The following is a 70,729-nucleotide window of genomic DNA, read 5'->3' as shown; positions in this document are numbered from 1 at the left end:
ATTGAAGGGGTATGATAAAATTACCAGTTATATTCTATCTTTGCATAGATTAATCTCAGGTTCATATTGATTTGGATAACCTAAGTTGGTTTTTTTTTTTTTTTTTTGTGGTGCTAGGAGTTGAACTCATGGCTTTCGTAATAGTCAGGCATTGTACCGCTGAGCTATAATCCCTCACCCTAAGCTTATTTTTTGTTGATACATTTTTTAGCATTATAAGTCATAATTTAAAAGTCTTCCATCTCATGTCATAGTCATAACTCATACTAATAGAATACATTGTAGATTTTGAGGGGTAGGCAATTTAGGCTATAATGTTTGTTTTTAAATTTTCTTCAGTAAATATTACATTATAAACCATCCATAAAATTAAGATATTTGATTACTTTGTCTTATGGGATTTGTTTTTATTAAAATGTGTGTATTTGAGGAACTAAACCTTAATTTTGGGTAATCAGTAGGATTATGATTTTTTTTCATATTTCAATTATGATAAATGTTCCTTTACATCAACTTAAATGCTATTTTCGTAATCTGCAATCAACAAATTAAAATAGCTTTATGATTAATTCAAGTTCAAATTATTTTCTTGTTAATTGTTTAGTGAGTTCATTTACTGTTGAAATTTAGTGAATCCAGCAGTGCCAACTTTTATTTATTACTGGCCTTATATACCATTCCGTTTTGTTTGTGATTGCTCTCTCTCCTCTCTTTTTTTTTTCCCCCATAGGATGCAGAAAATGCAATTGTGCATATGGGAGGTCAGTGGTTGGGTGGCCGGCAAATCAGAACCAATTGGGCCACACGTAAACCACCAGCACCTAAAAGTACACAAGAAAGTAAGCTTATGTTTGTCACATATGTTAAGATTATAGATTATTCACAAATCACTTATTTCTATATAAGATTTAATTTCTTAATATTTAAATTGTGTGGAAAGACTTATTTTGTCTTGAATTTTATTATCAAAAACAATTGAGATTTGATGTATATTGTGAAGATGTGAGCCACCTGATTTTACAATCAAATCATAACATTGAAAAAAAATTATATTTTCTTCTTTCTGAGGTATATCTTAACAGTATATAAATAATTAGTAAGACTATGTGTGTGGTGCTAGTCATCGAACCCAGGACTTTGCACATTAGGCAAATGCTCTGAGCTACACCCACAGGCCAGAAAATAATTTTATAACATTGTATAGCAGTCAGCATTTTTCTTTTCTTTCTGCATGTAGATAACACTAAGCAGTTGAGATTTGAAGATGTAGTAAACCAGTCAAGTCCAAAAAATTGTACTGTGTACTGTGGAGGAATTGCTTCTGGGTTAACAGGTACAATGTTTGCTTTCCTAGTCACTTTCTTTGTGGGGCTTCATTGTTATTAGTATGAATTTTTAAAATACTTTTTAGTTATCAGTGGATCTTTATTTATTTATACATGGTGCTGAGAATTGAACCCAGTGCCTCACGCATGCTAGGCAAGTGTTCTACCACAGAGCCACAACCCCAGCCCTATTAGTATGAATTTTATGATGTATAAGAACCCTAAATATTATATTCATATGTTTTATAGATCAACTTATGAGACAAACATTTTCACCATTTGGACAAATTATGGAAATAAGAGTTTTTCCAGAGAAAGGCTATTCATTTGTCAGGTAATAGTCTACTTGTAATATCATTATTAATCTTACATTTGATTTACTCCTACACTTGTGTTATTTGACCCTGTCAAGGAATCAGGTTTTTATTTTAGTATTTCTTTACAATATAGAACTTCTAACTACATGATGTAATTTAGGGGAAATACCAATTTATAGTAATGAACTAATGAGTTTCTGTATTAAGTTCTTAAAAAAAAATAAGACAAACATGATTATTTTTTTTCTCTTAGATTTTCAACCCATGAAAGTGCAGCCCATGCCATTGTTTCAGTGAATGGTACTACGATTGAAGGACATGTGGTTAAATGCTATTGGGGTAAAGAATCTCCTGATATGACTAAAAACTTCCAACAGGTAATTGGATTTTTCATAGTACTTTTTAAGGTTCCATCTTATATATCTACAATACAAGCTTTGGAAACTAAAATAAACAGTAAATAAAATAAAGCATATATCTACTTTCAGTTGATTGTGTTAATGCTATTTCAAAATTGATTTTGCGGTATTAACTGAATCTTAATACTTTCTTTTCACAGGTGTCACCACCCCAATAAACTTAGACAATGATAAATAACAGAGTCCTATTCACATAAGGGTGCTTACTTAGTTTTTCTCTTCCTTGTCTCCACTCTTTCTTCAAATACGGTGTTTCTTACTTGTTTCTTAAAACAATAATTTGCTTTTTTCTAGGTCGATTATAGTCAGTGGGGCCAGTGGAGCCAAGTATATGGAAACCCACAACAGTATGGACAGTATATGGCAAATGGGTGGCAAGTACCGCCTTATGGAGTGTATGGACAACCATGGAATCAACAAGGATTTGGAGTAGAGTAAGTTGTTTAGGTTTTTCCATTGTAGACACAGAATATAGTTCTGACAAAAGAAATTTAAAACTGTGTTTTCCTAGGGATGATCTATTTAAATTATGTACATTGAGGTATTTGGATTATAAACATAGAAATAAATGTACTGAAATGTGATTTATAATGTTAAAAAATTACTTCTCTTTACCTAGATGGAAAGGGAGGTTAGGGTAACCTATTAGTGTAACCTGTCTTTGTAAGCAGATGGTAAAATTTGACTTAACATTTCCAATGATACTTTTATTTGTCTATTTTTGTATGTATAAAAGATTTTTTTCTAGATAAATTTGGAAGTTTGATGATTTTATGCCATTTGGCATGTGTGAGAAATCCTTAAAATTATGTGATATAAAATATCTTACTTTTTATTGTTGTTGATAGAGTGGGTTGGTTCTCCCAAGTTTTTCCCCCAGGCCAGCCCAGACCTTTACTTTTACTGGTTCCTTCTTTTGAGACTCTTTCCAACTTGAACTTGAGTTTTTAAATTTTCTTATAAATTCATAGATCATGTATGCATTTTTTAAAAAATCACTCTTGCGAGATGTGCTTAATTATGCTATCCTAACAACTTAAACAGTGGGATGTACATTCTATACATGTTTTATTTGTTAGTTTTAGGTAGACATGATATCTTTATTTTACATTTATGTGGTGCTGAGGATTGAACCCAGTGCCTCATGCATGCTAGGTGAGCAAGCTACCACTGAGCCACAACCCCAGCCTCTACATGTAGCATTTATTTCTTTGATCTATTTAATGTAGGTTTTTGATTTCTTCTAGTTGTTTATTCTCTGTGATTGGACTGCTTAATTTTTCTATAAATGTATAGATGATTTTTTTTTTTTTTTTTTGTCTTGTGTTTGCTGAAGATTTTTTTTTTTTCTTCCAAGTCAATCACCTTCTGCTGCTTGGATGGGTGGATTTGGTGCTCAGCCTCCCCAAGGACAAGCTCCTCCCCCTGTAATACCTCCTCCTAACCAAGCTGGATATGGTATGGCAAGTTACCAAACACAGTGAGCTGGGACTCTAAACAAAATTGTAATTCATGATAGGCTTCGATTTCCTGTGACACTCTGAAGACATGAAAGTAGACATCGGAAAATGAAAATATTTATTTTAAAAATTGAAATGTTTGGAACCTTTAGCACAGCTTTGCTTTGGTGAAGGACACATGTCTTCTAGTTCTGCCTTTTTAAGTTTTTGTTCATGATGGATATGAACATGATTTTTCTTTGTGTACAAAAACTAAAATAAAGTCAATAAAGACAATTCTGACTATAAATTTTGATATAATAAGAGAAATGGGTAAATACATTTTGATTCTTAGATACTATTCCATTTTTATCTTATTGTTCAGTATTTTAACTCACTGTGTTTTTAAACGAGCAAAAAAGGGAGGATCTTGAAAAACTGGGAATCACATAAGTTCATCCTGAATCCTGATACTCCCCTCCCCTACCCTGAGGTGGACCACATTTGAAGTCAGCAGAAAAAAGTGTGAAGAAATGCATGATTTTGGAGTCGCTTTGGAGGAATATTTACTTTATGCCTAAAAGAAACTGAAGCCAGACTGAAATTTTGCAACCTAAATAAGGAACAGCGTTGTCTGAGTTCCTTGAGCAAATGTTGGTTGGTCCACATTAAGACATATTTTTAAAACTTCAGAAAGTGTTATTAAAACTGTAGTATATTACATTTCATTTTGGGGAGAAATTCCAAGTATGGTGTTTGTATTAAAGTCAGACAGTCATACTTGTGCTTTTACATGAAGTTTAAATGATATACATTGTAAATATTGAATACAGTGTTTAATAAGCATGCTTCAACATAGAAGTAGCAGCAATGTAATTATTTGAAGTAACACTTAACATACTCCACTGCATTGAATGCAGTGGATTGATAAGAATGTTAAAGACTGACATTTCCAAGGTTGGCTATCTATGTAAAATTAAAATGACACAAATTATTACACAGAAAAGGCCTTAATTTCAATTCAATATGAATCTTTGATGGATTAGTACATTCTAAAATGTCATTGGAAATTAGATTTTCGTTCTTTGCTTATACATTATTTGGTATGTAAATACCTTGATTAAAACCTGTAAAACAATTTCAAGGTTCCTATAAGTTGTATAGCACAAGTGTTTTTTAAAAATCTTGGGGTGTTTTTAAAAATTAGATATATTTTGCCCAAGAATTTTTTTAACAAGATTGCTAAAACATCTTATTTAGACAGTTTGATGTACCAATTTATAATTGGATATTCAGTTTAAATAGTACACAAAGTTGTGACTTTTATTTTTGATTAATTTTTTTTTCTTGTGGGGAGTGTGCATGGGATAACAAGCCTGGATAGAGGCTTGAGCTGTATGTGTGCAGTTTGGTAAATGAATCCACTGGAAAGATGCAGAAAAGGTTGAGGTTTGTTCCAAGGTATTTTTCAGTCTATGTGGATAAAATCTGCCTCAAATTTCTATAAAACAGGAATGTAAAATAGACAAAATCTTACGTGTTTAAATTGTGACAGCTAGGGGGTGCACATGTTTTGGCAATGTATTCAAATGTTGGTCTGGGCAATTGAGAAAATAGCCTTTTACAGTTAAGTAGTATGATGTAACTGGCATTCACAAATTGCCATTTTTTAAACCTTTGAGGTCTTATAATTAACTTTAAAATAATGATGATTTTATATATTGATGACCATAATTATTTTGGTATTACTTTCTTCCTTTTCCCATTTAAAAATATAGCCAAGTGTATATTCAGCATAAAAATACACAGGGTCTGAAGTTCATCTTTGAGCCAAAATTTTTTAAATACCTTAGTTTTAACCACCATATTCATCTTTTGCACTTTTATTAGTAAATATAGCTTTGTTTCTTTTGCTCATGCTATCTTGGGGGAATGTTATTTTGGAAAAGTTACTTTATATTTTTAGGGAGACACTTAAGAATTCACATCGATTATGTTCCTGAGTTAAAATGTTCACGAATATTTATGAAACTTGAACAACTAAAGACTTTTTTAACTTGATAAATGCCCACTAAACTTCCAGGTTTTTTTTTTTTTTTTCCTCTGCCAGTAAATTAAGTGGCTTATAGAGATAATGAACAGCTAAGTTTGGCTGTAATGTTTCCTGGTTTGTATATTGTGACTTAATTAAATTATCCAGACTAGTTATATTGCCATGGTAAGCACCTGACTGAATTGTCCTCCATCTTAATCTGGATGAAAATATGATTTCATGATCAGTTAATTGAAGTTGTTTCATATTAAACAATTTTAAAGCATAAAACTACTTGTCTGAAAGATGCACCATTTAGAAAATGCAACTGTCAAGCTTACAGACTATTTTCTAACACAAATTGAAGTCAGCGCTATTTTAATCCAGTTTGAGCCTAAGAATCGTTGTCTTTTCTTTCCCATGTTCATTAAAAACAGCAGCAGAGATTCTTTGGCATGCAATGAAATGTTTCTTATTTCAAAATTATTTCAAGATTTATTTTGATGATGTGTTTCTGCCTGCCATCTTCTTTGCTTAAATTATCTCTACCAGTATTTCCCCCACGCCATTCCCATTTGGTTTTTATGTCTACTGGCAGTGAGAGGCTAAAATGACTGGCCAACTAAAGCCAAAGCTGTAAACCACAGTTAAAGTAAGTCTTTCAATAAAGACTAGACTATATGATAAGTGGCTTTTTCTTATTGTCGTTTATTACATAATTGTACTTTCTAACCTACCATGAAATAAGCAATTTGGTTTTAAGTTCAGTAAGATATAAGAAGTACATATATACTCAGGATTTATTTCTGTGTTCTGTGTATGTATTTAAAAGGCCATTAGCCTTGCTGAATTAAATTTTAATCTGGATATGGAAGAATAGAAATTTGCATCCTTCTAATACGTGTGTTCTGTTGAAAATTATAGTAAAATTTCATTAATTTGGGGCCCACAAATAGGGAACATTTTAACTTGTCTAGGCTGATCCTTGGTAGCATCTATGTAAAAATCATGCTTGACAGTTAATTGTGAGGGGGTTGCGGTTATAAAGGGTCTAGACACTTATGACTTGTTGTTGTTGTTTGGGAGTTTTTTGTTTTTGTTTTGGGTGCTAAGATTGACCAGGGTGCTTTTTCACTGGGCTACATCCCCAGTAATTCGTATTTATTTATTTATTTTTAATTTTGAGATAGGATCTCGCAGAGTTGCTGAGGCTGGTCTCAAATATGTGGTCTCCTGCCTCAGCCTCCTGAGTTGCTTGGATTACAGGTGTGTGCCACTGTACCTGCCTAGCTGTACTAGACACTTGAATTAGGTAATGCCTCACTTAAGTCTTCCAGCATCTGGGCTTCTACTTAATACATTATAAACATTAACTGTATTTTTGGTATGTTTGTAAAGATGTAAAAACTTTTTTAGTCTTTTACTAGTTTTTAAGAGCCTTTATTTACTTTTTATAAATAACCTTATTTTATTTATTTATTTTTTATGTGGTGCTGAGGAACAAGTCCAGTGCCTCACACATGCTAGGCAAGTACTCTACCACTGAGCCACAACCCCAACCCCTTTATTTACTCTTAAGTGGTTCAAATGAGTGGAATTTTGATTAAATATATGTTTAGTGATAAAATATTCTAGTAATTATGTTCATATAGGTTATATAATTTAGATTGCTATTTATTCCATTTTTTTAAATAAAGAAATAATGTGAGTAATTATAGCTTTACAAATATGTTGGTGCAGTGGTGCATGCTGGTAATCCGTCTTGGTGGCTGAGATGGATCAAAAGTTCAAGGCCAGCCTCAGCAATTTAGTCAGGCCCTAAGCAACTTAGTGTTGCCTCAAAATAAAAAGGGCTGGGGATGTACTTCAGTGGTAAAGCACATCTGGGTTCAGCACTAAAAAAAAGTGGCAAAGTAGTGTGGTGTCTAAATGCTATATATATATATATATTTTGGCACAGGGGGTACCAGGGATTGAACTCAGGAGCACTTGGCCATTGAGCCACATTCTAGCCCTATTTTGTATTTTAATTAGAGACAGGGTCTCCCTGAGTTGCTTATTACCTTGCTTTTGCTGAGGCTGGCTTTGAACTCAGGATCCTCCTGCCTCTGCCTCCTGAGCTGCTGGGATTATAGGTGTGGTCCACCATGCCCAACTAAATGTTATATTAATATGAAACCCAGACTCCTGTTTTTTTACTGAAGTTGGGTTCATTTGGAAAGACGTATAGCTAGGTGAGGTACTATAATTCATAAGGTACTTTGTGCAAATACCTCCTTTTATAGGGCAGGAATGGCTTTTTGGTTTAGAATTGCTTAAATATAAAAGGTGTTCAATTTAGGATATAGAGGTGAGGGAACTACGTATATGTATTTATTACCTTATCAGGGATCGATAGTAATTGATCCTTTAAGAGACCCATGCTTTTCTTTGGGAGAAAGATTAGTTTACATGATTTTTATGGTTTGTTTTTTAAATAGGAATATCAGGGTATAAATTGACAATGAATGCACTGAACTTTGTTTCTCAGGTGTTATATTGGAAAAGTGATCCATATTTAAAGTGTTTATGTGTGTGCATGTGAGCCAGCGATCAAACTCGGCCTTGAACATGCTATCCTTTTCCCCTGAGCTATACCCTTTCAACATTTCCCTGCTCCCTGCTTTCTATTATTGTTATTATTATTATTGTTTTATTATTATTATTAAAGAGAGGATCTTGCTCTGTTGCCCAGGTTGGCCTTGAACTACTGGGCTCAAAGGATCCTCCTACCTCACTTAGCCTCCTGAGTATTGAGATTACACGTGAGTACCCTGTACCTGTCTTCATATCTAGTGTCCTAAAGTCAACTTGGAAAGTTCACAAAACTGAAGTGCTTATGCTGAAAAGCAGTCTCTCCTGGTTAAGCTGTCCAGTTGTCGAACTTGCAGCTAAGCTTGACTTGTCAGTGGACCTCTTTTGACTCTTCATTCTTATAGGTTTTGCAAAATCCTGGTTATTCAGTGATGCTGTAGAATTGATTCATTTTGGCCAGGCACAGTGACACACACCTGTAATCCCAGCAAAACAGGAGGTTGAGACAGGAGGATCCCAAGATCAAGCTGGCCTCAGCAACTTTGTGAGACCCTATGTCAAAAATAAAAAGAACTTGGAATGTGATTCGGTGGTCTATTTAACCCCTGGGTTAAATTCCCAGTACACCTAAACAGACCAAAAAATGCATTTTTAAAGTAAACCAGATTTTACTGTATATAACTGGTATACCCTAACTTGCTCAGCCGTGATACATATTTTTTTTTTTTCCTGTTCCTGTTCTTTAAAAGAGAAGTCCAAAACTATACTGGTGAAATGGGTGTGAAATATTTAGCCATGGGCAACTGTGTATGGTCTAAGGTTTAATATTGTATACATTGCAATTTTCACATTCAGTTTACTTCACTGATAAAGAGTTGAGTTGAATTGTTCCTTATGTGGTTTATATGATTGCTTTTGCTCAACAAAAATAAAGCAGCTTTTAATATAGCTAAAAAAGTTTGAAATTCCCTATTTAAATCTTAGATTGTTTCCTTTTGAGAAGGAGTAAAGTTGAAAACATTTAACTGATTCCATTGGCTAGGTTATATTTTAGCACATGGCACAGCTTATGCTTTGTATCTGTTTAATGAAGATTTGGACTAGGAAAGGAGTAGTAACTAGAATACTGAAGAAGAAAGTCCTTGATTAAGGAGAACGCTGACATTGGACAATCAATCCTAAGCAGGGATAGTAAGCTATTTGTGATAGTAAGCTATTATCTAGTTAGGTGTTGATATAAAAAAAAATTACTGGTTTAAAACTGTACATACTTTATCAAGAGGATTGGGAGACTTATTCATGTCATTAAGAATAAAATATTACCAACTTCTTTGCTGGTAGATGGCCACGATAGTTTAAATTTCCATTAGGATGTGCTTTTACTTAGTAATGTGTATTCTCAGTGTGTTGTATTAGAAAATTGGGCAAATGTTACTGTTTTCAAATAACTGAGCATTTACGATAAAATTAGGGGATTTGGAGAACCTTTAAAATGCACATTTAATCCACATCCAAGGATATATTTTATTTTAAAATATTGGTAACCTTATGCCCTGATTTCTTCACCTTTTTGTATATTTATTATGTCTGACTTCTTCCATTGGAATGTAAGCGGCAAAAGAGCAAATTCACTGGGTTCTCTCTCTTTTTTGTTCAGTACACAAATCCTAGGGCCTGTAACATGTAACAGTACTTGGCGTGTGGTAGATGTTCAGTAAATGCTGAATGCGTGAACGTGATTGAGGAAGTGAGAGTGAACATGTATTCTAGCCTCCCACTTGAAACTGGAACACCACCTGGTATTCTATTTGAGTACAAGTTAATCAGTTGATTACTTATTGAAATACAGTTTCTGGGGCTCCATAGTTGTGGGTGAAGTTGTCTGAAATACAATTAGTTGGCCTGGGATCCTTTTTTTTTTTTTTTTTTTCCTCTTATTAGGAGAAGAAAACCCATGGTCACAGAACAACTAGTTTTTTGGAGTTAATGATCTCTTACTGCTACCCAGTATAGTTTGCCACGCATGTTTCAAAGGTAGGTTGCACTTCTAATGGGAATACCTGGATACACCAGGTGGCAGCCATAACTGCCTCTACATGGCACTCTTTAAGACGGGGTGGTGATGGGCATCAGTGCTAAATAGCTTAAGGAAGATTATTTTTTGTGAAGAGAGGCTTGCCAGCACAGTACAATTGGGGTTTTGGTTGGGAAATATCTAAGTATAACAGACAAAAATGGAACTAAAGTGACACAGTTGAGATTCTTGAAGTGGCGATTATATATATAGCACAGACCTCTAAATTCAGTGTGTGCTTTAGTGTTTTAGTGATAAACTGGTTAGCATAGGAGGAAGTTTCTTCATTATAAGAATTAGGTGAAGATGGTGATCAGACAAGAAAGACTTGTAGCAATCCTGGGAAACAGTACATAATTAACAGTATTGGTCTTAAGCAGTTCAATATCCCTTTCTATCATGAAGGATAAATGTCTTTTGAAAGCTTTATGTTCTACAATATTAGTTTGGTTTAGTCTTAACTGTGTGCCTTGAATCTAGTCATGCTGCCAAATAAGCTTTAAATTGTATTTTATTAATTTATTTATTGTATTGGGGATTGAAGCCAGGACCTTTTGGTGCTAGACAAGTGCTCTCCCACTGAGTTGCACCCCATTGTGCAGTATCTTCTTACCTTGCCTTCATATACATATGCCTTGAAAATAAAATGTTACACAGAAAAGTCGAAATCAGGTGTGCAGCTCAGAATTTTCACATAGTGAACATATTCATGTAAACAGATGTCACCCAGATCAGAAAATATGAGTGTGCCACGACTCCAGAAGTCTCTCATGCTCTTCCCCTGAGATAACCACAAGCCTGACTTACATGACCACAGATTATTTTGTGTATTTTTAACTATGTAAGTGGAATTACCATATACTCTTTTGTATCTGGCCTACTTAATACTATGAATCTCCATGTTGCCTGTAACTGTTTCAGTGCTACAGTATATTTGAATGTTCAACAATTTGTTTATTCTACTCCTTATTATTTATTTTTGTGGTGCTGGGAATTGAACCCAGGGCTTTGTGTGTGCAAGGCAAGCACTCTACTAACGGAGCTATATTACCAGTCCCCTCCATTCTGGTTTTTTTTTTTTTTTTTTTTTTTTATGTTTCTAGTTGTCAATGGACCTTTATTTTTATTTATTTATATGTAGTGCTGAGAATTGAACCCAGTGCCTCACACATGCTATGCAAGCACTCTACCACTGAGACACAATCCCATTTATTTGTATAAGTAAAAGTTTGAAAATCTGAATATTTGCCTTTCCATTTAGAGGCTATTATGTCTAGTGCTGTTAGATATTTTTATAAATGTCTTTGGGGGATGTTATGGGACATTTCTGTTGAGTGTGCACCTAGGAATGGAATGTTGGGTTATAGGATATGTCTTCCTGTCATTTGTAATAGATGTTGCCCAACAATTTTCCAAACTGGTTGTCAGTTTCGACTTGCAGCAGTATGTGAAAATTTTAGTTGTCCCCTACATTGACAACACTAGATATTCTCAGTTTGTTTTGTTTTAGCTGTTCTGTTATCTTCCCTCGGCTTTTAGCCTTCCAGTCTTATTTACCCAACAGCCAAAGTGACTTTTTAATAATAATTTATTGTTATGCAAGTAATTTTTGAACAATTCAAAAGGCACCAATAATACACGTATAATGAAATAAGAAAAATATATAATGTAGCTTAAATTTTTTCCTCTCACTTGCTTCTCCTAGCCACCTAGTTCCTACTCAAGAAGCACAAATGTCACCAGTGTCCTATCTTTCTTGAGAGGATTACTTGTATAAACATTTACACTCCCGTTTTTCCAGAAATGACAACATGTTATATATATTGGTATCTTTTTTAAAAAAATTTAATCTTAAGAGATTATTTCATAAATGGTTGCATTAAAAGTTTTTAAAGATAGTGCTAGGGATTGACCACTAACACATCCATCCTCAAAGTGCCCCCAATGACTTCCTCTTGCCCCTGCACACAACCCTGAGCCCTTGACATGCATGGCTTTACAACCCTGTATGCCACATCCATCCTTCCTCCCTTTATGACCAAGCTCCAGGCACCCTGACCTTCAGTTCCTTCTTAAAATGTGCCACTCTGAGACTGTGACATGTGCTTTTCTCCTAACCTAGAATGCTCTTCCCCATTGCCTACCTGGACATTCTCATCAGTTTGCATTTTTTCTCCCCAGAAAAGCCTTCCTTGACTGCCTCATCTTCACACCTAAATTAAGAGCCCATCAGTTACATTTTCATTCTCCCTTCATTTTTTGCTCATGATCCTTGAAATGATATGTGATGATTGTTTGCTTAATGATGTTCTACCAGACTCTAAATTCCACAGGGCTTTAGGGATTTTGCATATTTCATTTGTCGCTGATGCCATGCCTACATATTAGGTGCTTAATGAATAGTTGTTGAGTGGACAAATGAGTTTATATGAGATGAATTTTCAAACTTATACAAATAAATGACATAGTAATTAAATAAGTATTCCTGGGGCCAGAAAGGAAAAAACATGGTGTACAGAGTTGGAGCAGCAGTCTGGTTACATCTGTTAAAATAAAGTAAACGTATTGATCTAGGAAGCAGCGTTGGCCTTGGCAGCCTACGGTGGAGGAGCCACTGAGTTCTTAACTGGTTTGGGGAGCAGGCAAGTTTGCTTCCTTTAAGGAGCTCCTAGTGGGATTCCTGAAGGAGCTTGTTGTGGAGGTCAGAAAGGAAATTCCAAGAGGAAGCCAGTCATTGCAAAATTTGCTTTCTGCCCTTGCCGTGCATGCCCTTCTCCCCACGTCAAGTCATTCACTCTGACAGTTCCATGTTTGTTGTTGAATGGGCCCTTACTCCTCTCTTCCCTGATGGACTCTTCATTAGGAATTATGTAAGTTATATTTCTAGTGACAAGAATAAAAATGGGCTGTAATAAGCTGCTTGGGAGACTGATGTAGGAGGATCGCAAGTCCTAGGCCTGCCTGACCAAAATGAAAAATATAAAAGGGCTTGGAGAAGTTGTGCCCCTGGGTTCAATCTCTTGTATTGCAAAATAAGAAGAACAACAAAAATAAGTTTTTTAAAAAAGTGGAAAACTAAAATTAATAAAGATCTTGAAATCACCAGATTTTTTTCTTCAGTTCTAGGAACAGTGATTTAGTCAATAACATACTTTTTTAAAATACTGGAAAAATCTTAGGTATTTTTTTCTTTTTTCAGTTTCAAATAACTTACACTGGAAACTTTTCACTGTGATTGTAAAAAGTATATACTTATTTTAATCAAAATAAATATTGGCAGGGATGTGGAAAAATCAGAATCCTTGTGAATTGTTGGTGAAATGTAAATGGTACAACCCACTATGGGAAACAGTATAAAGGTCTCTCAAAAAATTAAAAATAACTGGGTACAGTGGTGTACCCTTGTAATTCCAGTAACTCAGGAGGCTGAGGCAGGAGGATGATGAGTTCTAGGCCAACCTTAGCAACTTAGGCCCTATCTTGAAATAAAAAATAAAAAGGGCTAGGGATGTGACTCAGTGGTTAAGTGCTCCTGAGTTCAATCTCCAGTACTGAAAAAAAAAAAAAGATTAAAAATAGAATTACCATATGATTCAACAACCCACTTCTGTGTATATATCCAAAAGAACTGAAAGCAGGTTCTTGAAGAGGTATTTGCCTATCTGTGTTTATAGCAGTGCCACCCACCGTAGCCAAGAGGAGGAAGTTAACGCTAATCTTCAGCTTGTTAGTGGTTTCCTTTTCCATCAAATGCTTTAAAATTACTTCATTGGCATTTATAATATCATAAAAATATTAGACATGAAGACATAAAGCACTTCAGCAACCTCAACATTATCATTAAGTTCTAAATACCTGCAAAATCAGCAGATGCCAATCTATATTCTTCAGACACCATATATTCAATTATCCCACAAAGTCAAGATGGTCTGTGTGGGAAGCCATACTAACGCGTGATTGGGTGACTCCCGTTAAGGGCCTGAGGCGCTTTGGCTCTGTCGAAGCTTTCCTGACCCTTTCCTGATGAGAGAGCCCATCCGTGTGGGGGTGTGCCTGACCACTGACCCCGGGGACCCAATCACTGACCCTGACCTTGGAGTGCAGCCCCCCCTCAACCTTCATTGGATGGAATTCTCCCCTGAATCTCTTGTTCCCCAATAAAGGGCTACTCCCAGGTGTGTTCGCTCTCTCTCTCTCCTGCTAGCCCTGAGTAATCCTCGCTGCCCTGCTGGGCGGCTAGAGGTGGGAACCAGAGAGGTGAGCCCTCTCGGACCTAGCAATATAAATAAGGTAACTGTCTGTGTGTTTTATTTCAATCTCTTCTAACTAACTTTATGCCTAGAACCTCATTAATGAAACCACTGCGCAGGCCGCGTAGTAGAGGTCTGTGAGCTGTTGGAGAATTTGCTGTTTATGTTAAGAGAGAAAAATTTTTTGGTGACCCTGACTAATCAAAGTTGAGGGCAAGTGGCTAAGAACAGACAGCCTCAGCTAGAAATTTACAGATACAGGTAAAGGCTGGTCCTGGCAACAACCTTTACCTGTATCTGTAAATTCCTTCAAAACATGGGCTGGATCCAAATGACTTTTGATAGTCTATGACACTTGATAGTCTGTTATGTAAATGTTATTAATTATAGTTATAATTACAGTTATTAATTTTGCTATTTATGACTGAAAGCATATAAAACTGAGTACCATTAATGGATTTCCTGTCCTGATCCTCATAACCAGAAATTTGTAGTGTTTTTTTCTCAAAAAGGTAACTTCCTTATGGAAAGGTGTTTGAGCTTAAAACTTTGGATCTGACAATCGCCAAATCTCTTTGTGGAATTAATGCTTTCTCTTGAATTGTTGGTGAAATGTAAATGGTACAACCACTATAGGAAATAGTATAAAGGTCTCTCAAAAAATTAAAAATAACTGGGTACGGTGGTGTACCCTTGTAATTCCAGTAACTCAGCATTACCATTAAGTTCTAAGCTGAGCAGACTGACCAAAGTGCCACAGCCCTCAGCTTTGCAACTTGGCTTACAGTTTCACCTGTAGGTATGTATACACTTTATGTAATGTGTGCACATAGACATTAGATACATGTACACCATAATTTCCACTCTGGGGTGTCTTCAAAATCTGGATTATTGTTTTGTATATTATTGCAACTATTATTTTTCTTTACTTTGAAAAATTATATGAGTCACTAATAAGAATTATTTCCTATTTCTTTGATACCTAATAAAATATCAAACTCATGAGCCAAAGTACATTTCCTGAGAACTTGTCCAATTATATCAAGAAATCAGTGATTCAGAAAAGTTTCCAGGTGGCTAAAATTTTTATTTATTTATATTTTAGTTTTAGATGGACACAATATATTTTATATATTTATTTTTATGTGGTGCTGAGAATTGAACCCAGGGCCTTGCACATGCTAGGCAAGTACTCTACTGCTGAGCCACAACCCCAACCCTCCAGGTGGCTAAAAATTAACAAGAACTATGATTTACAGTCCCTGCTTTTTTTTTTTTTTTTTTTTTTTTTTGTACTGGGTATCCATGTTTTGTATTTATTTTGAGACATGGTCCCACAAATTGCCAAGTCTGGCTTTGAACAACTTTTTTTTTTTAATATTTTTTAGTTGTAGATGGGCACATACCTTTATTTTGTTTATTTTTATGTGCTGCTGGGGATGGGAACCCAGTGCCTCACGTGTGTAAGGCAAGTGCTCTATCACTGAGCCACAATCCCAGCCCTGGCCTTAAACTTTTGATCTGCCTCAACCTCCTGAGTAGCTGGGATTATAGATGTGTGCCCCTGTAGTCATTTTTTTTTTTTTGACAAATTTTCACTGACCATGTATAAAGTAGGTGGAAAACAGCTTTTAGTGGAAATATGATAACTGATCAGAAAGTACTTGGAAATCATAAATGAGAACATTTTAATAATCTTTTAAAGACTACCTTGTAACTACTTCTCAGTTGAGTTTTATGATTATAAAAAAGGTTTTTAGAAACAGTTTTAGAGATTAGTTTATAAGCATAGATGGCAGCCAGAAGACTTAATAAAAATTTCGTCAAACACTTTGATATTTTTCAGTATCAAAAAAGCACAAAACAGTTTATGCCAGCTGGGGATATAGTTGAGTCAGTAAAGTGCTTGCTTTCATGCACAAGGTCCTGGGTTCAATCCCCAGCACTACAAAAAAACAAACAGTTTATTCCAGGTGTGGTGATGCACACCTGTCATCCCAGCATCTCAGGAGACTGGGGTAGAAGGATCACAAGCTCAAAGCTAGCCTCAGCAACTTAGCAAGGTCCTAAGCAACTTAGCAAGACCCTGTCTTAAAAAATAAAAAGGGCTGGGAGTGTGGCTCAGTGGTAGAGCTTCCTGCGTTCAATCTCCAGTATCCCCACCCCCAAAAAATAGTTTAAAATTTTTTTTCAATTGAATTATGTCTTTAAGGCTTATTCACAAAATGTCCCTTGTTCTTAATAGTAAGTAAAATTTGCAAGTTATTATATGATGGCCATAGACTTTTATAATGAAAATATAGGGTGGGATTCTTAATCAAGCAAGATACATATTCCAAATAGAAAATGTGTGTCTTTAAATTTAGTTATCTGCAATCCTCTTCCCAAATGCTGATTCTCGTGGTCATTTTCTTTTTTATTTGGTACTGGGGATTGAACTCAGGGGTTTGTGAGTGTTCATTCACAACTGCACCTTTACTTTCTCTGATTTGCTTTTCTGAGGACATTTTTGTATCTAGATTTGAAGAAAATACTACATGAAGATTTTTGGAAATCCCAGACCCCTTTTTTCCTTTAACATTTAAAAAATGGCATGAGGGAACAGTGTCACAGAGGAGACACCTGAAACAGCGAGGTTTTTATGACAAGCATTCTCATGAGTGTGGGACCATTGTGAGCGTGGAGTTGTCACCAGTAGCCAAGAGCCTGAATTCGGCCTTGGTCTTTCACTTGTACTTGAACACCAAGTATATCTCTAAATCTCTCAGATGTTTCTCCGTCTCTGATTTCCTATATCATTACTTTTAGTGAGGATCAAAAAAAAAAGTGTGAATTATGCTTTTTACCCCATGAAGAAACACAATTTTACTTGTTGGAGGTATTCTTTTTTTGGTACTGGGGATTAAACCCAGGATTTCTTAACCACTGAGCCACATTCCCAGCTCTTTTTTGTTTTATTTAAGGACAGGGTCTCACGGAGTTGCTTAGGGTCTCTAAGTTGCTGAGGCTGGCTTTGAACTCACAATCTTCTTGCCTCAGCCTCCTGGGCCTCTGGGATTGCAGGCATGTGTCACCATGCCCAGCTTGTTGGAGGTTTATTTACCACCATTGGAGGCAGTTTTGGATAGTAACGAAGACCCCTGGAAGAGGTTGTTTAATAAGAAAAATATTTAAAATAGAACAGCCAAGCGCTTACTATATACTCAGTGAAATTTAGCTCTTAGACAGTTTTAGTCAGTTTTCCTTTACTGTGACAAAATACCTGAGATACTCAACTTAAAAAAAAGAAAACATTTATTTTGGCTCATGATTTCAGCCAAAGTTGGCTGGTTCCATTACTTTAAGGTCTTGTGGAGAAGCAGAACATCATGGTGGGATCATATAGTGAAAAAAGCCGCTCACCTCCTGGCAGTAAGGAAGTAGAAAGCGAGCTTGCTTTTTGTAACAAAGCCCCTCCCCCCTAAGCTCGAACCCAAAAATGAATTAATACATTCCTGAAATCAGAGCCCTCATGATCCAATCACTTCCCGAAAACCCCACCTCAGCATTGGGGTCCAAGCCTGTGAAACTTTGGGGGACATTAAAGATCTAAACCATAACATTATTATTGGTTATATCGAGTCTTCTCTCTCTTGTTATAGACTGCAAGTGGTGATTACTAGAATGTTTAAAAATTTATTTTTAGTAAAATGACATATATGTTTAAGTGTGTGTGTGTTTGTGTATGTGTCTGTGTTTCAAAAGTCAAACAGTAGTAAGTCTTTGAAAAGTAGCACTCCTTCCCTTCTCCCCAGCTTCCTCCTAAGAGTCTACCATCTTTCTTTTATAGCCATTTCTTCTGAGGTGTATCTCCACATATCTGAAAAATATTTATTTACTGCTGATTCTTAATGTAACAACTTTAGAATTTTCTGTTGACTTCCCACTATGGTAGATGAAGATTTAGTATCTTCCTTCCTCCTCGGTCCTGTCCCTTAAATATATCTATCTTGTCAGTTAATGATGTTCACATAGTTATGACTATGGAAATAATGATCACAAGTAGTATATTTGGGTTATTTTCCTTCTTGTACACATTTTTTCCTAGAGTTAATAATTGTCTTACTTTTCTTTGCTTCATTTTCTATGTTTGTCACGAATTTGTACCAAAGACAGAAATGGATTTATCAAATGCTTTTCAAAACAATTTCTAGACATCCAAAGTCATCAGATGTGGCTGAGCCTTTACTCCATGCTTCCTAGACCCACTACACACTGACACAATAGCAGAGATTTTTACCCCTCTTTCACATTGGATCCCCTGTTCTCTGGAGCCTGTTCCCTCTCTCCCTCCCTCCCTCCCTTCTCCGCCCCTCTCTCTCTCTCTCTCTCTCTCTCTACTAGGGATTGAACTTGGGGGACTCAGGGCAACTGAGCCACATCCCCAGCCCTATTTTGTCTTTTATTTAGAGACAGGATCTCACTGAGTTGCTTAGCTCATCATGGAGGCTGAGGCTGGCTTTAAACTTGCAATCCTCCTTTCTCAGACTGCCGAGCTGCTGGGATTACCAGTGTATGCCACAATGCCCAGCTTCTTTCCTTTCTTTTTCCATTATTTTTTTTCTGGGTTGGGGAGGGCAGGAGATTCTCTGGTAGCTTTTCAAGAAGTTCAGTGATGTGTGTGTGTGTGTTGCTGTGCTGGGGGTCAAAACTAGAACTAGAGCCTTGCTTATGTGAGGCAATTGCTGTTCCACTGATCCACATCTCAAGCCCCCCCAAGGATGTTTTGACTTCTGATCTTTTGTATGTGACTTGTTTTTACTTTGTGTAAATTTTAAAAATTTAACAGTTTTTCTGAGAAAAAAAATTAAATACCACAAAGTTTACACATTTGATGCATACAAATAGATTTTTTTTTTTTTACAGAATTGTGCAATTTCACCTTAATCTAATTCAAGAACTTTTCATCATCCCCCCAAAAAAGTTTGTACCTGTTAGCACAGCCATTCCCCATTCTCCTTTTGCTCCCAGGTTTAGGCAAACACTGATCTAATTTTTGCCTCTACAGATTTTCCAACTTGGGACTTTATATAAAGGGAATTTTACAGTATGTGATGGATGTCCTCTGTGATTTTATTTCACTTAGTGTAGCATTTTTTAGGTTTACCCATGTTTAGCATGTATGTATACTTCATTTCATTTTATGGTCAAATATTCCTTTGTATGGACAAACCACCCTTTTTATCATTCATAAGTTCATAAGTTGATGGACACTTAGGTTCCCACTTTTTGCTTTAGATATTTATATGCAAGTTTTAGCAGAGATCTATGTTTTTATTGCTCTTGGGTAGATACACAGAAGAATTGCTGAGTTATATAGTAACTTGATGTTTAACTTTCTGAGAAACTGCCCAATGGTTTCCCAAAAGGGTACATCATTTACATTCTCAACATAAACATAATTTTGCAAACATGTTTATTGAGGTATAATTGATAGCAAAATATACATATAAAATTATGTGATTTAAGTTTTGACACATGTATATATATCTATTCAAACCATCACCACATCAAGGTAATGGATATCACCTCCAAACATTCTTTGGCCCCTTCAAAATGCATCTTTCAGCCGGGTTTGGTGGTACATGCCTGTAATGCAAGCGACTTAGGAGGCCGAGGCAGGAGGAGGCTGAGGCAGGAGGATCCCAAGTTCAGAGCCAACCTTAGCAACTTAGGGAGGCCCTGAACAACTTATTGAGACCCTGTCTCAAAATAAAAAATAAAATACAAAGGGCTGGGGATGTGGCTCAGTGGTAAAACAAAAAAACTACTCTTCACACCCCACTCCCTGTTATGCCTAAGCATTCATTGATCAGTTTCTGTCACCAGGATTTGGCTTGCACTGTCTAGAGTTTTCTGTAGGTTGAAGCATATAGTATGCACTTCTGTTTTTTTAGAATAGTTAAGATTTTGCAATGGTGTTGAATGTATCAATAATTCCTTTTTATTGATGAGTAGTGTCCTCTGTGTATACCACGATTTGTCTTCCTATTCATCTGCCGATGGACATTGAATTTTTCCAATGCTATTGCAAATAAACCTGCTGTGAACATTCCTATACAATTTTTTGTATGGATATATGCTTCCATTTTTCTTGAGTAAATATCTAGGAGTGGAATTACAGATAGATATATGTGTTTGTTTATTTATTTATTTATCTATTTATTTATTTATTTTTGCACTAGGGATTAACCCTAGGGGTGCTTAACCATTGAGTCACATTCCCAGCTCCTTTTTTATATTTTATTTAGAGATGGGGTCTCACTGAGTTGCTTAGGTCCTCTAAGTTGCTGAGGCTGGCTTTGAACGTGGGTTGCTGAATGAGTCTTGCTTCAGACTCCTAAGCTGCTGGGATTATAGTCATGTGCCATCATGCCCTGCTATGTTTAATTTTTTTTTTTAATGAAATTTCCAAACCACATTCCAAAATGGTTGTACCATTTTATATTCCCATCAGCAGAATGCTCTTGGCAAGTTTTTTGGAAATTATTTTTATGTTTTGGAATTTCATGTTGGTATACTTTATGGTAGCATTATCATTTTGTCTGTGTTGTGAGCTCTTTCAATTTGGGATGAGTTTTCTACTATCTAAGATATTTTCTTTCTTTTTTAAAAAAATATTTTTAGTGGGGCTGGGGTTGTGGCTCAGTGGTTGAGTGCTCACTTAGCATGCATGAGGCACTGGGTTCGATTCTTAGCATCACATAAATGTGAAATAAAGATATTGTGTCCACTTAAAACTTTAAAATAATAAAAAAGTGCCCAGTTGTTCTGACAGTTAAGGTCTCTAAGATTACCAACATCTTTTAAAAAATATGTTTAGGGGCTGGGATTGTGGCTCAGCGGTAGAACACTTGCCTAACACGGGTGGGAACCCGGGTTCGATCCTCAGCACCACATAAAAATAAAGGCATTGTGTTGTGTCCATCTACACCTAAAAAATAAATATTAAAAAAATATTTTAGTTGTAGGTGGACATAATACCTTTATTTTATTTATTTTTATGTGGTGCTGAGGATTGAACCCAGTGCCTCACAAGTACTAGGCAAGCGCTTTACCACTGAACTACAATCCCAGCCCTGTCTGAGATATTTTCTTGAAATGTATCTTTAATTTCCTCTTCAATATTTTCTCTGTAATGTCTTTTTTGGAACTTCTATTGGATCCCCTGTTTACCCATATGATGCATACAAACAGATCTTTTTTTTTTTTTTTTTTTTACCGAATTGGACAATTTCACCTTAATCTAATTCAAGAACTTTTCATCATCCCCAAAAGAAAGTTGGGGATGATGATTCTCAATTCTCTAGATTTATTCTCTAGTCTTTTCTCTTTCTCTTCTATTATACATGTCTTTATCTGTTCTAATTTTTAGATTTCCTTCACTTTATCTTCCAACTCCTTTTGTTGTGTTTCCACTTTATTTTTCTATTCCATCCTCTCTCTTTTTTTATAAATGTAAACCTTCTCTCTCCCTCTCCCTCATGTTAGAAGCATTTCTTCCGTGTTGGGGATCCATGCATGGCCCTCATTTTTGAGAGGGAAGTGTCCAAAGCTCTTTGGAAGTTTTGTGTGTGTGAAAGAGGTTAGTGGACTGTATTTCTCTGTGATTGCATGGTGCTAACTCTAGGAAGCCCTAAATGTTAATATCCATTGTGTTTTTTGTTTCATTTAATTTTCTCTGGTTACAGGAAAGGCATGTGGAAGTAGAGGGCCTCATAATTCTGTGTGCAGACCTTCCCCTTGATTCTTTACCTGAATGAAGCCCTGAGCTCATCTACATCCTAAGCTCTGCCAGTGGCCCCTGAGTCCAGAGCCTATGGGCCTCAATATTTCCCCAAATAATTTTGTTGCCAGGGAGGGATGGGAAGGGACCTGGGACCCTCTGATACAGACTTTTCTCCAGTTCCCTGATTTCAGCCCTTGTCTGTTCTGCTTTCTGTGATCTGTGCCTTCTAGGCAGAGCTCTTCTGAGGCTCTGTGTGGCCAACTGGCTTGCTCTCACTGCACCCTCCACCTGCATTTGGGTTGTGGCTCCTTTTGTAGGTAATTTGGCCTCTGCTTATCCACACACATTCAGATTGGTGGAGATCTATGTATCTTACATTATTGCCTTCTTTCTGACACACTTTATCCAGGTGCTTATACCTTATTTTATAATCCTCATTGGCACCAGGTGCAGTGGCACATTCCTGTAATCCCAGTGACTTTGGAGGCTGAAGCAAGAGGTTCACAAGTTCAAGTTCAGCCTCAGCAACTTAGTGAGGCCTTAAGCAACTTAGTGAGACCCTATCTTAAAAAATAAAATGAGCTGGGAATGTAGCTCAGTAGTGAGTGCCCCTAGGTTCAATTCTCAGTACCACAAAGAAAAGGGGTGGGGGGGGGATCCTCCTATTTCTGACAACACAGATAAAATCGGAGGACATTATGCTAAATGAAATAAGCCAGATACAGAAAGACATATACCATATGATTCTATTTCCATGAGATATGTAAAATAGTCAAATTCATAGAAACAAAGTTGAGCAGTGGTGGCTAGGGACTGGGAGATGGAGAAACGGGGATATGTGTTCAAAGGGTACAAACTTAAGTTAGAAGGTGAATAAGTTCTGGGTACCTAGTATACAGTGTGGACGGTGATGGATGTGTTTAATAATTAGATTGTGATTGTCAATGACAATCATTACACATATACCTAGGACAAATCATGTTGTATGCCTTAAATATAGTTCTTATTTGTCAATTAAATATTTGTAAATGAAATAAATAATAAATTAAAAAACAAACCTTTATTGCTCCATTTCATTGTAGCCCAGTGTCTGACATCTGCAGCTACCCTCCTCAGAGCCACTGTCTGGACCTGGGTCAGGGTCATGCAGTGGCCTCCTTCCAGGCTTGCTGAAGGGTGATCCTTTCCAGCCAGGGAAAGCTTACCTTGACCGCCCTTCTCTTGACACTGTAGCAGCTCTCCATGTTGCTCTGGGAGGAAGCCCAGACAGGTTCAGCTGCTGTCTGAGCCTCGGTTTCCTGGTCTGTAGCACAAGATGCTGACCTCCAAGGATCCATCCAGCTGTGATATGCCAGCAATGTGTGACTGGAGATACAAGAGAGATCAAAGATGGGAAAGGCAGTCCTCTGCTGGCTCCTTCCATGGGAAATTGGGGGTTTTTAGAATGCAAAGCTAATATTGCAGTGTTTAAACCTAGCTGAGGTATCAACTAGTTTCTAATTACTGATCCCCAATTTAAAAGCATATGTACACTACAGACATTTTGCAAAACAGGGAATTATAATAATGAAAATTTAAACCACCCATTATCCTGTCATCCAGAGATAAAGTCTAGTAGTATTTTGGTTTTAGTTAACTGCTAGCTTTGTATATGTAAATATATGGTATTTCCTTCCCCAGTCCCAGAAAATTTTCTCTATATTTGTATCTTCATTTTTCAATGAAAATGTCTTCATATGCAAACACAAGTACCACTAAATAGTCTTTTTTTTTTTTAATTTTAATATTTATTTTTTAGTTTTCGGCGGACACAACAGCTTTGTTTGTATGTGGTGCTGAGGATCGAACCTGGGCCACATGCATGCCAGGCGAGCGCGCTACCGCTTGAGCCACATCCCCAGCCCCCCACTAAATAGTCTTTATATGGTCTTTTACAACTGTTCAGTGCTCCATAACACCCTCCCCCCAACATTTCCTGTGGTACTGGGGATTGAATCCAGGGCCCTTTACCACTGAGCTACATCCCCAGCTCTCCTCTTTCCTTTTCTTTCTCTCCTTCTCACACCTCTCCCCCCCCTTTCTTTCTTTCTTTCAACTTTTTAAGTTGTCTAGGCTGTGCTTCCTGCCTCTGAGTTACAGGGGTTACAGGCCTGTGCCACCACATCTGGCTAGTCATTCTCTTAATTTGCATTTTTAGCTACAATAAATAACACTGACTTAAAAAGTGTCGTGATACACATAAATCTTCACATTAATTTGTCTTTCTTTGGTACAAATTACTGGTTGTATAATTATTTACTGGTCCAATGGGTGTAAACATTTAAAAGACTCACACATGTTACCAAATATGCATGTTAACACATCTTCCTTTCCTAACTTTCCAGGAGGTTGTAACAATTTTCCCCTTTTTACCAAGTGAGTATCACACTGTCCCCATCCTACTAACTTCCTATCATTAAAAAAAAATTACTTTTGACTATGTGTAGATTAAAGTTTATTACTTAATAAAACAGCCTTGTAAGGGGAGGAAGAGTAATTCAGAACTCAGATTCCAGTAATTTTTTTGTGCGCCTACATGAATGGGCACTGTGCCAGATGCTTTTTTGTTGCTGTTGAACACCACACCCTTGGAATGTAGGTATCATCCTTTCCTTGTTCTGTCCCATGAGGCTGAGATGTGCCTGAGGACGCACAGCTGGTCTCTGAACCATCAGGACTAGTACCCAGGGCTCTTGACTCTGGATGTGCACTGCATTCTTACTTGCCTCATCAGCCTCAAATGACCTAGAGTAATCTTGTTACATGTATTCAGATCATAAAAGAGAAACGCAAAACATATCCACAGCTTACCAAGTTTTTGAAGTTTGTGAGTAGAATGAAACATACTGGCCTCTAAGTTGGATGATCCCTCTGAAATTCTGCTTTATCTGAAGACATCCAGGGCTCCTGCTTCTTGCCTGATCTGAAGGTCATTGAACCAAAGGTGAGACTAGTAGGATGAGAAAGGGGACTGAACTGCTTGACCTCAGGTCCAAACTGTCTGCCCTTGTTTGCTAGTGAAAGCTGGACTGAGCTGGATTTGGAGGAGTATTGCTGCTTGGATGGTGAACACCTTCTATCCAAATGCAAACCCAGACCCTTCATGTGCATGTACTTGGTGAGCTTTGGGAGCCACGAGGCCTTATCCTTTATACTTGGTGAAGGGAAAGTGAGAAATCGAGAAATGAAGGATGGAGACCAGGCAGAGATCCCCACAAAGGTTTATTTGTCAAAGTTGACAAATAAAGGCCATCCCTCTATAAAGTGGAGAGAGGCACCCGATTTTTGGTGTTCAGCTTTTATGGGGTAGGGGTTTGGAGTTGTAGTTGTGGCGCTGAGATAGGCTGGAGGTGCTTGCCTCAGAGCTAGGTGGTGGGGAATAGCATGGGATTGGCTTAGGTCAATGGTACAAAGAGGGCTTTCCAGAGCAAAGAGGTTGTGTTATTCTGGGATTGGTTTAGGGTTATAGTACTACGGGGTAGGTCCCTAATTGGGGTGGGGGGTTGTTTGGGTAAGAGGAAGTACAGGAAAGCAAAAATTATAAGATGGCAGTTAACATTTAAGATGGCTGCTCGAATGTTAAATCAATACCTTATACTTGGTCTTCTGCATACTAAACGTTGAAAACTGGCTTTTGAATCTTTAGACCCTTTAAGGGTTTTTATAGTAATTTCATGAGGGCAGTCTTTCAGTACCCCAAAACAATATAAACTATGTACATTAAACCTTAACCATGGTTCCTTATTTTTGTACTATCTGATATGCTAACAGGACAGTAAAAGCGACCTGGGGCTGTTATATTTTCCCTTTATTTAGGAAGGGGTCTGGGGTTCTTAGCTCAGGAGGGACTCCTAAACATGTCCTAGGCGTAGGTTGTTGAGGATACCGTGGGGTGTACCTGGTAATTAGCTTAACATGTGGCTGATTGTGCTGAACTTCTTCCCCAGTGCCAGTCCCCTTATTTCCTGTGTTAGGGATACTTGAGATTTGGTCTTTGAGGAAGTTTTCTCCAGAGGTGTGCCACACAAATTCTGTTATTGCTGTTAGAATACAGTGATCTCATTTGGATCTGAAACCCTGCCAGCACTTAAGATCCTACTCTTCCAAAGGCAGGCCTATAGTTAAGTATTATGTCAATGCAGTGAAACTTGTTTCTGGAGAAGGGAGCATTTTTCGTTCGGGTTCTACAATTTCTGTAGGGGCACTTAACCACTGATCCACATGCCCAGCCCTTTTTAAAGAATTTTTGTTATTATTATTATTTTTTTTTTAACTTTGAGACCATCTCATTAAATTGCTTAGGGCCTGGCTAAGTTGCTGAGGCTGGCTTTGAACTTGCTATCCTCCTGCCTCAGCCTACCAAGTCACTGAGATTGCAGGAGTGTACCACCCAGCTGGGGTAGAATAAAGCATTTTTAAAGGCCAGCTTCTCAGTTAGATTCTAACTCTGTCCACCATCATTGTGGTCTTTGAGTTAAAGCTGGAAACCCCACAAGACTGGAAATCCTGTACCACCAGCCGAGGAGGTGAAGAGTGCTGCCTAATACTCAGGAAACAACTCTGAGAAGGGACAAACGAGAAGAAACCACAGAGGGCCAAGCTGGAGTAGAATTGGATTGTGGGGTGAGGGTGGGGGAAGGAAAAACTAGCAGAATGAGAAGCTCAGAATAGAAGATATAAAAGAAAGTGCCAGCTAGTGAAAATACTGCAAAAGAATGGAGGTGGGGGGGGGGACGACGGGAACGGTTTAGAAAAATAGCAATTAGTAGAGCTAAAAATAAAGACCAATTTAGAGACAAAGCCAGATACACAAGGAGAAAAATAAAACTCGCCAGAAAGACAATTCCTTGCAAGCCAAATGTTCAAGAAAATGGGGCTAATGACACCTCCTCTTGGGCAGTTTTGTAGAAGAAATGAGAAAATAAATGAGCGTGAAGGCAGCGCTGAGCAGGTGATAGCAGGGGGGAGAGGAGACTGGGGGACCTGAGTGATTCCATTGTTGAGCGCAAAAGCCCTGCCTGAAGCTGCACCCAAGTGTCCTCAAAGTTAGAGATGTGTTCGAACCCCAGGGGGTTCCTGCAGAATTCCCTGAGATCTGCCACTGGAGTCTCAAAACCAAGGGTAAAAAGTGCTCAAGTTTGGGCGCCCGCGCAGCGCGGCCCCGGAGAGGGCGCCCACCCGCGGTAGCTCGGCTGGCTTCGCGTGGGCACCGCGGGCAAGGCCCGGTGACGTCTCGCCCTCGTTTGGGGCCTGGGGAGGCATAACACCCACGGAGTGGACGGCGGGCAGGCCGGGGCACGCAGAGACCCTGCATCCCCGGATGGAGCCCAAGGCCCCCGGCCACGTACTTCGCAGAACTGCGAGGTCTCGGCTTCCCGGTGATCTGGGACGTGACCCCCATTTGTCAGTCATAAAGCTCGGTCCGCCCGCGGCGCGGAGCCAGTTCTCGGAGAGGGCGGGTGCCCGGGATGGATGAGGGAGCTGGGAACACGGAGGGCTGGCATCTCCGGCGAGCTCCGCCGCGCGGCCAGGGGCCCTGGATGCGCTAACCGCCTTGGCAGGGTTCCTGAGTCCCGGGCGGCGCGAGCTCCCTTCGGGAGTGCGCACACAGTCCCAGGCGCGGGGCTGTGGTCACCTGGGTGGTCCTGCCCGGTCCTGGCACCTGGGGGCGGGACCCAGGGTCGGGGCCGGCGCGGGCGGGAAAGGCGCACGGAGCGCGCCACGCGGCGCCTAGCAGAGAGGAGGGCGGCGGGCGGGGGCCGGGCGCGCCGGGGCGGTGCTGAGCGGGCTCCTCCTCCTCGCCCTCCTCCTTCTAGCCTCGCCGGGGCTCAGCCGCCGCGCGGCCGGGCTGCTCCTCCTTCCTCCCCCGGGTCCCTGCGGCGATGTTCAACCGCGCTGTGAGCCGGCTGAGCAGGAAGAGGCCGCCGTCAGGTAAGTGGCTCCCGGGGCCGGCGGGCTGGGGTCGCGGCGCGGGAAGGGACCGCGAGCGGCAGGCTGGGACGGCGCTGCCCGCTGGGCATCCTTTCCTGCGTCCTGGGCTGGGGCGAGGCTCGGCGGTGCCGCCCCGACGGGAGCCCCGGCCGACTTGGCACTTCTCCCTGCTGCGATTCGTGCCCCCGAGGTCCCCGCTGCTGCGGGAGCGCTGAGCCTCGAGAGACGCCCCGGGGAGGAAGTTTGGCCGAAAGGGGAACAACTTCAGTTTTCTTTTTAGTGATGGTCTGGGAGAAAAAGGAGATCCAAAACACCCCCAAACTTCGGAGGTAGTGTGGGACCCAGATTCCGAAAGCAGAACGCGGGCGGGCTTCCCTTTGTGGAGTCCGTCGCCTCCGCCGTGGGCGTTGGTGGGAAGGGTGCCCGTGCACGCCCGGAGGCGGCAGGGCTGGACCTCACGCAGCCCACTCAGCAGCCGGGCCGGGGCTAGCGGTTCTGCAACAGCGCGGAATCAAAAAGTGGGGCCACGAAGGTGTTTGAATAACAGGATGGAGCAGGTACACCTGCGTGGTTCACGCCAGGAAGTCCTGACATGACAAAGTATTCACCTTGGTCATCACTCTGGATTAGTCTAAGCCACAATTTGTGGCAACTTGATGAGATAAAGAACACACGGTGGAGATGAAACCATGCCCCTCATTCAGTCCTTTTATTCTTTTGATTCATATCAATAGCTAGGACCCTCTGAGCGCTTACTGTGGGCCAGAGGCTATGTCCACTACCTTCTGTGGCTTCTCCTTTTACCCTTAGAACAGCCCCATGAGAGGGGGAACTGAAGCCAGGAGTGTTAGGTAACGTGCCTCACTTCACACTTAGGTGATGGAGATCTTCCAAACCCAGGCTTGTCTGACTCCCATGCTCAGGAGTTCACAGGTTTTCCTGCGTTGCTCATTTCCAGGTTCACTTCTGCATACTTCTGGGAGTCTGTGCATGTTGGTCCGTTTCCTCTTTTTACCTAACATTGTATGTAGTTACAAGATAAGACATTGGAACCAGAATGGCAGGGTTGGTATCCCACCCCCACCTCTACCAATTCATAGCTGTGCAACCACTTTGTGCAGAATAAGAAACTGCAAAATAGAAATAATTGGAGCTGGCCCTCTCCTTAAGCATGTGCCCCCAATCAAATTATGCAGATCACTGCATTTAGTATTTAGGGTGACTGTAATAAAATTAGACTTCATAGCTGGGGTGGTGGTGCACACTTGTAATCCCAGTGACTGGGGAGGCTGAGACAGGAGGATTACAAGTTCTAGGCCAATAAGACCCTGTCTCACAATTAAAAAGGACTGGGGATGTAGCTCAGTGATAAAGCATCCCTGGGTTAAATCCTCAGTATTAAAAAAAAAAAAATTGGACTTCAGAGGGTTATTGTAAAGATCTTACATTGTTGCCCAGCACATTCTAAGTGCTCCATTAGTGTTAGTGGTAATGTAAAGTCTTTCAGTGTTGCATGTGAGCCTAAGGATTCCCTTGTGGGTGTTGATGGTAGTCATTCCCTATTGTCAGCATAGGCCCATGGAGTAATGATCAGAGCCTGAATTCCAAAGTTAAACTCCTATTTCTAACCCAGACTATCATTCATCAACTTTGAGCTAAGTCGCTAGACCTCCCGTGTTGCAATTTCAAGGATGTGCTGTAGCCAGCTGAAACTGGCTTGCAAGAGCCAATTACTAAATATTCAGAAAATATAGAACTAATTGCTACACCATAGGTTACTTGAAATTAGCTGCAGCGGGATATTTACATTATGAAAATAAGCAAATGCTAAAAATCAAGGCTTTTTTTTTTTCCTCCTTGGAGAGTTGATATACCAGCATACTTCTGGGTCATTTTCCCCATCTGGAAAGTGGATTTCATAAAACTGTGGGCTTATATATGCTAAAACATGTGAAGCCCCTGGGACAATGCTGAGAACATGATAAATGTGTAATAGTTATGAGTTTCTGTCTTTTCTCTTTTCTTGCTATAAATGAGCTGCTGTGAATATCCCCGAGTGGGTTGTTCATTGATTTGGGTTGCATTTGGGTTGAAGACTCGAAAATAGAACCGTTGAATCATGGGAGATATGTGAATTCATTGTGTTTTGCATGTGGCCAGGTTGACTCCAAAAAGACTGAAGGCAGATTTAGCAATCTGGAGCAGGTACAATGAAGTCCAACTGAAGCCCATCAAAGTGTGATTGATGATAGAAAGGTCAGCAGCTAACCATCAGGGGTTGACATGGATACCTGGCCTCCAACTGCCTGATGTTCTTAGAAGTTTAGGTTTGAAGTCTTCACCCCTCATGGGGAAGGACATGAGCCCCTCCAGTTTGGCCACCCCCCAACATCAGGAAAAGAAGGAGCCTAGTGAGAAAGCAGGAATGAGGACCTGCAGGAGGTACTGGGAAGCCAGCCAAGTGATCTGCTGGACCCTGAACTGACTTTTTTTTTATACCCGGGATTGAACTCAGGAGCACTTGACCACTGAACCACATCTGCTGCCCAATTTTCTATTTTATTTAGAGACAGGGTCTCACGGAGTTGCTTAGCACCTTGCTTTTTTGCTGAGGCTGGCTTTGAACTCACAATCCTCCTGTCTCAGCCTCCCAAGATGCTGGGATTACAGGTATGCCCCACCACGCCCACCTGGACCCTGAACTGATTTTGGGGGGTAATTTTGAATTATTTTTCTTAAAGAGGCTCTCTGAATTGTATAAGCTCAGACCCCACAAAAGTTGGATCCACCCCTGCAGAACCCCTGATTTGGACCTGGCTACAGTCCTGCCTCCCAAGCATCTTTAGTTAGACCTTTCTTGCTTTTCAGCAAAGTCTTTTTTTTTTTTTTTTTTTTTTTGTACTGGGAATTGAACCCAGGGGTGCTTTACCACTGAGCCACATCCTCAGCCCTTAAGTATTTTGTATTTTGAGACAGAGTTTCACTAAGTTGCTTAGGACCGTGCTAAGTTTCTGAGGCTGGCTTTGAACTTGCCATCCTCCTTCCTCAGCCTCCTTGGTTGCTGGGATTACAGGCATGTGCCAATATGCCGGGCTCAGCAAAGTCTTATTAGACATGATGTCTTTAAGCTGAGGGTTTTGAGGTCCTAGCCCCTAATTCTAAGACCCCAAGTGGGATTCCCTTAGTCTCTTTTCAGAAGTTTCTCAAAGTGTGTTCTACCAACTGGGTGGGAATGAAGGGGTCTTGGTAAAAGTCAGCTTTGCAGACTTATCAGTCCAATCTTGGGGACTGGGGTGAGGCAGGGAAAGTAGACTACACTTTTAGCAAGCACCCCAGTTGACTTTTTAAGCCGCTGAAATGTGAGGACCCCTCAAAGGATTCTGTCCTCTTGTCCTGCCCCTCACAAGAATTTGTATTGTTGATTACTGGGGTGTGCCCACCTGAGAAGCAAAGCTGAGGTTACCCTGATTTGTGTCAGTAATTCCCACCCTGCCAGACAGGCCACCCAGGCCTGTTATACATTATCCCATTAAACCCTTGGAAACAGTTTGAGATTTATTGCTGGGCTTACGTTTTTATTTAAAGATGACAGTATTTGTAACAATTTAATGTCTTTGTTTTAGCAACTCAGCAGTGAAGCATCTTGGCAGCTGGGGAACTTTCCCTGGAGAACCATACTGACTGGGCCTGGGGGTTCAAGGCGATCAAGGTCTGGCCTGCTGGTATAGCAAGATCAGGATGAGGGTGATATTTTGTCCAGGTGAGGTCAGTGCAGGAGCCAGCTAAGTCCGTGGAACCAGCTCTGACCCCCCACTGAGAGCAGCCTGCAGATCCATGAGCCTGACGCTAATAGTGCTTTATTGGCTACTTTGATCTGTGTTTGATCTTATGTGTCCTTCTCTCACTGGTAGAAAACTTGGACACCTAGGCAGGTGCCTGGCTTGGCCATTCTCTAGTGCTTCCTAGGTGAACAAGCCCCTTCTCTCTCCAAGCTGAGTAATCCCTTTGGCCCCCCTGACACTGGGCTTTGGGGACTTGCTGTTTGAACTGTGCTAAATATACTCTCATGAGTGTCTTGTGCTTCCCCCAGATAGCTGTCCACTACAGCAGCTCTGGGATGGCAGTGGGAGCAGGGGCCCAGGCAGGCAGCAGCAGCAGCCCCTTGATAAGAACTGTCAGGAGGTGTCTGCTAGAGTGGAACAGTCCCCTGCAGACTTTCAGGGACAAATTTCCCTCTCAGGCCAGTTTCCATCTCTGGAGGGTCTGCTAAGTGCTTAGGAAACCTTGTTGACACTATGCCTGGTGCCTGGGGACCCTCATTCTGGCTAGCCTTCCCTCCCAGCCCTGTTTTCCCCAGTCCCCACTCTGTCCCTGGGGGGACTGGACAGTTCTACTTCTGTGCTTTTGTCACCCAAAGATGTCCCCTGTCCTGTCCCCAAACCTGGGTCTCCCTGCTCTAGAACCCGTCACTTCCCTGTCCTCTGTACCTGACAGTGCAGGAACTCCTGCAGAGCTGCAGAGTCCACTACGGGGCCGGGAGTTTCCAGAGCCACCCCTTTCAGAAGGGCAGACCAGGACACTCGACTCAAGTCTGGGCACATTCAGTCGTTCAGTCACCATGTTAAAATATACTTAGAGAATGAATATGGGGATGATCATTTTCTCCCTCCCTCCCCTTCCATCTTGGAACTCCTGGCCACATCTTCTGAATTCACAGTAAGATCCATGAGTGAAAGGGTGCTGCCTTTCCTTTCTGGCATTTCCTGGGCTCTCCTGGCTCTCCAGCCAGCCAGCCTGGGTGGAAACCCAGCTCCTCCACTTCCTTGCTTGCTTCTTTGTAGCAAGTTATTTCACCTCCTGGTGCCTCAGTTTCTTTTTCTGTAAAATGGGGCCAATGATGGGACCAACCTCCAGGTAATATGCAGTTTGGAGGGTTACATACAGGAAATGCTTAGGGAACGTCCGCTGTTTTTATTAGCTGCCATCTTCTGCTCAGTACCTAGCTTTGCTCAATCCCCAGGAAATATTGATCATTTATAATTTATATACATGAAGGCCAGATACCAGGCTGACCCTGAGGAAGACATAGCTCTTGCTCTTAAGAAATGGTGTGGTCTTTCTTTCTGGTTCTAGAGAGGGGGAAAAGTCACTTACCTTGTTTTTTAAAATTAAATTACCTTTTTTTTTCTTTTTTTTTTTTCTTTTTTTTTCCTTTTTGTTGCTGGTGGTGGAAGCCAGGACCTCATGTGGGCTAGGCCAGCACTGTATCACTGAGCCACACCCCCAGCCCCAGTGTCACTCACCTTGACTTGAAGCCAGAGCAAGGAGAAGGAGGAGGAGTGGGGAGGGGGAGGGTACATTTATACATTCATGTCAGGCCCCAGAGGAAGCAGGGGGGCTTCTGGGAAGAGAAGAAAATCAATGCCAGGGTCTTCATTTTCAGCCCCAGGACAGGGCCTCTGGGTCATTAGAGAATGAATATGGAGATGACCATTTTCTTGTTCTGGGCCTCTGCCGGAAAAGTGGGGATTCTTGGGTGGCTGCAAATAACAGTTCGGCGTCCTTGTTTCCTTCCCTCTGGTGGATACTGGAAACCAGTGGCCATCTGTTGTTTGGTCCGCTCAAAAGAGGATGTTGAGGCTGGTTTTTTATTTGGACCCTGGGTGCTCCAGAGCCCTGCGGCCCTGTCTTTCTCTCTCAAAACAGCTCTGAGAAGGCAGAGGGATTCTGGTCTGTGTGGAACTTCTCCGGTGGACCCCAGAGCATGGAACGTAAGGAACGGCCCCCACCCCTTCAGGAGATGTTCTCAGCCTTTTTTTTTTTTTAACCCGTGGCCTTGTCCCTGGCCCTGGGCAGGGCAGAGGCTGGGGGGTGTGTGTGCTTGCAGTCACAGGTGCACAGGTGATCTCTGAAGGGCAGTGTGAGCACTTGACTTTGAGGCCCAAGCACCTGTCTAAGTACAGCCAACCCTCTGCAGCCTGTTCTGGGGTTCCTGTCACAGGTGCTGGCTGTCATGATTATTTTAAAACTTTTTCACTTTTATTATAATTTTCTGCTAACTGTAGTTCACTTCAATCCTCCCCGCCCCCCAGCTCCCGGGGCATTGTATATCTCTAAGGTAGTTCTCAGAATCTAGACACTGGTGTGATAAACACTTAAGTCATATTTAGATACAGTCTTTCCATGACCCAGTTTCAAGGGAGGCTTAGGAGATCACCAGCTATAACAAATGACTCTCTGATTCTAAATTGGGATGATTTTTTTTAATGTACTGTGTTTGATGTGGTATAGGTGATGTGAGGTTTTAAAATTAGTTTTGTGGAGTGTGTACTTGCCTTGAAACTTCATTTCACAGTAGAGAGTGTTGGAAAGGAGCATGGACGGTCTGTGTTGTACCAAACCACTTCGGAATAGAGGGTTAACATCTCTGCCTTCTGCTTGACTTGAATGTTTACTTTGTTTTCTTTAATATGCTGTGAATTTAGGGGATATTTAGGACAGATCCTTTGAGAATGCAAGTTGCCTCTGCTGTTGAGGAAGTTGAATATTGAGATCACACTAAAACATTTGTGGAAATCATGCAGGTTAATAGCAGAAATCCAAGCTGGAAGCATTCAGCTCTGCTGAGTGTTGCAGATGCCTTTTGAGTATGGATTTCTAGGGAATTAATATCTGGAGAAAGTCTCAGATGTGACATCATAGCATCTATAAATAATGCATTATGAAATAGGCTGCAAGCAACCTGCCCCAGGCACCTGCAGGTGCTACACCAGTCTCTGAAAAAAAGTGGCTTTTACTGAAGTCATAAGCCACAGAGAACAACATAAATGTAAAAGGCAAACGTATGTACATTGTGTTTATGTGATAGAGGATTCCACTCTAGTCTTATAAGATTTTTTTTTCCCCTCCATGGAATTGGACCCAGCTTTCTCAGACTTTTCCCCAGTGTATTTGTTTTAAGCCTTTTGAAGACTATTGCATTCTGGTCTTTCTTTCTTTCTTTCTTTCTTTCTTTCTTTCTTTCTTTCTTTCTTTCTTTCTTTTAAACAGAGAGAGGGAGAGAGAGAGAACTTTTTAAATATTTATTTAGTTAGTTAGTTTTCGGCGGACACAACATCTTTGTTTGTATGTGGTGCTGAGGATTGAACCCGGGCCGCACGCATGCCTGGCGAGCGCGCTACCGCTTGAGCCACATCCCCAGCCCCGCATTCTGGCCTTTCTTAGTGTGAAGATCAGCAGAAATCAAAACCAAAAATAGCCAGGCACACTGGTACACATCTGTAATTTGCTACTAGGGAGACTAAGGCAGGAGCATAGAAAGATCCTAAGTTCCAGGGCAGCCTGGGCAATTTAGCAAGACCCTGTTTCAAAATAAAGTTTAAAAAAATTAAAAAGGGCTGGAGGTGTAGGTCAGTGGTAGAGCACTTATCTAGTATGTGCAAGGTTCTGGGTTTAATTCCTAGTACCTCAAAAAAAATTACAAATAAAGTTATGGAGCCTTATGGGAAAGAGCAGGTACCCTAGAGCCAGGCTGCCTGGCTTGGGAGTATGATTTCCCATTTCCTAGCTGAGTGAGACTTGAAAATTCCTGTGCCTCTGTTTCTTCGTTTACAAAGTGTCAATGCTGTTAACCTCATGAATGTTTTAGGGAGAACTGAATGATTTGACCCATGGTAAAAAGCTCAGCACAGAACCTGACATGTTGTAAACAACTTCCAAGCTTTAAATGTTATCCACTAATGATAGATTAATCTGAAGATAAATTTACTGAAAAATTAGTATTTTGCATGCAAAAATTAGAAGATCTGAAGTGCTTTAAAGAGCCTAGGAGGTAAAATAAAAAACCCATAGAACTCAAAAACTTTTGTTCATTGCAAATGTTTTACAACTGGACTAAAAACAAAACAAAATAAACGGAATATGACAAAATTGAAACAAATTCTATGACAAATGGCTCATCATTAGCATGAGAGATCATAAAGCTATTAGGAGAACATGGCTAACTTTTTTACTATGTATGCATTGCAAACCTGCTTTCTTGTATAATCAACGAAAGGAAATTTTTACCAATGAAAAAGGATAAAAGAGTATTGGAAATTTCTGGATCTGAGGGCCAGAAATTGGGCGGCAGTGAAATCTTGGTATTGTCTTATTGCTCAGCTCAGAAGTAACCTGCTTGCTGTTGAGCAAAGTTATTTATTTCTCCTGTACATTGCTGGACTGAAAATAACCTTTAAAGTGAACCTGGGAGGCTCAGGAATCCCTGACTTGGTGCGCTTCCGAAGATAGAGGAAGTCTGAGGAGTGGACCCCAAGTGACAGATGTCCTGGGTTCGGGGCAATCACTAGGGCAGTGTCAGATGGACTGGATTGAGGCTGGGGATAGTGACTTGGAAAAGAGAGACATTTGATTTGGATGGTGTGAATGTGTCCTTTAGAGTTCATTTGTTGAAATTTATTCCCCGATGGGATGTATTAAGGAGGTGGAAACTGAGCTGGTTGGGCACAGTGGCAAACACCCGTAATCCCAGCAACTTGGTATGCTGAGACAGGAGGATTGCAAATTCACGGCCATCCTCAGCAATTTAGTGAGGCCCCAAGCAACTTAGTGAGACCCTGTCTCAAAATAAAAAAATAATATAAAAAGGGCTGGGGCTGTGACTCAGTGGTAAAGCACTCCTGGGTTCAATCCCCAGTACCACAAAATTAAAAAAAAAGCAGGTGGAAATGTACTGGACTATGGTGTTTAGAGGTGGGGCTGTTGGGAGGTGTTATGATTAAATAAGGTCATCAGGGTGGAGCCCCTGGATTGAATCCTTTTGGCTTTCTAAGAAAAGAAAGAAGAAAAACTAGCAGAAACACACACATATGTGCTCCCTATCTCTCGCCTGTGATGCCTTGATATCTCAGGATTCTGCTGGCAAAATGGCCATGACTCTCAGCCTTGTACTTCCAGAACCATGAGCCCAAGTAGACTGCTTTTCTTTATAAATTAACCTGCCACAGATATTTCACTACAGTTATGAAAAATAGACTAACAGACGCCCAAAAGTGGATGGCCTTTGCAAATGCTGTTCTATCGAGATCTGTCTATACTGATACCAATCAAGAAGGATTTAAAGAGGAGGGGAACGCAGCCAAAAGCATTAATAAAACTTAAGAGTGGGGCGGGGGAGGGCTGGGTTGTGGCTCAGCGGTAGAGCGCTTGCTTAGCAGGTGTGAGGCACTGGGTTTGATACTCAGCACCCAGTAAAAAATGAATAAATAAAATAATGGTATGGTGTCCATCAACAACTAAAAAAAATAAAAAATAAAAAATAAAAAAACCCAAAACCTTGAAAGCCAATCTGGAAGTCTAGGAAAAATTCAGACCAATATTTCTGGGCAAAGTGAAAACATGATAGATAGTTAGGGAGTAGGAGACGCCTATTGGGCAGCTCTGGGGCAGAAAGTGGGCAGAAGGCAAGAAAGACTTTCTCTTTATCCAGGATGCCAAAGCCAGGAAACCAGTAACATGGCTACTGAGAGAAGCTTCCCATTGGTGTGCTTTCTACTCCATTCCTAAAAATTCCATGCTCTTCTGTGATGGTATCAACTGTGGATGTTATTTCCTTATTCTTGATGCAGGAATAGGAGTTCAAGAGAGAATCAAATAGAGGGCCCATCTGTTGTCTATGTTCTAAGGGACCCTGCAGCCCCATGGAGGTGATCCTGCTAGGGGCAGTTTCCCTTAGGTGGAGTTCCCAGTGCTGATTCTGTCCTTCAGTTCCTTAGCCAGGTCCCCTGGGACAGGTCATTTCCCCTCTGGACTTTTGATTCCCAGTCTATAAAGGGTGAGACCAAATGAGTGGGTTTTGAGTTTATAAGATTTTTTGCTCAAAGGAAAGCTGATGTAGAATCCTAATATGCAAAAATGATTAGCATATTAGGTTTGATCACCTCTGAATGAAAGTGGTGTCAGCCACTGTGGCACTGGGGCTAGCTGTCTTAGCTCTCCTGGCTCCCTGTTGGCAAATAGGAATCCATGTGTATATTGATATTCAAGATAGTGTTGCAGCGAAAACCCCTGCGGTTTGGATTCTTATAGAAAAGAATGTCAAGGTTTTGGAATCCTTTCAGACCCAAGTTGAAAACTCCCAGCCCCAGTAGTAGTTCTGCAATGGCAGGGGCAGCCTGAGGTTGTTCCTGGAACGGCATCCTGTGTGTCTGGGTTTATTTACTTAAGAGAGGATCTGCTGGGGAAGTGGAGTAAACCGTCAGACTGTTCTTTGGGCAAAGAGCAGAAGAGTGAGTTAGTGGGATGCTTGGCAGAATGAACTGATGCAGAAATTTCTCTTAATGATGATCCTTGAATTTGAAATTTGGGAAGACGCTCTGTTCAGGAGCTTTCCATCCCAGCAGGGACAAAGAGAGCAAGGAGCTCATTTCATATCCACATACTGGTTGGGGCACTTTAGAAAACCATCAGGTCTGTTTGGTGATGTGGCCCAGTGACTTCTCTTCTCATTAGAGGAATGGATTTGTCCCAAATAATAGATTCCTCTCTTAGGTACTCCATCACCACTGCATATTGAAACACAGTCCCGGTTGGATTTGTAGTTCTGTTTTATTTTATTCAGCCTAAGGGGCTAGGAGGTGGAGTCTTAGTGGATTAAGCAGTTAATGTGTATGTTTTCCACTCTAACAGAACATCAGGTATCCTTGAAGCTGCTTCTATTAAACCCAGTGTGTTTTGATAAGAATTTTCTTCAAAAACATTTTTTTTTTTTTGTATTGGGGATTGAACCCAGGAGCGCTTAACCATTGAGCCACATCCTTAGCCTTTTTTACTTTTTATTTTGAGACAGGATCTCACTAAGTTGCTTAGGGCCTTGCTAAATTGCCAAGGCTGGTTTCGAACTTGAGATCCTCTTGCTTCAGCCTCCCGAGTCCCTAGGATTACAGGCGTGTACCACCGCGCCCTGCTTCGAGAAGACTTTTAGTGGAATGGCCAAGAAGATTTGTAGTGGAATAGCTATTTGTAGCAATTCATATTTATAAGACTTCATTAATTCTTTAAAGTGGTTTTCTTTATTTGTTCCTTTTTTGGATGAGTACTTATTGTTTAAAATTTTGCTTCATTGATTTCTTAATTAAAAGTTTATTTTCTACTAGATTTAAACTTTGCTTATAAAAACATGTTTCTAGTTTAAAAAAAAAAAGTCATTAGGGAAAAAGTATTACGGTCATTATCTCAGGGAAGGGAGAAAGGAACTAACACTTGTTCAGAGCTTGTTGTGGCCCAAGTATATTCCCAGGTCCCTGATGCACTTCCCCAATTGACACATAATTGTACAGGGTGCCATGTAGCATTTCAATACAGTGGGTAATGATGAGATCATGTCGTTGGTATATCTGCCACCTCAAACATTTATCATTTCTTTGGAGAGCTTTCAAAATCCTCTCCACTAGCCATTGTGAAACATGCTGTTAGCGCTTTCTTTTTGAATCCTTAGGGTCACCCTAGAGGTCAGGGGTATACTCTATCAAAATTTTGCCCAAGGTCTTATAGTTTGGATTGCCAAGCTGGGTTTTGGATCTGAGCCCAACCAGAGTGACTTCCCAGTGGCTTTTCCTTGAGTCTGGATCCTGTAGAAGGGGACGTGTCTCTGCTGTCGCTTCCTCCTGCACTCGAGTGGCCTCAGTGCCTTAGTGGAGATCCCTTGTCCTCTTTCCTTTGGTCAAGGGGATATTAAAGGCTGGGAACGTAGCTCAGTGGTAGAACACTTGCTTAGCATTTGCCAGGCCCTGAGTTCCAGCCCCAACCCTAAAAAAAGACAAGGAAGACAAGATTTCAATGTCTTGGGTCGGTCGGTGAGAGATGTTGGGATGCAGAGTCGTCACCCATTCACGCTATGCACTGAAAACTCAGGCCTCAAGGGAATCGATAGTTAATATAGTGTTTTAAAAGATTAAAATTACATAAAAATATTCATGATGAACCAAATATCAAAAGTTTAAACAAAGACCAGTATGTAACAGTGGGATGCTGAGCCGTCCTGGAAGTTGAGTCTAAATGGAAAATCAGAAGAATGATCCTGTCTTGGTTTAAACTTTGGTATTCTGTTCATCATATGTTTTTTTGATTAATTTTAAAGAAATCGCATGAAGCTGGATTCGGTAGCACATACCTGATAACCCCTGCAACTAGAGAGGCCAAGGCAGGAGGATCACAAGTTCAAGGACAGACTTGCCAACTTAGTGAGACCCTTTCTCAAAATAAAACCTTAAAAGGGCTGGGGATGTGGCTTAGTCTTAAAGTGTCCCTGGGTTCAATCCCCAGTTTATTTACCTTGATTTCTGAGTACTTTGGCAACCCTTTTGATTTTGCATCCTTATACTGGTCCCGGTCCTTTCTGCTCCATGGTTTTCTATGCCAGACAACAAGGTAGGAGCTGGCAAATAGATAAGATGATGATGGACAGGAATTTTCAGATTAGCGGGAGTCAGTCCTGCAAATAGTCATCACTCTGCACAGTCACGATGGCTGCCTGCAGCAGGTCGGGGAGGAGTGTTGGGGAGTCCGGGTTCTGGTAGGGGAGGCAGCTGGAGTGAGACTTTAGGAATGCCTGTGAGCTGGCCGGTGGATGTGTCAGAAAGTGGCAAGCCCCTCATCTGCTGCGTCTCGGTTTTCCTATGTGCACAATACGGGAAGTACTAGCGCCTGTCTCACTGGAGCGAGTCATTACGTCAGGCGCCTAACAGAGCCTGGCGTGCAGCTTAACATCTGAGGGCTGGGGCGGCGAGGGTGACCACCGTGTGCAGATGAACAGCAGCGTCCTTGGGCCCCTGACCGTGGTCTGAACTTTGCTTTGCAGACATCCATGACAGTGATGGCAGTTCCAGCAGCAGCCACCAGAGCCTCAAGACCACGGCCAAGTGGGCAACCTCCCTGGAGAGTCTGCTGGAAGACCCCGAAGGCGTGAAGAGATTCCGGGTTCGCCTTCCTCATTGTTAATTGGGATTGATGTGACACATGAGGTTTAGAGGGCTTTGGGGGGAAACAGGCCGATCTTGAACACTGTCCCAACTGGAGAGTCAGGACTTCCCATCTGTCGTGGTCATGTTGACAGTGCTCTCACAGATAGCCAGGGAGTGACACCGAGGGGCAGGTGGTCTGTCCCTGGTTTTCGTGGGGTGGGAGGCGATGGGGAGAAGGTACTGAGCCCAGGGGTGGAGTCTGTATGGAGAATTTCCATCTCTGGGCTGCCTGGGAGGTGTGGCCTAGGTCTCTCTGAAATGTCAATAGAGACAATAGTGTCTTTGGAGAAGAGAACCTCCAAGAGGAGGCAGATGGATGGGGTATTGTCGGTGCCACCTAGAACTGACTTTTTCAGCCAGCAGACCTCCAGCTGCCCGTTGGAGGACCACATGGGAATTTTGAGAATGAACCTCAGCAACGTCTGTCTTTGAGGTGTGGGGCCAGGATGCTGTGGGTCCCTGTCAGGGAGAGAGTGAGTGGCAGGTTGCGCCAGGGCTCCTGGGTCCCAGATACCAAGCCACTGAGCATCATCTAGGTGTCAGGGAAGCCTCCACCCAGCCGAAATGCTGTCCACGCACCAACTTCCCAACCGCTGCCGAAAGAAAACACACCTCCAACTTAAAATAGCCGTTATTGTAGTGTTTTAGACATGCTTAATATGTTTTCTTTTCTTTTGTTTAAAAAAAATGGGCCTGGTTTTGTAGGAATGTACTTTGTTTAAACAGTGGCTGGAAGGAACTAATACATTTCCCACTTTAATTTACTTTTTGGTAATTTATTGTCAGCTAAGAAATGCAAGTAGAGTCCTGCTTCATTTTTATTGTTCTCTACAGTGTCAAAGCCATTAAGGTCAAATGCATATGAAATTATAGCTTTAACATTAAACATGCTCTTTATTTTCAGGGTGGAGTTCTCAAAGGGTAATTGAACCAGCCTCATCTGTTGAATTTTTGCCAAATCATTTCTTGAAGGAAAATGCATCTTTTTCTTTTCTTTTTAAGTAGAATACTGTATGATATTTTTTTCCTTTTGATTCATAGGAATTTTTGAAAAAGGAATTCAGTGAAGAAAATGTTTTGTTCTGGCTAGCATGTGAAGATTTTAAGAAATTGCAAGATAAGAAGCAGGTATTTCTTTCTACCTTGTGATCATTTTCTTGATCATGTGTTTCCTTTTTCTTATCCAGTTACAGCTGCTTGCTTCATAGATTTTGAAATTGCCTAAAGAAGCCTGATTTATATTAGACTGGGGGGAAAATTTAAGCTTCTGATTAGGTATCTTATGTTGATCAAATATTAATAATTTGAAAAAGAGAGTCAATCCACGTTTCAATGGAGCTGTCCAAATGAGCCAATATTTAGAGTAAAAATAATGATTTATGTCCTTTAGCGTTTGCCATTGTGTGTGATCTTTCTCTTCATGAATAAGTCATGAGGATGCTTCCCCAGAGTTTGCCACGTTGGCATTTTTGGACATAGTAAAACGATCAGCAGATGAGTAGTGATAAAAGCACAGTGTTCATCAGATGGATTGTCAATTATTTAGTATATCTTTATAAGTGCTTTGTAGTTGGTAGACACCCCGCACGAGAGTGTCTGATGGTTCTCCTAGTAGATGTGTGTTCTTTATTGGAGGTAGCCTTTAATTCCCCATGTTGACTGCATTTTCTGCCATTGAAGGCTGGGTGTAAAAGAGGTGGGTGAGGTTAAGAGGGAGGCCTTAGATTGGTGGGTATGAGACCTGGTTTACAGGGCTACCAGCTCCATGAGGCTGCTGGCTTGCAGATGTGGGGCCCGGGCTGCCTGTGTGGGGCTTGTGGCTGGCAAGGTTTCCTCTGTTCTGTCCCCATGAGCTCGATGATGGGGTGCTCAGGTGTTGGCTTGCTTACTCTTTGTCCCGGGGTCCTGTGGGGCCTTTTGTCCCAAGCTCCTTCTCCCTCTTGTCCACCCCTGCAGCTGGTTTTCCAGAGAAGCTGGACATTCGAGGTCTTATGTGAAATCATCCGACTTTTAAATATTTGAACTCATTTTTAAAAAATTTAAAACCTTGCTTGCCCAACAAAACATCTTCACAGACAGATGTGGCTTGTGGGCTGCCAGGGATGGAGTCTCCATCTCCAAAAGCCTGAATTCAGGGGGCCAGCTGCCATTGTCCGCGGTCCACTGCTTGGAAAATGCCCAACGCTGGTTTGTTCTGAGCTCTTCCAGGCTCAGATACGTTTTCCCCAAGAGGGAGCATCGTGGCCTTCCCTCCTCACCTCCTTCTCTGGAGCGACGAGGACAGATTCTAAGACAAATTGCCCACTGGGCAGGGCTTTTGTTTCTCCTGGTGTCTTCTTCCTCTGGATGACTCTGACTAGAGCATCGTAGGTGGTGAAGGCCACAGGGGGACGTGAGAGATGAGGGGACAGGTAAGATTCGGGGCTGGAGTTCTTCAGGGCAGGAGTGCTCCTGGTTCCCCTTTGTCCCCCACACCCAGGACAGGGCCCAGGGCCAGCAGTACCTGCTGACCTGTGCAACAGATGTAACCAACCTCATAGCTCGGTGTCAGGGCTGAGTAGATGCCGATTGTTCTTAGAGTGTTAGGGCCAGCTCACCTGCAGTGTAGACAAGGAAGCTGAGGTCCCCCCCCCCCGCCGTGCTATGGCAAAGCTGGACTCGAACCAGTGCTCAGGTCACCCAGGCAAATGGCCTGCACGTCTGCTCTGTGTTCGTCTGTTCAGTTGAAGTCACCGCGACTGTGGGCAGTACCCGCTCTGCATCAGGCATCCTGAGAAGCCCTGGAGATACTTCAGGGGTGAGCTGGATGAGCTGCTTTGGGGAGTAGACCTTGCAAGTGTGGTGAGAATAGAAATGGGAAGTGGGGGGCCGGTGGGAGCCAGGCAGTGGGTGGCCAGTGGGGCCCCTCAGGGGGAAGTGACTCAAAGCTGAGTCCTGAATTGGGGGCTGGGGGTGGGGGATAGTGTCCCCAAGGAGCCAGGACAGCATATGGGAAGACCAACCCTGTAAGATGACAAGGAGGTGGAAGGGTTCTGTTTGCAGAGGAGGCTGGGGACAGGTGTGGCCACATCTGGGAATCTGGGTGCCACAGCAAGGAGGTCACCTCATGCCAAGGCCCTGGAAAGCCTCTGTAGGACTTCAGTGTCCATGGGGCAGGTGTGGTATGAGGTGGCACTGCCTGTCCCCACCCTAGAGAGAGGCATATACAATAGGGCAGCCCCTCCCCATGCCCCCATCCCTGATGCCCATCTTAAGACTCTGGAAGGCTTAAGCCTGGAATGTGCCTGGCCATTACTTAAGTACCATGAATGTCACCTTCACCTGCCAGCTGCCTAAGAAAGCAGCTGGTGTTGGGAAGGACAGAGGCATCAGTGACCCTGGGGTGTCCGGGCTTGGTGTGGGTCATTGCCTGGAGCCTCTCGACTGCTCCCATTCACAGGTGCAGGGATGTGGTCTGAGAGGTCAAGCAGCAGCTCACCTAAGGCCACCCAATTTGTTGCACCAGGAAGCAGACCCGGGTCCCTGACTCCAGCCTGTGAGGTCTCTCTCCTGTGTCCTTCAGCACAGGAAGTAAAACTAGGGAGTCAGCGTAAGACAGTCTCTTATTTTCAGAAGCGGAGGAGGACGCAGGCACTGGACTGGGCCTAACTGAATTTCGCAATCACACTTATCACATCTGGCCCAGCAGGGAGGCGTAGGAGGGTTTATCTCTGTAGTCAACTGAGGCAGTTGTAGGGTTGATGCAAATCTCGATTTTTGCCTCGGTTATTTTAAAGAGAACCTTGTTGGGTCTGTTTTTCATCCTTTGACTTGACTCATGCAGCACTCCCTGACTTCAGATAGAACTTGTATAATCGCTTGTTGGTTTCCTGGCTCTGTCTTTCCCTCTGTCGTGTGGCTTCATCTTCCCTGTGGTATCCGAGCGCCTAGAATCAGGCCTGGACCACAGTGTGCTGTCACTTCCTGTATTCAGGCGGTCAGCCCCTGGGGGCTCCGCAGGCAGCAGGACTGTCCCCTGGCCCTGCAGTCTCAGCCGTGGCCATGGACTTTGAGGGCTGGACTCACATCCCGTCCTGCTGGGGCTTTTATTCTCCAAAGCACCCAATAGTGGAGCAGCAGTGGCTCGCCACTGCCTTCCCCGGTCCCTGCTTTGTCACTTGGCCGACAGGCAAAGCAGCCCCCTCACTTAGTAGGGTCCTGACACTCTGCATTTATTGTGGGACATGCGGGGGACTTAGAAAATTGTGAGGGTGACATGTCCCACCGCCTCTGTGGGGGCCCCCCGTGGTTGCTGTACCTTTCAGGTGTCACATCCGCATTTGGCTCCCAAAGCCCCTCCCTCCCATTCAGTGTCTTTATGGTTGACATTTTTTTCTCTCAAGTGCCTTTCCTCCTTGAATTAGCACGGGAGCTAGGGAGCTGTCGCTAGCTTTGAAAACAGACCAGCATCTGTGTCGTATCAGACCTCAGAAAAAACTCCAACAAGGTGTTTGTTCTTTGGCTGCCCCTGTCTTCATTCATTCATCCGTCAGTCAGCACATGCACAGCACAGCGGGCCGGTCTCTATGTGGCCGGGATTGCAACGGCTGGCAGCTGGTACAGATTTGTGAAAACCACACCCAGAGTGGGGGTGGAGCAAGGTTTCTAATGATCACAGCTCTGAGGTTTCTAATGATCACAGGCCACTTGCCCTGGCATTTCAACCTAACAGCACTTTGCATTTTAATAGTATGGTAGAGTTTACAGAGTTTTGGGGGGTCCTGTGGTATTGGTTGTTTTTATCTCTTTTGTTTAATGCTGTCATTTGATCTCATTACTGAGTATGTTTTTAGGGATTTATTTATTTACTTTCTGTGGTGCTGGATGAACCCAGGGCCTCAGTCTGAGCAAACACTCTCTGTAAGTCCCCAGCCCTGTGGGTTTTTTTTTTTCTTTTTTTTTTAAGTGTTTTTGAAAATTTCAAAGGAGACATATGCTCCTTGGAACAAATACATTCATTCACTTCACAAGTGGATATAATAAGGAGTCATTCTCTCTTCCCTCAGCACTTTCCGGAACTCCCTTGGCCTCTGGTTTGGGCATTCTTTCTGGCCTCAGCCTGTGCGATGTGACTTTTGACCCCCCACTCCCACCCCACATGGGGAGTTCTACATAGAGCTACATCTCCAGTTCTTTTTATTTTTTATTTTATTATATACAACTTCTTCCTGCGGTAGCTCAGGGGTTGCTTACTTAGATCTTTGTGACATTTTTATGATGAAGAATTTATTGCTTATTGTTTGCAAAGAGGTGCTTGCTTACTATTATAGTTTCCTTTTTTTTTTTTTTTTTTTTTTTTGGTACTGGAGATTGAACCTGGGATGCTTTTCCACTGAGCCACATCGACAACCCTTTTTATTTTGAGATAGAGTCTCACTAAGTTGCTGAGGGCCTCCCTTGTTTGTTTAGGCTGGTCTCAATTTTACAATCCTCCTGCCTCATCCTCCCCAGTGGCTGAGATTACAGGTGCCTGGCTTACCTTTCCCTTCTTGGACCATTTTTTGCTCTTCCAATGTTCACATTCCCCACTGGCCCACAGCATTGTTCAGCTTGATGCCGTTAGATTGTCCCTGTAGCCTGGCTTTCCTGGGGACAGCTCTCTGACCACTGCTCCACACCTCTGCCCTCTTTGTGCCACAGGTTAAAGGCTTCAGTTTCCGGGACCTGGTTCCTCCTCTGCCACATCATTCCCTTGTTTTGGTGGCACACAGACAGCAACAGCTGAGAAAGGGACCTGGGCAGCTGGAGGTGTGAGGACAGTGGAGTGACACTGTTAGTTTTTTCCGTCTCTCCCAGTTCACTGATGTGTAGGAATTCTAGGTTGCAACTCACTGAGAATCTTGCAGGCACAGTCACTTCTTGGCCTTCCGGCCAAGCTCAGGTTTGGAGTTTCGAGGACATTGTCCCACTGTCATCCTTTTCTTTTGGTGGGGTGATGGTGGTACCCGAGATTAAACCGCTAGTGCTCTGCCGTGGAGCACACCTCAGCCTGTTCCATTGTCTCCTGCTTCTCAGCATCAGTGTTTTATGTATAAGTTGTTTTGTTTTGCTTTTTTCCCCTCTGGAATGGTATAGGATCTGCTTTATGTTCCAATATTCTACAACTGTATGATCAGGGGCTTTGAAGGGACATGGTCCATTAATTTTGTGGGCACTTTGTAAAGCCTCCTAATATGGAAATTTATAGTTCTTGGAAATGTTCTCATGTTATGGCTATTATTTCTATTTTTGTTTCAATACCAAGGATTGAACCCAGGGGGGCATTATCACTGAGCCGCATCTGCAGCACTTTTTATATTTATTTTGAGACAGGGTCTCACTAAGTTGCTGAGGACCTCGCCACGTTGCTGAGGCTGCCTTTGAACTGACAATCCTCCTGCCTCAGCCTCCTGCCTTGCTAAGATGATGGCTTCTACTTTTTTTTTTCTTTTTTTAGCTTCTTGTGTTTGGGGGGCTTGTCTCTCCTCTGTCGTCTCCTTTCTTCCCTGAGACCAGGTCTCATTATGGTGTCCAGGCTGGTCTTGATCTTCTGTGCTCCGGGGATCTTCCTTCTTCAGCTGCCCAGTGGCTGGGACCACAGGGGGCACCACCTAACGGGTTCTGGTCTCTTTTCCAGTGGTGACCCTATTCCCTGGACTGAGCCCATAATTTTATTTATTCTTTCCTCCTATCTTTATCTATTTGGCATTTGGTCCCTACTGAAGATTTCAACTTTACCTTCATTTTCTGCTTTTATGTTTTTGTTTTCTCCACATGAGGTCCTTCCGGCCTCTTCCCGGTGGGCCACAGGGCGATGTGTTCCTCTGTTGGGTGGGAGAGGTTGCTGGGGTCTATGTTTGAGGCATCACTGAGCCTCTTGAATCCCGTTTGGTAGCTCATCTTTGCCGTCCTTCCTGCCTCTGTCTGGAGCCCCCCTCAGTCAACTTCTTAAGAAAATTTCCATCTTCTGGAGGAAGGGAGCAGGGAGGTGGCCACTGCTTGGGGTTGTTGGCAGGGGTCAAGGACCTGGGCGACTAACATCTTCCTTCTGCTGCCCTCCTTCTCCCTTCTACCTGGTGACCTGGTCCCTGCCCTTGGCCATGCCTCTTGTCACCTCCTCCGAGCCCTGCAGGTGCCTGGGTTTGTTCTTCTTGCTGTCTGTCCCACCATCTGTTCCTCCTTCAACCTCCTCCCCTCTCCTGGCCAGTTCTGGGGAATTCTCTCCTATCATTTACTCAGTACTTTCTTTGCCTCGTTCTCTTTCTGAAGTCGATGTGAACACAGTTGGTGGCTTGGTCCCCCAGTGCTCTTGTGCGTCATCTCCCATGGTGCCTCTGGCGGGGTCTCGGGATGGAGAGGGATGAGTGAGATGATGGGAGGTGCGTTCAGAGTGATACGAGCAGAGCCAGAGAGAGCATGGGGGCCGTGTGGGTGTCAGAGGGTGTCTGGTGTCCGTTTCCTGGAGGAGAGGCTGCAGGACCTCTGACCAGCAGGGACACCCCTGCTCTTGGTAAAAAGGTTGCTGTATTAATGGGACATCCCTGTCCACATTGCTAGGGATCAGTTGGCACATGGGCCTGGGGAAGAATGTTGGGCCGAAACCTTGGCAGAGCATGTAGTTGGGGAACCCCAGAATTTAGGAAGGGGACAGAGGGGCAAGAGCCCAAAGAAGATAGGAAGAAAGAAGTGTTGGAAAATCCTGAGGCCATTGGAAGGTGGGAGCTAGGGAAGAAGGTAGGACAGGTGTGCAGGTCGGGGGGCCAGTGTGAGGCCCAGAGAGTGTCTGGGCTCTTGGGCTGAGCTGGCTGGTGGCAGAGGAACTGCTGGAAGGGAAGAAGGAAGACTCCAGTGCACACTTTTCTTGTGGGATGTTTCCATAGAAGTTGGGGACGTGGAGGCCATTAGTCAGGGGGATGTGAAGCAAAGCAGATTTTCATGTTCCTAGTGGCAAACGGCAGCATGTTTCCCGAGTAAGGGAGAGGAACCCACAGGCCCAGCCACGTCCTTCCCTGTGCTAGGTGAGCAGGGCTTTGCTGTTGAGGGGAGGGTGTCTCTGGGTCTGAGAGTGAGTTCACTTGATGCATTGTGGGCAAGCAGAGGCATTGCCAGGAAAGGCCCAGACTGGGGGAGCCTGAAAGGAGCTCGCCGAGGTGCAGACATTGCGGTCCATAGTCCCCGACCTGGAAGGCCCAGGCAGGGTCCTTTTGTAGCCCCTTCGGGGGTGTGTTGGCAGCTGGGCACAGTAGGTCTCCTCAGGGAGCGAGAGGCCCTGTCTAGGCTGTGGTCTGGCGTGTCTAGGGCCAGGGAGGAGAAGCTGGCCTCTTTTTCAGATCACAGACCCCAAATCGACCCCACCAGGGATGGCTGTCCTCGTCCTATCCTAACAGCAGCCAGAATAGGGTTAACAAAGCTCTGGAAAAATGTACCAAGATAGCTCAAGTGACTGGTTCTTCTTTCTTGTTCAGTGTTCTCGGTCTGGACAGCAGGCCTTCCCGTGACCGGCTTGTGGTCGGCGGTCTCGGGGCTTCCCTTTTCGGTCATGCTTCCTATCCTGGCTCAGATAAGCTCTGCTGCTCGGCCATTCCTCAGGGCATGTGATGGGGGGCAGGCCTGAGGCAGGTCCAGGACCCCCTGAGACCTAGGGGGGGCGGCTGGTGGGAGAGGGGAGTCTGGGTCCTGGAGCTTATAGACCTGCAGACCTGCCACCTGTTTCCTGCCCTGTGGCCTGCTGCCCCCACCTCAATCTCAGGCCGCTCATTACCCGGTTCTTTCTTGAACTACTTAAGAGAGCCTGGATTCCCGTGGGCAGTGTGTGCGCATGTGTGCATGTGTGTGCTGTGGTGTGTGTGTGTGAGTGTTCTAGGGAAGGGGAGGCCTTCTGCCCACAGGGCTCTGCATGGAGTTAGCTAATCTGACAGGCTGAAATTCTACTTTTGTGAAGTAGCTGTAAAACAGGAAGTGGTTTTCCAAAAATGTTCCTTCCTGACAGGGCAGGGGGTGGTGGGAGGAAGACTCATGGCTCCATAGAGCGGATGGGTCTTTGAGAGGTGCAGAGTACAAAGTGCTGCTCCCCTGGGCCTCGCTGATGATCCCCAGACCTGTCCTTGGAACATCCATATTTACCTTAAGAGGCTCCTTGTCCCTGAGTTTGACATCAACTGGTTGTTTATGTTGATAGTCAAGAAAGAACAGACTCCAGGACTTGGGGGGTCGACCCCCACCCAGGCCGTCTTCCTGTAAGCACTGGTGAGGCTGGCTTTCCCAGGGGACCCTGGGTAAGCCGCAGCCTAGTGGGGTCTTCTAGTCTCTGAAACCACAAAAGTTCTTTCCCCTTGTTTTCAAGCATCAGTTTTAGAAGACTTTGAGTGGTTTCCATAACCAGAAGGTTTTCAGAGCCTAGAATTTTCTAAGCCAAGCTCCACAGGGTACTCAGAGCCCCAGAAGGCTCTCTGGAGAGAAAGGCAGATTTCCAGGCCGCCCCCCCCCCCCCAGCTCCCTAGCCTCCCTGGGGAAATCGGAGCTGAGAGGCTGCAGTTCAGAGCCCTTTCTGGGGGCCTTCTCCGTAGGGTATGGTGATGACTTACGTGTGATGTTTGGAGAAATGCCTGTCTTAGCTGCAGGTGAGGCAGGGGCACAGGAAGTCTCCTTTCTCTGAAAGAAAATAGACCTCTCAGGGGAAGTCCGCAGGTCTGCAGCCCCAACAGGAGGCACATTGTTTTGAAGACAAAGTGCTCACCGCGAAGCTGGGCTCCTTCCCATGGGGGTACGTTCCACTCCCACCCCAGCTGGGTTTGGGTGCAGCCACCGTGCTGATGGGTGGGCATCTTGTCGTCTCTGCTGCCTGACTCCTCAGGGCTCGGCTTCCTGGCAGGACTGTACTGGGACTTCAGGGGGCTGTGAGCGAAGAGGTCGCTGTGCTTCTCGGGCAGGGAACTGGGTGGAACTGAAGGCTTTGGAGCCATGTCCTGAGCCTGCTGCACCCGTCACCTGTCTTGGCCCTGTCCTCATCAGGAGAGGGGCTTACGGGAAATGGCACTTTGCTGGGTGTTCAGGGAACTGAGGAAATGGGAGTCACCTAGAAGGTGTCTGTACCCTATAGAGCAGGTGCTGGCTGGATCCCTGGTGGGCATGTGAACTAGGTTTACCTTGACCTCCTTATTTCAGTGCTGGGGATTAAACCCAGGGCTCACGCATATTAAGCACGTGCTGTACCACTGAGCTACACCCTCGGCCCTTGACTTCTTTTATTGTGGTAAAATATACTTAGTAGGAAGCTCACCATTTTGACCATTTTCAGTGTCTCACTATACCTTTCAAAACATTTAAAGGGTACACCTCAGTGGAATTGAGTACATTCGTAGTGTTGTACTAGTGTCACCACTGTGTAGTTCCAGAACTCTTTTTTATCACCAGACAGAAACACCGTTCTCATCAAGCGGTCCTCTCTCTTTCTTCCTTCTCCCAACACGTGGTCACCACTAATCTTTCTGTCTCTGGATTCACCTATTCTGCACAGTTCACGTGAATGGAATCATATGGTGCATATCCTCTTGCATCTGGTTTCTTTCACTTAGCATAATGTTTTCAAGGTTTATTTGTTCATTGGAGCATATATCAGTGCTTCATTCCTTCTTGTGACTTCATAAGATCCCCAGGAGCCCTTAATTTGGAGGATGTATCACAGGTCCTGAATGGTAGTGAGGGCTCACTCTGGGTCAGGGTATTTTCTCGTCATTTCTGAATGGTTGGAGATGCGGCCACAGACACACAAGTAGGGTGGAGCGTGGGGCTGGACTGCCATGAGCCCACCTGGGGGTCCCGAGTGGCAGCTAGAGCTCCCAAGTCTGCAGCTGCTCTGAGCCTGGCCATAGGGCAGAGTAGGGGCTCAGGCAGGGAAGGGCTGTGTCTGCAGGTAACGGACAGCCCCCTCTATCTCCTCCAGATGCAGGAAAAGGCCAAGGAGATCTACGTGACCTTTCTGTCCAACAAGGCCTCATCCCAAGTCAACGTGGAGGGGCAGTCTCGGCTCAACGAGAAGATCCTGGAAGAACCACACCCTCTGATGTTCCAGAAACTCCAGGACCAGGTAATCCGACTTCCCTGATGGCACCTTGGTTTGAAAACCCACATTCAATCCAGGCTGGAGGATTCAGTGCAGCACCAAACGTCAGGCTTCCTGGAAACTCTCATCCCCTTGGGCAGGCTGAGGCACCCCGAGTGGCCCTGGCTGGTGAAGGGTCAGGACTGACCCGTGGGACGCTCCCTCGAGCTCTGTTTCCTCTTAGTCTGAACACTGTTTGAACCAGCAGGGTTTTCTGTGCCTCCTCAACCCAGATGAGAAGGGAGGCTAGGGCTGTTTGAGGAACCCAACTGAACAAGCAGCATGTGGTAACTGCGACAGGACAAACTGGGACACCTGGAAGGCAAGTGCAAAGCCTCCAAGTGGCAGGGCACCTGCTGATGTTGTTGTGCAAACATCCAAACTGCCGATGGCCCAGGGCTGTAAGCTGGTTTAGAATGTAGCTCCTGGGTCATAATGACAAAGTGGACATTTGGCAGCATATTCCACTTAAAACAGGAAAAATTAGGCTTAAAAACGGACCTGTAAATGGGTAAACTTTAAGTGTTCTGGCAGATTTTTTTTTTGGAAGAAATCTAAGTGGTAAAGATAAGGGGATGGGATTGTAGATAGGCATCCACAGGTGAGACTGTTCATATCATGCTTCCTTACTCTGAAGTGTTCTAACCACACCACGGACAGACCAGTTTCACACTCCTGCTGGCCCCATCCTCACTGAGGAAGAAAAGGTCTGTCTTACCTGGCAGCGCGGGTGGGGACCAGCTTCCAGCTTAGCTCAGCACAGTCCTCACAGTCAAGCAAGCCCAGAATCACCTGAAGGATGTGTTAAAACAGACGCACACCCACCCTCCGCCCCCCGCCCCCGGTTAGCATGCAGCAATGAGGGTTCCAAAGGCAGGGACAGCTCCCCATGAGTCCCCAGGGTGAGTTCATGCTGCAGCCTGGGGCTACACTTTGAGAACCATAGACCCTGTCTGTTGCTTGGCCTTTTTTGATCATGTGGTGTGTGCCCAGAGCCCTTTCACAGGAAGAAAATAAAAATGTAAGAAGTAATTTGAAAATGTTTTCCAGTTGACACAATGCTAAGTGTAAATTCCGTACAGATTTTGAATCAGATTGGAGTGTTGAAAAAATTCCAGTCCTCCTGGGAGTCTTATTGAGGGCCTCCTGGAGATGGTGGTTTGAGGCCTTTGGGAAGGATGCTGTGGACATGAATTTGTGGAGGGAAAGGAAGTGCAATGTACTGTGGCCACATGGAAATATCCGCCCCACTCTGGACCTCAGCATCTTTTATGAGCTTCCTAGAGTACTTTATTTTTTATTTTGTTATAATTAATTTGTATGTGTGTGTGTGGGGGGGGAGGGCGGGTATTAGGGATTGAACCCAAAGGCTGTACCACTGACCTACATCTCCAGCCCTTTGTAATTTTTTTTTTTTTTTTTAATTTTGAGAGAGGGTCTTGGTACATTGTTGAGGTTAGCCTCAAACTTTGGATCCTCCTGCCTCAGCCTCCTGAGTCACTGGGATTACAGGCAAATGCTATTCCTAAAGTGCTTTAAAGAGCAGCCAGGGTTGAGCACCTGGGCTGGCCCCTGTGTTCTAGATATTCTTAATAATAGCAGTACCTGTGATTTAGGAGCTGTCCCTTGAGCCTGGTGCCTCACTTGACAAGTATCGGCTCATCTAAGCTCCAGTGAGAAGTATTGTTTCCATTTTGCTGATGAGAAGAGCAAGGCTCAGGGAGAACCAATAGTCAGTTAGTTGAACGTCACTTGAGCAGTAGAAGGTGCCGGAGGCTGGATTCACTCTCACCACCTGCCTTCCAAGGCCTGTGTTGGTCTCCCAGCTCCTGGGCAGCCTCTCATTGCTACTCAGAGGTCCCTGAGGCCCTGGAGCGGAACAGGTGGAAAGGCTCTGGGGGCACGGGCTGAGCAAGGCAGGAGCAAGAGGAGAGGGGCTGATGGGACTCTGTGGTGGCACCCGGGCTCCCAGATATCCAGCTCTCCTGGGAGACGTCCAGAGGAGCTCCCTGACCCCCACACACCCCAGTAGAGGCAGCCACTGGGGGCTCAGCTGTCACAGAAAAGAGGAACACGGGAGAGAGAGGATTTTTTTTTAACTTTTCATTTTGTGGTACTGGGGATTGAACCCAGAGGTCCTCTACCACCAAGCCACAAGCCATACCCCCAACCCTCTTTAAAATGTTCTTTTTTGGGGGGTTCAAGATGGTGTTGCTAAGTAGCTGAGGCTTGCCTTAGACGTGTGATCCTCCTGCTTGAGTTGCTGGAATTGCAGGCCAAAGAAAAGCTTGAAAAAAATAACTTTCATCCACCTAATTACGTAACTCATACATGCTCAACCAAAGAAACTGGACACTAACCCTGTCGTGGCTCCATACCTGGAGATAATGACTAGATGACATTTGCCCTCTAGATGTTCCATCTTTTTCCCCCATATAGATCCACAAATGTGCACTGAAGAACGAACGTGGCGTCATGCGGTTCAACTATTGAATGTAAAGAAAGTTCACTCACACCCTCTGGTTCAAAATGATTTACCTGGAGGCTGGGGGTAGAGCTCAGTTGGTAGAGTGCTTACCTTGCATGCACAGGCCCTGGGTTCAATCCCCAGCTCCAAAAAAAAAAAAAAAAAAAAGATCTACCTGGGAGGGAGAAAGAGGCACTAACCATCCTCCTAAGGCACAGTTGGTGCTACTCCAGGACCCCTGGGGTACCAGAACCCATGTGCTCAGGTCCCTGATGGCCATGGTGTGTGTTTGCGTTCACTGCACTCATCTTCCTGTATGCTTTGAGTCATCTCTAGGTCACTTATAACAGCGAATGTGTGAATCACTGTCATGCTGTATCTCTTAGGGAGGAAGGACAAGGAGGAGGAGCCTGCACATGTCTGGCACAGATGCGTTTTTATTTTTCTGAATATTTTTGTTCTGCGGTTGGTTGAATCCGCAGGTGCGGAATCCGCGGATGCGGGGGGGCTGATTGGGAATTCCCAGCAAGTCCCTGGGAAGGGCCTCTGGGTTCTGTTTCACTTTGGGAAACTGCCTCTCAGGGGCCTGGCTGCCACCTGGGAGAAGGCGCCTCAGCACGGTCTGCGACTCTTTTTTCCCAGAGGCTCCCTCAAGGGCCCCGTTTTCCCAAGTGAAGGAGACGAAAGGTGTGGGAAACGTGGCTGGGGCCCAGGAGTTCACAGAGCACTGCTCGGCTTCACAGGGCTCCTAGCCCCCTGGCCAGGGGAGCCCCAGGTGCCCCCGGCTGCTCCGGGAGCTGCTCCGGCTGCTCCGGGGCTGCTGTAGAGTAGCATGGCTTTGTGGGGCACAGCTGGAACCTCACAGGTGGGAAAAGCCTCCCTGAGGCCCCGGGGCCTCTGCCTCCTGCTCAAGGCCTCTGGCTTGTGTTCAGGTCCCGCTGACTCTTGGTTCACAGTCCTCCCAGGTTTGTTCTTGGGAGAGGCTGTCAAGGGTCCGCGGAGGCCGTGGAACAGTGGGCAGTGGGAAGGGTGATTACCAGCCAGCAGGGAGACGGAAAGCGATACTACACACAAAACCACAGCACGGCGGTTGGGGGCCAGAGCGTGTGGGAGCCCACGATGCCACACACCACACTGTGGCCTCCCTGGGCTGTAGGAGGGTGATGTGATCAGGGAGCCTCCTGACCCCAAACCATCAGGAAGAGTCAAATGATGGTCAGTGTACTGTGTGAAGAGTGTGGTGTACAGTTTAATAAGCATTTCATCAAAAGCAACATCTTAGAGGATGTTTGGGGTTTAAAACTTGGTAACATGGAACATTCAGGTGAGCAGAGAGAGAGTGCTCTGATCTAACTCGCAAACTTGGCTGGTTGTGCGCCCCACCCTGCTGGCTAAGCTGGGAGAGACAGGAGGTGGGCTGCAGCCCTCTTTGGTACTTCAGCCCAGAGGCGAAGGCTGCTCTGGACACACAAGGGTTGGTTTCATCAGTGAATTTCAGTTCTTTATGGGTTTTTCCCCCCCAGCCCCCACCTTTCTTTCTTTTAAACATCCACTGCTGGGAGGTGGTTCTGCTTCGATTCTGGCTCTTTCTAGTTTGTGGATTTGTTCTTCCATTCCTTCCTTTGTGCTGCCAATATTGACTGAGGTCCTACGACGTAGCAGGGACTGAGCTAAGAGCTGCATGAGCAGTCAGGAACTCAGCTCCTATCCATCCACGAATACAGAAAGGGACAAATGTGAAGAAGGAAATGCAGTCGCCAAGACATGGGCCAGGAATGGCACGGAGGGGCTGCTCTGAGCCTGCTGGTCCCTGGAGAGACCACTAAGACCTGAAAGACAGGGAGGCAGGATTTCCCAGGGTGAGGCAAGACCCGGGGCAGGCCGCTGGGTATGTTGGGGACATCCGTGTGCTGGGTACAGCAAGAGATGGGGATGGAAGCTGAGTTGGGAGGGATTGGACCCATCAGGCCTTAGGCCTGCGATGCCATTTACTTGTGGGGATTTTGAATGGTGGTTATTTATAGGATGGGCCAGTTGGACTCATAGGGTTTGATTCTCTTGAAAGCTGTGCCCCTTGGCTGCATAAGAGAGAGCAGATGACTCAGTGGAGAGCTGTTTCTTTTTCTAGAAAGTCAACTCTGAACTTTGACCTCCTGACCAAGACTCACTGTTTGAATTGGGTGGCCTGGGGCTCAGGCCACCTCCCCCACAACGGCTTGTCACTTCCCAGATGCTGAGCTCAGATTCACCATCGTGTGTCTTAGGTTGGCCCTCAACACCAGAGAGGGACGAGGTGGCTCATAGCCAGTCCTGCCCCGGGCCCCGGGTTCTGTTTCTTCGTGACGCTTTCGTGTCCCTGCTTGTGATATGGGGCTTCGGTAGCCCTGCTGCCTTCCTGAGCTGTCCAGTAAAGCAGTCGACCACTCCACAGCTCAGCCCTGACGTCGTCGCCCCTGGTAGTCACAGCCTCGTTTCCTTGGTCTGTGCTCCCCTCCCCCAGCTTCTTTGGATTCAGCAGCTGTTTGAACTTGGGCAAGATGCTTCTCCTCTCTGTGCCTTGGTTTCCTCATTGATGGAACCAGGGATCCAATAAGGTGGTTTGAGGTGCAGTGTGGCCTGTCTGTGGGGCACTTCCTGCAGTGCCTGGCTGCGTCCAGCCCTCTGTGATGGTCACTGTGTGTCCCCTGCACTGTACTGGGAAGCTGGACTTAAGGTGAGTGTGTGGTTCTTAACTGGGGACGATTTTGCTGACGTGGGCCAGTGTCTGGAGACAACCTGTTGTCACGACTGGGACACAGGTGCTACTGGCATCTAGGGGGCAGAGGCCGGGACTGCTGCTTAATATCCTGCAGAGCACAGGATGGGCCCCCACGACAGAATTCTGTGCTCCATAATGTGGACAGGGCAATCCCGGCTCCACGTGACTTCTCCACACGTGGCAGGGTGCTGTACCCGCTGTACCCTCCCTCAGCCTCAGGTCCCACCTGAAAAGCAGCAACAACGTTCATATGGTTGTTTTTTTTTTTTTTTTTTTTTTTAAGTACTGGGGATTAAACCCAGGGGTTTAACCACTGAGCCACATCCCCAGATCTTTTTTATTTTTTATTTAGAGACAGGGTCTCACTAAGTTGCTTAGGGCCTTGCTAAATCGCTGAGGCTGGCTTTGAACTTCGGTCTTCCTGCCTCAGCCTCCCGAGTGGCTGGGGTTAGAGGCGTGTGCCACCGTGCCCAGCTCCTCATTAGTTTTTGACACCTTGACAAGTTCCAGGAAGACGACAAGACTAAACCCCTTCAGTCTCCACAGTGCTTTTGCAGGTGCGTCTGTACGGCCGTCAGGTGGTTTTGTGGAAGGAGGGACCTGGCACCTTGGCCTGCGGAGGAGGTAGTTCACGGGTTGGGGCCGCTGTGCCCAGCTCATTGTCGTGAGAATGGGACCTCGAGCTCAGGGCCTCTGGCTCAGCTCTTCCTGTCACACTGCTGCCGTGACAGCCATTCCCCATGTAAAGCAGGAACCTTTGGAGACGTGGCTTCCCCTTGGGTTCTTATCTTTTCCCTCCCGTCCGAGGCACCGCCTCCCCTTCATGGCTGCTGTATGGTGCGTCTTTGGCATTTCGTGACCACCCCTCCCTCCTGTCATCCTGCCCACATTCCTCTCCCCTGCTGTCCTGTTCTCCTTCTCTCCAGCCATGGCTGGTTCTTAAGCATTTCCTTCACTTGCTGAGACTCTGGAAGTCGGCCACAGCGCAAGGGACAGACAGGCACCATGCACTGCACTGAGGGCAGCAGCGAGTCCTGCTAACCGGCATGGCTGGCAGCTCCACAGACGGTGGAAGAGGCCGCCCAGGGGCCGCAGAGCGTGAATCATCCTGTTACTGTGTCTCTGGGAATTTCAAACAAATTAATTTTTAAAATGAGTTTGAATTTTTACATCAGCACAGCATCGCTGTTAAGAAAGAAAAGAAAGTTCGTGCAACCCAGGAAGGTCCAATGCAAAGTGAAATCTTCCAGGCCCTGCCTCTCGCCACTCTCCCCACTAGCGGGAAGTCCTTTAAGTTGTCTGTCCTCAGGGTCGTGCCACAGCAAAGATGTAGAACAGAATTCTGCTCCAGCCAGTTTCTCAGCTCCGACTTATGCAGCTCTCTCCTCCAAAGCCCTGGGTTTGAATTGCACCACACACCTGGGTCTGTTCCCCTGGAACCCACTGTGATTTATAGAGGCAGACAGGTCTGGTTCATTGCCAATGGCGGCTTTTAATCCTCGCTTTCTCTGGCCATGTAGGAGGACGGCGCAGGTCTGGAGGGAGAGGGGTGCTCTTTCTTGTCCTGTGAACTTCAGGGACCCCTCGCCTGCATGCTGCTGGGCTGCCCTCCCTGGGCTTCAGGGCTGGTGCTGCTCTGGACCTGGAGGGTTGGGTGCGGACGGCTGTCTCAAGAGGAAGTCCTCACCCTCAGAGGCTGAAGAAAAACATTTAAAAGGCTTCGGTGAGATGCAGCGCTCCTGGCCACATCCTTGACAGACAAAGGAACGTACCTTTGGGGCAGTGTCATCTCTCTGAATTTCCCTAGAACCACAAAATGAGAAACAAATGCTTCCTTTTTTGGCATCGATAAGGAGGGGTGGAGCAGCTGGCAAGGGGGGTAGAAGAGGGGCTGCCTGGCCTGCAGGGTCATCTGGGGGCTACTTCCCCCAGCCCCGAGCAGGACCTCGGCCTGAGCTCCCCTGCTTGACTGTGGCCCCTGCTCCCAGGCTGAGGTGGTGGCCAGAGCTGGGATTCAGATCATCCCCGCCTGGTGGTGCAGGACGACATTTGTAACCAAAGATCAGACCAAGCCCAGAAATGGGTGTTTTTCCAGTGTGCTCAGCTGGAAAACAGCTTGTGGTTTTCCCTTCAAATGGAAGAAAAGGTGGCTCCTGCATCTACGTGGTCCTGTGCCTCCTGAGAGCTGGGGCGTGCAGGAGAGCATTTGAAATGCTTTTAGATTTTTCTTGAAAATGGCGTGCTGGGGAAGACGCGGGAGAACAGGTGCTGGAAGAGCACTTAACTCTCCTTCCAGGGGCCAAAGGCAAAGATAAAATGCCTTTTCTCTAAGTAAAAGCCCAACCTGTCACTGGGCTTTGAACTTGAGTATCTTGACTCCAGGAAAAAGTGGATAACCTGCCCCACGTGAGGGCTCTGCTCCTACAGGCCTGGGGTATTTCCACCTCTCACAAGGGCTCTCGGACTCTGTGCATACCCAGCCCCCTCTCGAGTTCTCATTCCACTCTGGCCTGTTGTCTGTCTCTGGCGGGCATGTCTATAGCAAGGAGTGCTGTCCAACACTACAGAACTGTCCACACGTGGCCTGCCCTGGTGCTTGGGGACAGGGGCCGGCCTGAGCTGTCTGACTCGTTCGCAGTCTGTGTCTGTTCTCGACCTCCTGCAGCACCTGCTCCTGTCTCAGGGAGGGAGAGTGGTCTTCATCTTGGAGTGGGCAGTCCCTGTTTGTGCCTCGCCTATGAAATCTTCAGGTCCTCAGTTGATTCTGTCAATCATGCCAGGCGCACAGGTAGAGGGGCTTCCTCCTTTCTACTTCCTGTCTGTCCACTTGGCTGGGAAAGTAAGTCTGTAGTCTTGGTATGGGGGAAGAGAGGACACATTCTAGAACTTTAACTGCTTGCTGCAATTTGCATACAAAAACTAGACCAAATTTTTGAAGCAAATATGAAATCCTTCTTAAAAAAAACTTTGTACATTGAAGGATTATTTTTTTTTCCTCCTTGTGTGGATTGAAATAACCTGGCAGAGGGTTTTGAAGAGAAGGGAGATGCATTTTTCATTTAGGTCCTCTAATGTGCTTGTCTTCTGAGAGGTCTTAAAATATTTATTAGGCTTGACATACAGCGAATCAGAGCAGTGATAGAACAAACGCTGAGCCCCGTTTCTGTTGGGGGGGGGGGTTGGGTTGGGAGAGGGGTGCTTCTGTGGTCAAGTCCTTTCCTGGCGCAGTCCATTTGGAATAGTCCAAGATCCACTGTGCTGAGATTGGGGTGGGTGTGGCACCTGGTGGGATAATGACCCTTGGGCAACTCTCCCTCCCCTCCCAGGCCCACCTCCAGCAGCCTGCAGGACTGGATCCCAAGGCCGTGCTGCTCAAGTTTACACTGTAGGCATGTGGCTCACAGATGTGGAGCTGCCAAAATTTGGAACCTTTAAGCCACAGCTGTGTTGGCTAGGACATGGGGCAGGCAGGGGCGGGGGAGATACAGAGAGCAACCCAGCTGCCAACTTGAGTTTTCTGCTTCACCGGCTGCCTGTCCCTGGGACCCATCATCTGCTCTGACTCCGCTCCGATGCCTTCTGCCCACCTTGAGTCTCAGGCCAGACGGGTCTCCATTTTCTTCCTTGCAGACAGTTGAAGGATTCTTATTGTGTTTAGGTGCCCATCACAGTTCGCCCAGGGAAGCCAGCTCCCCACCAGAGTCCTGGTTTGGTAGAACCATCTGAGACCCTGAGGGCAGCTTTTTTCTGTATCTGAGTAGGACTGGGATGAGCTGGGTCTGATGTTACTAGTGTCCTAGGGTGTGGTAACACGTGACCACAACCTGAGTGGCTTAAAACAGCAGCAACTTCTTCCAGGTCAGGAGGCTGGAAATCTGAAGTCAAGGTGTCGTCAGGGCTCTGCTCCTTCTGAGGGGCCTTCCTTGTGTCTTCCAGCTTGCTGATCGCCGTGGCTGCCAGCACACAGATCTCCACCTGTCTTCACATGGCCACCTCCCTGTGTGTCTCAGTGTGTCCTCTTCTGAAGAGGACACCAGTCCTTGGATGGGGACCCACCCTAAATGCAGCGCGGCTTTATCATGTCATCCTTTACCAGCCCTACTTCCAAATAAAGTCACATTTTGAGGTTCCAGATGGACGTACATTGCGGGGATACTCTTCAACCTGCTCCTGATCTTTAGAGATATTTATTTTCCTCTTGTGCACATGAACACACTGTTGAACCTTCCTGGGGTCATTGTTTTTAGATTTAATGTCTTTGGTATTTAATATTCAGTCAGTTAACATTCATGGGTGGTTTTGCAAGCTCAACTCTTTTCAGACCTTATTTTTGATGACTGTGTATTCTGCCATGGGAGTGGCCAGTGCCTGGTGGTATGGGCTGGGGAGCTACCCAGCTAGAGTTGGCACCCCTCACATCCCTTGCTTACTGTTGAAATGTGGCCCCCCCACCACCAGTTCATATGTTGAAGTCCTATCCCCCATTACTTCAGAATGTGACTGTATTTGGAGATGGCCCATAAGTAGGTGTAATTAAGTTAAATGAGGTCATTGGAGTAGACCCTAATCCAACCTGACTTGTGTCTTTAATAAGAAGAGGAGATTCAGACCCAGACACATACAGGGGGATGACCATGTGAGGACGGAAAAAAGATGACCATCTACAACCTGGGAGAGAAGCTTCAGAAGAAACCATCCCTGTTGACATTTGGACTTCTGGCCTTCAGAACTGTGAGAGACTGTGTGTAGTACTTGTTATAGCAGCCAGAGCTGACCCATACACTCACCATCAGGCAAAGTACTGAGCCCCAAGCCCCCATTTCCTTCTCCGTAAAATCAAGGTCCCTGAGAATGTCTGAGAGAACGCACGGTCCATTGCCTGGCGGTGGTCACGTCCTGGTAGTGTTGGTCATGGCCTGGTTCACTTCATCAGCCTTTTCTGTGCACACTGGGTGGTTTCTGGTCACTTGTGGTAAAACATTTATTGGATCCCTTCATGGCCATTTGTCCTAAGATAAATAACGATGTGGTCTGTGGCTGGGTACACTGCCTTTTCTCGGGATTGATTTTTAGGCGCCTCTATGTCCTCTTGGCTGTCTTGCTGAGTTCCACAAGGAGCTCTGCGGTGGGAGTGGGAAGCTCCTAAGCCCATGCCTTGGAGGCCCGTCGCTGGTGGGAGTGGGAAGCTGGCTCTGGACCCCATGTAGTGCCATCAGGCTGCTCACAGCCAGAAGGATGAGGCCAGTAGAAGCCACATCCTTTCCTTTTTAAAATCTGTCTAGGCCTCATGGCCACAGCTGCTTCCTGGTGAGTCTGTGGCACTGGGAGGTGGGGAGGCCCCGGGGCAGGTAGCCTCAGCCTGAAGGACTTCTGGGCTTGCTGGGGCATTTCACACCTGCCACAGCAGGGAGTGGCCCTCAGGCCCTTTTGACATAGTTCCTGCCCCTTCCTGCTGAGCTGGCATCCTGGAGTGCTGGCGAGAGGGCCTGCAGGCCTCTTGGGATCTCCTGGTGGCCCATGCAGCATCTGAGCACCCTCTCAGTCAGGCAGCCTCCTGCCTCCCCGCCCTCCAGCCCTGGGTGCCTCCAGAGCAGCCCTTTTTTTGTTCTCCTTTGAAGTCTGAGCCTCAGAGCCACTACAGACAAACAGGATGTTCCTCTCCCACACACGGAGACTTCAGATGAGGCGCGGGTCACACCGCATCCTGCCCTGAGTGGTGGGTCCCATTCGCTGTGGATCTGGGGGCGTGAGGGGATACAGGCTGCATGCCCCGGGGGCCTCACAAGGCCAGTTCCTTTAGACACACTTTGAACATCTGTTCTGGACTTCCAACTTGTAGGCATCTAGAAGGCCCCTCTGGGGACCCTGTGCCCAGCAAGGCTGAACAGGGCAGGTGGTGAGGGACGGTGACACCTGCTTTGCACGTTTGTGGGAGGCCATGAAAGGGTAATGGCCTTCCTCATCTCAAGCCTCATCCCTGGCTAGGATTTTTTGCATCTTCTGGGATTTTTTAAATATTTATTTATTTATGTATCTTTAATTTTAGGTGGAAACATTAGTTTGTTTTTTATGTGGTGCTGAGGTTCGAACCCAGTGTCTCGCGTATGCTAGGCGTGCACTCTACCACTGAGCCACCACTCCAGCCCCTCTTCTGGGATTTTTAAAAATAGTTTCTCCAAACCTCAGCAAATCATAATCACACATAGGACTCCAAGATTGCTTCAAAATAGATCAGTGCTCTAAAGAGCTTGGGCAAGGCTGGAAGGGCAGTTTAAAGAGCACCAGGCTTCCTTGAATCCTTCCTGGCCATGGGCTGGACTTAACTGCAGCATGACCTGGGTGGTTGGGTTCTCCTGCAGTTGCAGCCAACTTTGGAAAATGAAGGTATGAAGGCTGAAGGTTCCAGTTGTTTCCGGAGGCATTGCCCATCCCCCAAGTCGATGTTCTGAGGTCTTAGAATCCATCTGATATTTAGTTTACAAAACTATGTGTTGATAGAGGGTGGGTTTAAAAGATGTCAGGATTTTACCACTCACTTGACAACCCCGCCTGATGGTGAGCAAACTTCTAGGCACTTCTGAAACTTTCTGCTTGTTGGAGCCTGTGTTTGTGCTGAAAGAGAAGGCACCTTGGGTGCACTGTGGATGTTTAGACCTCAGATGTCCTGAAAATTGACAGGTGAGGGAGGGAAATAAAGGGCGAGGGCTTTCTTAAAAAGAGATTGTCCATACAGAAGAAAAGGATTTGCTTTTCTTCCCTACCCACGCTGCAGGTGAGGAGGAGGACAGGCAGCCTGGGATTGGTTGCTGGGAGTTCTGTTCTGCTACCTCCAGCTCTTAGAGAAATGCATCCTGTATTATCTCTCCAGATATAGTGGCAATTCTTAAAGGGCCCTTTCATACGAAGGTATGAATCAGTGCAGCGTGAATCTGTTCTGCCGTGCAAAATAAAGACATATTTGTTCATGTGACTCTCTAAGCTATATGTTCCATTGAAATGATTGCATAATGACCAGGAAATCTGCCTCATCTAGCTCATGCCTTACTTTAGCTTTCTTTGTGTATTCTTTGGCACACGGTAGGTATTTAATAAATATTTGATAGGATGATTCATGGCCTGGATTAGCTGCAGCCTTCAGACTCTTTCTCTTTCCTCCTCAGATCTTCAACCTCATGAAGTACGACAGCTACAGTCGCTTCTTAAAGTCTGACTTGTTTTTGAAATACAAACGAACCGAGGAAGAGGAGGAAGATGAACCCGATGCTCAAACTGCAGCTAAACGAGCTTCCAGAATTTATAACACATGAGCCCCGAAAAGCCAGGACGGCCACCCTCGCCAAGCAGAGGGGCTTGCTCTCAGGACTGTGTGGGGTTATCATTGCTTTGTTATGTGCAAGGACCGAGATGTACAAAACCCTTCAATGGGGGGTGTGTATTTTATTAACTGCTTGACCAGTAAGTTTTGCATGATGGCTAATCTTACATAAAAATAGCTTTGAAGTTTCAGTTCACAAAACAAGCAAACAGAGGTTCCTTCCACACTGGATGCTTGGGACATTTAATAGCTTGATTAAACTTCACTTGAGGCCACAAGGTGAAACCTACAGCCTTGTAAGTCTTTGCCTGGCCTCTGTGGCAAAGGGTTGTGTGTGTCCCCAGATTCACTTCAAATTAACTCGAGCATGAATTCATGTGACATCAGGCTCCCAAGGCTGTTGTCTGTCAGTTGTCTTTTTGAGTTGAGTTCTTCTTGAGGCAAGTTCAGTGCTGGACAAAGAAAATGAGTCGCTGACAGCCTAAAGATTTGGGGAGTTGCGTGTGAGCAGCAGCAAAGGGTTATTATTTCTTGTGCGTGGGTTGGTCCTGGTTTTGCTCGCAATCCGTGACATTTCATGCCACACAGATAAATAGTTCATCTCAACAGAAATAAGATCTTACTCAACCAGGAAGGAAAAAAAGACAAATGGGAAATTGTTCAGGGTGCCCTTACCAACCCCAGGTGGTGGTGAACAGGACCATGGCATAGACGGGTCCTGAGCATGGAGTTGGTAGGGATGTACTCCTTCTCCCAGAGCCCATGTGGGGACAAATCACAGCCTTTCTCCTCCGCCTTTGCTGGACTTTTTTTCTCTGGCTTGAGACCTGAGACAGGGAGTAGAGGTGCTGCTCCGAGCCTGCTTTTCTTGTTGGAGAGGCTGTGAATGGAGCACGGTGGGTCCAGTGTTCCCTGCCGGCCCAGAGAACTCCTCCTCTACAGTGGAGCCCACCAGGTCCAAGCCAGGCTCGGTTCCCTTTACTTAAGGTCCCTGCCATCTGCAGGGCCTGCTGCTATTTCCCCAACGTGTTTGCCAAGCTAAGCCTGATTTGTAAAAAGTAACCAGCCTTCTAGGCCTTTCCATTTGCAAAATTCCCTGATATTGCGGTGACTATATAATTTATCAAACAGGACCTTTTGGAGAGAGAGGGGAGGTGAGTTTTATAATTTCCCTGGGATAATGCCCATTATAAACCATGAACTGGTTCTGTTCTGGATAAGCCAATTTGTAGCCTCCCTACTGATGACCTTCCAACCGACAGTCCCCCATGTTCCCTAGCCGGGTCATCCGTCCACTATGGTTAGGTGCAGTCCTTCCATCTTGGGCCTGCAGGGAGGATGGCCTCTGGGGAACATTCACCACTGAGGACCAAGTAACCACCCGACTGTCCGTCAGACAGCAAACATTGTCTCCGCTGCCTCAGAGCTTCCCAAACAGGACTCCAGCCTCTGCCTTCTCTGCCTGTCTGAGGACCTGGGCATGAGACAGGGATGCTGAGAAGGACACCCAAGGCTCCTGGACCAGAGAAATATGGTCATAGCCAAGCAGAGTAGATCAGTGCATGCTCAAGAGTGAAGATGCGAAACAACACGGTTTCTGCAGCTCGGCTTCCGCTGGATCGGGCAGAGTGTGCAGGATGCGGATGTGCGCGGGCATCCCTCAGGTGCAGAGCAACGTGCAGCTGCGGGTGGCCCCCTTTGGGCTGGGAAGGGAGGTGGGCTGGAGGCCTCTCTCTGACTTTCCCCCTTTCACCACTGGGTTCAAGGCCCTAGGTAAAGGAAATAGCCAGAAGATTGTCTACCAAAGATATGCCACCCCTCCCTGACTTGCTCCTGCCCGAGCTCCTGCGTCTGTGCCACTCACGGAACTGAGGCACATTCAGAGTTCAGAGTTCTGACACAGTCACAAAAGGAAAATGGAAAAAGCACAGGGAATCCCTGAGGCCAGATGAACGCCTCTCTCCAGCCCTTCAATTCCATCCTTCTGTCTGTTCTCTCATCCATCCATCCATCCATTACATTGGGTCTGCACTGTGAGGGACAGTGGTTTTTATTATTGATCAGGTCTAGTAAAGCCAACAGCTCAGAAGACGTTTTCCACTGAAAAGAGTTTGCTACAGTTCTGAAGAGGAGAGGGCACACTAGGTTGGGCAGGGTCACATGGGAGTGCACCAGGGTCTGTGAGAAGGCAGAAGGGTAAATCGTGAGCATGAGCCTTCATTGTGGTTTTGTTGGCAAAGGCAAGATGGTCAGCAGGCTGACTGGCTAGTTTGCATCATTTCACTCGACTCTGAGATGTTTGGATTGTCCCCATTTGTCTGGTACCTGGCCCTGGGGTGATTAGGGCAGGTAAATTGTGGCCCAGAGTATGAGAGCCTGGTAAGGAGGTGTCACATAGAGGTTATATGCTCTGGGTTGGCTGTGCCTGCGGAGAAAGCAGCCAGCCCCAGGAGGGACAGCCCCTCCGGGGTCAGCAAGGCCCCAGATGCCCAAGTATCAGATAAAAAGACCTGCTTATAACACGGGCTCAGCCTGCAGGCCGTGGGTGTTCTGTTGTGTTTGGTGGGGCAATGTTTTAAATCTTACAGTCCAGATTCAAGCAGAGCCTGAGTGTCCTCTCCACTTGGCCACAGGCCCCTCTGTTCCCTAGTGCACTATAGCGGGCTACTCACATATTGATGTTAACCTCTAGCTCCGAGTTCGCACACTCATCTTCCTTATGCGGGGAACACAGCCTGCTGACCTTTTCCTCTGACTCTGCACTTGCTCATCATCCCTCCTGATCCACTCTGCTGGCCTGCCCAGCTCTCTGAGTGGAAGTTCCCGTCCATTTCCTCCCAGTGGTCCTGCTCCGTCCTGCCCTGTCCTGTGGAGCTCCCCCCGCAGGCCTGGTGGGAATCGCTGAAGGCTGGCAGCGTAACTTCCAGGTGCCTCTTTCCCTTTGCCTTAGAGGAGATTTGAGATGAGAACACAAAAATAAAGGACACGACCCACACAGCCACATGCTGTAAGTGGCCGAGGCTGAAGCCGAAGCCTTACCTGCCTCCTGACCTCGCTCCCTTTTTGGTCCATCAAAGGTCTGGAAAAGACCCCCAGAAGCCACTGCTGTGGTGAACACTGGCCTATGTGTGCGTATTCACTCATGTGACAGATATTTAACAAGCACCTACCACGTCCTGGGCCAAAAAGTAGATTCGAGGATGTTGCAAGAGGAAAGAAAGAGGCATGAACCCTGCCCCTCAGGGAGCGAGTGTGATGAGGTGGGTTCTTCCCTAAAAACCACCATAGGAAAGAAAGTGACCCTCCTTTGGGAGGGGGCTGGAAGGACGGGACCAGCTGGTTGTGCTCAGCTCTTAGCACACAAGCTGGGTTGTGACTTCCCCCTAAATACCAGGATGTCAAGCTTCATGTTGACAGTGATGTGAAGTCCCAAGTCCTCCATCCCAGGGATCAGCTTTTCATTTCAGCCGCAGGTGAACTCCAGATAAGGACTGGACGGTCAGTCAGCGGACTCTCCCCCAGGGCTCTGCCAACCAGGTCTACACCCTTCCACATGTCACGGAGTTGGGGGCTGATTCATTGGTACCCACCTCCCGGGCCCCAGCTCTGAATCTGAGAGGACACTTTGTTTACAAGCTTTGCAAACTACTAGGCAAGCAAAGTCACGGCTCACATTCCATCTCTGTTTACTTTCATTTTGGCTGTGGATGTTCTAGAACTTGCGTTTATTTAAGTGCTAAATGGTCTTGTACCCTTAGCTTCCAGGGATTTTTCAATGGCTTTTCTTCACGAGGTTAGCAGGCTATTTACTGCAGTCCGTGCTGTAAAGGGACGGGGACTGGAGGCAGGAGAGAGGAAACTTCCATGTGGACATTGTCCTTAGACCTTGAGCAGAGCAGGGCTCTCCATGGGCATTGCAAGTCCGAAGTGGCCCATGCAAAAAGCTGAGGTCCCTCTTGTCAGGGCCTTTGAGCCAGGGTTGCAGGTGGCACCTGCAGTGGCTGCTACAGCCTCCCAGCTCTTCTAGGCGTTTGCATTTGCAAAATTCCCTGATATTGCAGTGACTATGTAATTTATCAAACTAGACCCTTTGGAGAGAGAGGGGAGGTGAGTTTAACAATTTCCCTGGTTTAATGCCCATTATAAACCATAAATATGGTTTATATCGTCTGTGCTGCCCACTGCACACCCCCAGTGTATAAATACGCACACAAACTGGGGCCAGCTGCTCACTCTGAGTAAGCTCTTCTGTACCTTCTCCTTGTTCTCAGAATAAAAATTTGGGTCATAACTATGGCCTCATGGCTGCAAGGCCAGGGAGATCTGAGCCCAGCCCCACATCCTGCTGCCCAGCTGAGGCCTTGCCTCACCTTCTGGGCTTCATTTGGGATCTGCAAGCAGTGCATTGTTGCCTCCTCTGCTCAGAACAGCTTGCTCCTGACCTTGGCGGCTCTCCTCCTGGTCAGTCAAGGCCTGATGCTAGCTCCTGGGAGAGTCCATTCCTGAGGAACCCTGGGAGCAGCCCCTTGACCCTAGGGCTTCTCCCAGCCCCTCCAGAGCCCCAGGCATGGCTGGTTATCTGTTGCTGGTTTGCGACCTGTCTCCTAAGGACAGGGGCTGCTTCATTGTGTTCCCAGCCACCAGTCCAGGGCTTGGCCTGGAGTAGCCACACAGCAGGCGCTCAGAAATATTCCTTGAGTGAATACCAAAAGGGCCAGGATCTAAAATTTCAGTTGATCTCATTCACAGCCTGGCACCTCGGTGTTGCCCCTTGGGAACAGGCCAACCCACGTCGTTGTCATAACAAAACAGATTGGAGGCTCAGAGGATCCCACCACTTCCTGAGTGCCTCCCACGGGTGGGGGGTGTGCATCACAGAATGTCTCTCTTGTGCAGCAGGTGTGACTCCTACAGATGGGTGGGGGGAGCTAATCTCAGAACACTGCACCTGTCACAGTTACTGTGGCTGCAGTTGGTGTTACCAGGACTGGAACCCAGGTCCTCTGGACCCCACAGTCCGCCCCTTTTCACCACACCTGCCCGGGCCAGGTTCCGGCTCAGGCAAATCGTTGGCCATTCCATCTAGAAAACACGGCATCCTGGGAGAAGGCTGTCACCCACCAGTCTTGGTCCAGTCTTCCCTTTTTTTCTGCAGGATACGCAGAGAGGGCCTGGCCCCAGCCAGGGAGGCAAGGCCCATGCTCTTTTAAAAGTCCATTTTCATGTTTGCAACTAGTTTTTTTTTTCCTTTAGTGATATATCGTGAACGTCTTTCCACGCCAATAAACATAATTATACAGCATCCAAAAAAAAAAGTCCTGTTTTGAGATTATCTAGAAGATAAATATTTCCCTTGTGCTAATTCCAGCACAGTTTATATGCTGTTTTGCAACGTAGGCAAACTGTTTTCTTCTTATTTAAGCATTTAAACTCTGTTTTTTAAACTGTTATGGCATACAGATCGCCTCGCAGTAACAGATGTCTGCTTGATAGAGTTGTTTCCCAGGAAAAGAATCTGCTGGGTTTTGGTCTCCAGAGGAAGGATGACTTAGCAAGTATGTGGCTTTTGGTCCACTTGTCACCCCACTCACCCTCTCATGGTCGGGAAAATGACACAGGGCTGCAGTCTGCTTTGTAGCGATCTGTATTTACAGTCCTCGGCTGATGACAGAGGCGAGGCTCTGGTCTCCCAGGAGGCTACTCTGCCCCTCCAGAGACAGATTTCTCCGCACTTTTCTAGGCCGGGTAAGGTCACTGGTTATGACCCAGAGACATGAAAATGTTTGCACTTTTACTAAATTTGCAGGTGTTTTCGTCAGTGTTGGTCCACTGTGACCAGAAGATCTGACAAGAACAATTCGAGGAGGGAAAGTTCATTTGGCT

At 45.0% G+C, this 70,729-nt stretch overlaps 2 protein-coding genes across 11 annotated transcripts in view; both read left to right on the top strand.

The window, feature by feature from the left end:
* TIAL1 (TIA1 cytotoxic granule associated RNA binding protein like 1) overlaps positions 1-4,074 on the top strand; it is a 20,312-nt gene extending 16,238 nt beyond the window's left edge. For all 6 annotated transcript variants that reach the window (XM_081268357.1, XM_081268358.1, XM_081268360.1 and 3 more), the window contains 6 exons: positions 731-839; positions 1,238-1,333; positions 1,575-1,659; positions 1,896-2,019; positions 2,356-2,495; positions 3,419-4,074. In XM_081268357.1, coding sequence (XP_081124483.1) covers positions 731-839; positions 1,238-1,333; positions 1,575-1,659; positions 1,896-2,019; positions 2,356-2,495; positions 3,419-3,545 — 681 coding nt within the window. In that variant the 3' untranslated portion in view covers positions 3,546-4,074. The remainder of the gene's footprint in view (positions 1-730; positions 840-1,237; positions 1,334-1,574; positions 1,660-1,895; positions 2,020-2,355; positions 2,496-3,418) is intronic.
* Positions 4,075-27,807: 23,733 nt separating this feature from the next.
* RGS10 (regulator of G protein signaling 10) lies at positions 27,808-65,207 on the top strand. Of its 5 annotated transcripts, none has more exons than XR_014019082.1 (6): positions 27,843-28,168; positions 41,025-41,143; positions 42,229-42,315; positions 52,148-52,291; positions 62,126-62,262; positions 63,150-63,247. XR_014019082.1 is itself a non-coding variant. In XM_081268830.1 (5 exons), the coding sequence occupies exons 1-5, from the start codon at positions 28,120-28,122 to the stop codon at positions 61,654-61,656; spliced, it is 588 nt and encodes a 195-aa protein (XP_081124956.1). In that variant the 5' UTR covers positions 27,808-28,119; the 3' UTR covers positions 61,657-62,114. The 5 variants fall into 5 exon arrangements, 3 of the variants coding, with proteins under 3 accessions (XP_081124956.1, XP_081124957.1, XP_081124958.1); XR_014019081.1 differs by lacking the exon at positions 63,150-63,247 and adding an exon at positions 64,692-64,829 and having other exon boundaries at positions 27,844-28,168; XM_081268830.1 differs by lacking the exons at positions 62,126-62,262; positions 63,150-63,247 and adding an exon at positions 61,468-62,114 and having other exon boundaries at positions 27,808-28,168.
* The last annotated feature ends 5,522 nt before the right edge of the window (positions 65,208-70,729 follow it).

This window comes from Spermophilus citellus (genome assembly GCF_964194105.1).
Source record: "Spermophilus citellus genome assembly, chromosome: 15".
NCBI lineage: Eukaryota > Metazoa > Chordata > Mammalia > Rodentia > Sciuridae > Spermophilus > Spermophilus citellus.
The sequence above is the reverse complement of the archived record's forward strand: the minus strand, read 5'-3'. Positions and strand labels throughout refer to the sequence as shown.

Coding starts and splice junctions, on each gene's coding strand:
- RGS10 (XM_081268830.1), top strand. CDS start 28,120: ATGTTCAACCGCGCTGTGAGCCGGCTGAGCAGGAAGAGGCCGCCGTCA. Junction 28,169..41,024: donor CAGGAAGAGGCCGCCGTCAG/GTAAGTGGCTCC, acceptor TTTGCTTTGCAG/ACATCCATGACAGTGATGGC. Junction 42,316..52,147: donor AATTGCAAGATAAGAAGCAG/GTATTTCTTTCT, acceptor TATCTCCTCCAG/ATGCAGGAAAAGGCCAAGGA.